Source organism: Eucalyptus grandis, chromosome 2 (genome assembly GCF_016545825.1).
Source record: "Eucalyptus grandis isolate ANBG69807.140 chromosome 2, ASM1654582v1, whole genome shotgun sequence".
In the NCBI taxonomy this organism is placed as follows: Eukaryota; Viridiplantae; Streptophyta; class Magnoliopsida; order Myrtales; family Myrtaceae; genus Eucalyptus; species Eucalyptus grandis.
In genome coordinates this window covers 30,918,915-30,985,370 of record NC_052613.1, presented here as the reverse complement: position 1 = coordinate 30,985,370, position 66,456 = coordinate 30,918,915, and the positions used below count along the sequence as shown (strand labels likewise).

General features: G+C 38.2%; 4 protein-coding genes, 3 long non-coding RNA genes and 1 pseudogene across 8 annotated transcripts in view; 4 read left to right on the top strand and 4 right to left on the bottom strand.

Moving 5' to 3' along the window:
* Window positions 1–2,536, top strand: part of LOC104432322 — a 3,573-nt gene extending 1,037 nt beyond the window's left edge. The window contains exons 4-7 of the mRNA XM_018868536.2: window positions 221–315; window positions 860–927; window positions 1,769–1,879; window positions 2,074–2,536. Coding sequence (XP_018724081.2) covers window positions 221–315; window positions 860–927; window positions 1,769–1,879; window positions 2,074–2,203 — 404 coding nt within the window. The 3' untranslated portion in view covers window positions 2,204–2,536. The remainder of the gene's footprint in view (window positions 1–220; window positions 316–859; window positions 928–1,768; window positions 1,880–2,073) is intronic.
* Window positions 2,537–6,009: 3,473 nt separating this feature from the next.
* On the top strand, window positions 6,010–7,329 carry LOC104432236 (transcription factor MYB114). Its single transcript, XM_010044687.3, has 3 exons — window positions 6,010–6,361; window positions 6,478–6,607; window positions 6,717–7,329. Exons 1-3 carry the CDS (start codon window positions 6,220–6,222, stop codon window positions 7,039–7,041), a joined length of 597 nt encoding a protein of 198 aa, XP_010042989.2. The 5' UTR covers window positions 6,010–6,219; the 3' UTR covers window positions 7,042–7,329.
* Window positions 7,330–8,383: 1,054 nt separating this feature from the next.
* LOC104432235 (cytochrome P450 CYP72A219) lies at window positions 8,384–11,014 on the bottom strand. The gene is made up of 5 exons (XM_010044686.3): window positions 10,604–11,014; window positions 10,185–10,405; window positions 9,775–10,019; window positions 9,278–9,635; window positions 8,384–9,111 (listed from the first exon to the last, which is right to left on the bottom strand). Exons 1-5 carry the CDS (start codon window positions 10,836–10,838, stop codon window positions 8,668–8,670), a joined length of 1,503 nt encoding a protein of 500 aa, XP_010042988.2. The 5' UTR covers window positions 10,839–11,014; the 3' UTR covers window positions 8,384–8,667.
* A 5,002-nt stretch (window positions 11,015–16,016) lies between these two features.
* Window positions 16,017–17,618, bottom strand: LOC104432155. 2 transcript variants are annotated; one of them, XR_005548217.1, is made up of 4 exons: window positions 17,548–17,618; window positions 17,380–17,444; window positions 17,170–17,175; window positions 16,017–16,228 (listed from the first exon to the last, which is right to left on the bottom strand). It is a non-coding gene; the product is annotated as an uncharacterized LOC104432155 (long non-coding RNA). The 2 variants fall into 2 exon arrangements; XR_005548216.1 differs by lacking the exon at window positions 17,548–17,618 and having other exon boundaries at window positions 17,380–17,541.
* Window positions 17,619–35,527: 17,909 nt separating this feature from the next.
* LOC104435064 (disease resistance protein RUN1-like) lies at window positions 35,528–37,633 on the bottom strand. The gene is made up of 4 exons (XM_039306977.1): window positions 37,158–37,633; window positions 36,094–36,433; window positions 35,863–35,997; window positions 35,528–35,560 (listed from the first exon to the last, which is right to left on the bottom strand). The coding sequence occupies exons 1-4, from the start codon at window positions 37,631–37,633 to the stop codon at window positions 35,528–35,530; spliced, it is 984 nt and encodes a 327-aa protein (XP_039162911.1).
* Window positions 37,634–37,721: 88 nt separating this feature from the next.
* Window positions 37,722–41,427, bottom strand: LOC120290373. Its single transcript, XR_005548307.1, has 2 exons — window positions 41,240–41,427; window positions 37,722–37,812 (listed from the first exon to the last, which is right to left on the bottom strand). It is a non-coding gene; the product is annotated as an uncharacterized LOC120290373 (long non-coding RNA).
* Window positions 41,428–49,536: 8,109 nt separating this feature from the next.
* Window positions 49,537–51,983, top strand: LOC120289209. The gene is made up of 3 exons (XR_005547126.1): window positions 49,537–49,784; window positions 49,875–50,155; window positions 50,579–51,983. It is a non-coding gene; the product is annotated as an uncharacterized LOC120289209 (long non-coding RNA).
* A 10,492-nt stretch (window positions 51,984–62,475) lies between these two features.
* On the top strand, window positions 62,476–62,946 carry LOC104435128 (annotated as a pseudogene).
* Window positions 62,947–66,456: the final 3,510 nt, after the last annotated feature.

Sequence of the window (66,456 nt, the reverse complement as noted above, 5' to 3'; positions counted from 1 at the left end):
ATCTCTTGTTCTTTGGCATTAATTTTTCCCCTTTTTTCGGTAGGAGAGAGCATCCATAGTTATATGCATCACCAATGGTCTCTTTTTATTTTTCTTTTTTTTCTCATGTTGTTCAGCTGCCTTACTTTTATTTTATTTTCCATATCTCTGCATGATAAAACTAGGCTTTTTCAGTCAAATTAGAGAGTTTGTTGCTTGCTTAGCAATGTACTTATTGCAGAGAAAACTCTGGATGATGAGAAGCCCGAGTTTGCTGCGTGTCGATCAGTTTTACGCTCTGGCCCAGCAGCATCTCTTCGCGTTAACATTCGAGCGGTAAGTTGACAATCTTCTGAGGTCTTGGCTGATCGCATCTGTGCATGCACTAATTTGTTGCTTTCTTTCTTACTCAATTAACCTCTACTATTAAGTACCAGCAACAAGTCAATCAGTGGACCAATGGCAAGTTTTGCAGAAGGAATTGTTTTTTCATTTATTTAATTTGACTTAGACATATATCCAATATATTGAACAACTCTTTTGAAAGAACCGATGAAGTGGAGTGTATAATTGGATAGACTAGGTCTAGGGACTGCGAAGTTGTATTTAATTAAGATGTGGTTGATTGGTGCCAATTGTCCAAGTACTTATCTGAATTGTTTCTTCACACTTCCTAACTTTTATTAGTTTGTGTTGTCGAATTATCTGTTTTGACTCTCATTTTTTCTTTAAGCTCACAAAATGTTTAAGTGTAGTGCTTATTTCAGGCTAATAGTGATTGTGTTAGCATTGTCTTTCATGCTCATTTTCCATTTGCTTAATGGCAGTTTTGCATGCATTGAGTTCCTAAGAGCTTTGGAAATTTTCTTCGGAACTATAGGTGGCACAGTATGCTTCAGATGGTGGGAATGGTAAAGCTGCTTCCGGTGATGTTGATCAATGTCTGAGGTACTTCATTTAAAATTTTGGCAATAAATATTCTTAATTTTCAAGTTGAGTTAAAGTAATGTTGATTCTTTTTTAGTATAATGGTGAAGTGACAAGCTGTTTATCAGTGAGTTCATACTTTGTCTTTATTTTAGGATGTGGTGAGCCTTTCCTGTTAGAGATTATTTTGGAATCCTTCTGCTTGCATGTCAGCATCATATCCAAACAATTCTGGATATGATGATGACCGAATTTTCTAACAGTTTATGGACAGATTTATCGCTGTAATGACTCTCATGACATAGATTGAAGAAGATAGAAATCTGACAATTCTGGGGATAGGAAGTCCTTATGGGTTGCAAACGATTCACCTAAGCCAGTATATTTTGTTTTCAATGAACAGTATTTCTAGAAAAGCAGCATTGTGTTCTCCTCAAGACAAATTGTACAAGTGCCTTTCCTTCCTTTTTCCATTATTGCTTAAAAATTTTCTTGTGTGTGATATGTTAAGGCAAAGCTTAATTTGAAAGAAAATATTTAAATCATAAGACTAGAAAATCAGGGGTTGAACCCTGTGAGAAGCTTAGTTCTGCCTGAGTTTTCATTTCTAGAGAATAATGCTGCTCTATTCCCCTGAAAAGAAAACACTTGATTTGGGATAAACATTTGGTGCCTTAGTTAAGATTCAAGACTGCAATACATGGGTTAAATCCAGGATTGGAGGGAATGTGTATTTACTATTCATCCCTTGAACATCTCTCACCTTATTAACTGGTTTCTCTGAAACTAAAATTTTTTATATGATTATCTGCAAATGGGAGTGAGTGTCATTTTAAGAGAGCTGATTATCTTTTTCTTGTAGAGCCTTGGAAGACCTTGATTCCTTGCTTCTGCGTGCATCAAGAAAAGAACCAGACGCCTCAGTAAAAGCCATGAAAGCCAAAATAGGAATTGCAGTTGATGCGCTGGATAGGTATCACTTCATCTCTTTTCTGTTTAAAAACATGCTTTTGCTAGTTTCTGTACACACACACACACACACACACACAGAGACGTTTTTGTCTCTGGAAACATGTTATTCTCCTTGCTAGTGATGGTTTGTTTTGAGTGTTTAGTTAGTATGAATTAAAATGGTTGAGTCTGAACTTTTAGTTCTTCCATTTACAGCCTCCTCCAGACTGTTCCCCAAGACGTGTTGGACAAAGGAAAGGCTGCAGCAGATGCATATAGGATACCAAGAGACATGGAACCAGAAATAGTAGACCCCGAAATCAAGCAGTTGGAATCAATCTTGTGATTGATGAACTACTGTGTTTTCCTTTCCTCAGCATAATGGGATGATACCTTCCTCTGATACACTCAAATTCAACTAGACATCCAAACTCTTACCTGACAAATTATTGAGTTTACAATCAGGAGTTCCTCAGTTTCATCGTAGTCCAGTGTACCATTCCCGATTCATTCATATAATGTCAAATGAGCAGTTCTTAGTTTGAGCTTTTTGCGTGGGAAGTAACAAGACAGGATAGTGTCCTGCACAAGAGTGTAACCATATCTAGACCCTTTCTCCGTGTATAGGTGATAGACCCTGCATAGTGCAATGGAAACTAACTCCTGATACCTTTATCCAGTACCTTTTCCGAACATTTATTTGGTGTTATACTGGTAACTCCGCCATACCCTCGTTCCTCAAACAGAGCACATCGCTTCAACCTCAAAGCCCCTCGACCAAAAAAAAAACTCAAAGCCTTGATGGCGGCTCAAACTGACGTAGCTATGATGACCAGTTTAAACGAATGTGCAGTGTCGTTTCTCCTTCCCAGTCACATGATGGGACAATGGATTTCTTCACGTTTTACAGGATTCGGATAGAGCAGTTATGATGATTTCTCTTTAGGCTAAATTATCTGTATTATAATTAGGCAGTAATCATGTTTTTTTTTTTTTTCAAATGCGTAGACCATTGACTTTCCTAGTTACAAGAAAGATCCACTTGCCTAACATCACGCATGCCCTAATTATACAGATATAAACCTCGAAAAGTTTATTCAATATAGTCTAAGACGTACTAGGTAATGATGTTAGCTAATTGCGTATATGGCTAGATCAGAAATGCTAATCACTGTAATGACCAACTTAATCAATGTCAAATGAATTACTTTATACTGAAATCACTTCCCACCCCAATTTAATGTAGTCTAAGGCATACTGGGTAATGATGTTTAATAATTGCGTCCATGGCTAGATCAGAAATTCTAGTCACCGTAACGACCAACTTAGTCAATGTCACATGAATTACCTGACGCTGAAATCCCTTCCTCACCTTAAATAATAAATTAAGCTATTATAAAATGTTTTTTATTCCTGCCAAGAAACAGACGACAAAGTATCCCAAGTCGAATGGAATATTGATATTCCGCGTAACACATGCTGCTACTCCGATAGGGCAATCTGTATTACGCATCCTAATTGATCTGACTCGTATGATTTTTTTTACAGTATTGTATGATTCTGTACACCTGTGGTAGTTGATTCCTCGTAGAATTATTCTTGCTGAATATTCCAAATCAAAATGCAACGTTCGGTTCAGGACAAAGTAAAAGACAGGATCACAGGATCAAAAGCATATCATCTGATCTGTGCTAAAGAGACTGACCTGAGTCCTAACTAATCTTGATTTATACAGCGAATATTTGGATATAATCGCGTGGAAGAAGAAAAAGAACTACGTACTATGACTTTTCTTTTGAAAATTAAAGAAGAATTTTTCTAAATAATATTTGATGTAAATCTAGATGTCCATATCTGAATATTTTGAAAGATCCCGGGTGCTTTTTGGTCAAATAAAAGTCCAATGTGTGAGGACCACACGAATTTGGCAAAATAAGAAAAGGTAAAGTAGAATTCATCCCAAACAAGATAATTTAACTTGGTGGAGCTTTGCATAATTAGTGTTTAAATGCCGTCCTGCCCTCATTTACGGATAATTATTTAAAAAAAAATTTCTGAAAAGATAATATGCAAGGCATGATTAACATCGAGAACCTCATCCTCGTGAACATCTAAACCCGAAAGAGCAACCTAGCATTTGCACTCATTTTTTTTTTTTCTTTTTCTTAAGCTTTTGTCACATTAATTTTTTGTTTTAGCGCAATTGAATTTCTTCAACGCCTATCGATCCGTGCACCCAGATCAGGATTTGGGCCCCAACCTCCCAACCGATGGCAGAAGATCCAAGTGGGTTTCACTGACCCATCAAGCTAAAAGCAATATAAAAAAAAAGAGCAATAATTATGAAGCCTGCTGACCCAAATTCTGCACACTTAGACTTTGGACAAGAACACAGGATAAAAGGCACAAAATCTGTGATTCAGGAGGAATGATGATCCATGTGTTGAAATTTATATTCATACCCCATACAGAAATCTGCCTGCACATATCTTTTACGAAAGAATATTATATGCAAGACATCATCATCAACAGTCACCTAAGTCCCTCCTCTTGCACTGTACTTTGTGTTATTTTCTTGCATGAATCATTGGAGTTTCACAGGATTTGATGGCGAATTTGACTCTTATTTTGATCTGTGATTTGACTCTCTCGTTGTCCTCTGCATTGCACTGCCCTGCCCATGCTTCTTGATCATGACACTTGGGCGGGTCCTATTAGGAGCACGTCACATGCATTATGTCACCTGATTTTTGGATTGCGCCTTTGGATTTCTGCTTACCAGTAGAAGTTCATGTACGGATGAATGGCACTGCCTAAGAATGTAATTAAGAGAATCTATTGACATAGTGGAGAAAATATTATTACATCAGGTGGTTTTTGTAGAACGTAATGTGAATTTCATTAGTTCTCGATCCAGTAGAATATGTATGTATAAAAGAAATTAGCTAAATAATGTAAACCTTGAAGAGAAATGTTGTAGTGGTTGAATATGCATTAAGTGCTTTCATTATTATGACAAAAGCTAGTTTAGCATTGCTTAATCACACTATAAGTGATTTTTGCTTTGTTTTCTTGTTCTATTCAAGTGTCACAAGATAGTTGATTTAGAATTTTCTCACTTGAGTCAGCCTTACTCGCGACAACACGAGAAATCTATATAGAGAGTTTAGAGAGAGAAACTCTTGTTCTAGAATACATGTATACATTTCCCATATTACTCTCAAGAATATTCTTGAGTACTCAAAAAAGCTTTAAGACACATAAAGTCTTCAGGTTTGCTTGATTATCCTGGCCACATTATCAATCCATTGGATCTTGAAACCTTTAGTCCGTGACATAAGGCTAAAACATAATATGTCTCAATGCCATTGTTTTTTAGACTTGTGCATATTGGGGCAAGGGAAAATGACACTTTGATTTCTATCCAATTTCAACTAGGGAAATTGTCCATTCAGTTCTAAACCTACTATATGGATGTCAATTTAGTTATAAATTTTTAAATTTTGCCCATTTAATCCAAAACTTTTATAGTCATGTTGAAATTTAGTTCCAATGTAGTCATTTTGGTAAATTTTTTGCTGAAAATCATTAACATGATGGTGTACCATGTATAATAGCCAACAATGATTGGACCATCAACAATTTTTAGCGAAATTGGCCAAGAAGACTATGTTGAAATTTCGGGTAAATTTTTATGATTAAATTGATAAAATTGAAAAATTTATAACAAATCGACATCTGCACAATATTCTTAAAGCTAGTCCATGTAATTCTCTCCCTTTTAGCCCATCAATTAAGTAATAGAAGGAAATGTAGGAATATTTTAGGTTTGCCTAACCAGTCATGAAAGAATGACAAGCTCTTCCAATTCTTTGTCGCATTCTATTACATTCTCTCTCATCCCATTTGGGTGCCAAACCCCATATGAAACCCACATATAATGCAGCAACCATCAGACAGTTACAAGACAAAAGACATACAAGGGAATGTGAGCTCCAGCAAAGAGGACCAGGTCTGTACAAGATTCCCTCTCCCTTGTTTTCTTCCTTTTTCTCAAATCAAAAACCACAGAGAAAGAAAAAGAAAATGAGAAAATTCACTTGCTCAGAACCCTCACACGCACCCTCCCAAACCCATCTATAATTGGTTAGTTGGAGTCTCTAAAGAAGGGTAGCTGGATAGATAGATACAGGGACCCCAAGTTCTCTCCACCCTGCAATGCACGCACAAACACGCACCTTCAATTCTTCTTCTACCACTTGACCTAAATCTCTCTCCCTCTCTCTCTCTCTTTCTCAGAGACACAAAACACGAGGTCTCATATTCAGTGCTTGACTTGGGGGTTGCTTGTGCACACTCAGCATGCCAATGGCACCAACAAGAAGTCGGTACTCAAAGAGAGAAGCTAACAGAGGAGCATGGACTCCAGAAGAAGACCAAAAGCTAGCTCGAGTGATAGAAACCCATGGCCCAAGAAGGTGGAAGCTTGTTGCAGCTAAAGCAGGTACTGCAATGCTCAATGCAATCTCCCATTGCATTCAGAGTAACTCAAAATTTTTTTTCTTTTTGAGGTAATTTACCCATGTGAATTTGAATTGGATTCTTCTGTTTCTGCTGTAGGCCTCAATAGATGTGGGAAGAGTTGCAGATTAAGATGGCTGAATTATCTTAGACCCAATATCAAGAGAGGCAATATCTCAGACCAAGAAGAGGACTTGATTCTCAGGCTTCACAGACTCCTCGGAAACAGGTGAACTCTCCCACCAGAATCACTTCTTCTTGCAACTGATGAGCCTCCGGCTGGAATTCAATGACTGATTGAATTCCGTTGGTTTTCTTTCTTTTGCAAACTATTTCAGGTGGTCCTTAATAGCTGGAAGGCTACCAGGTCGGACCGATAATGAGATCAAGAACTACTGGAACTCTCATTTGAGCAAAAAGATAAAGCAGAAGGAGAACCAAAGCAAATCCCCTGAGCAAGATCAGTCTCAGGACCTAAGGAATAGTGCTGCAAGGATGCATAGCATGGCGGGCAACAATGGAGAGACATCAAAGAGAGATGAAGTGATGAAAACTGACTTCTCTAGGAATGAAATCCTCGATAGCTTCGATGAGGGTCCTCTGAACTTGGAGTGGATGAGCAGATTCTTGGAAATGGATGAGAGTTGGTTTTCGTTTGCTTAAACAGTAGATTTTCTTCTTTCCTGATTTATGATAAGCAATGATGGGGAAGTGCAGCATCTGGATTCTACCAACCCATAATGGAATAGTATATTCCAGGCAGGAAATTATAGAATATGGAGTATTTTATGGGGAAATTGCCAAGAATGTCAAGTTTTTGCTGTTACCCTTTGGCAAATCTTGGATATTTAGTCAAAACATATCCGTGGTGTTCAACAAGTCTAACGTTGGATCATTCCTTATGTCTTGGCAGAAATTTTTGAAAATAAAAGGAAAAAAATGGCATAATCAGACTGCTCTAGAACATGTCATTATATTATATTGCATATGTTAATTCCTCTGAAGACTCAAAGAAGTATCAATAAAATGCGTCAATCAATATTAGCATGCTTTGTTGGATATGCGATGGTGTTCTCCCAAAGGTTACCTCAATTGTAAACTGAACCAACGTTAGTTTATGCTGAAATGTCAAACTTTAACCAAAGTTGAGAACTATGTGCAATTTTCTCAAACTGTAACCTGTGCACTGGTTTATGTCAATTTAAACTGTAACTATCAAGTCAAGTAAACCTCATGTAGATCCGAAGGGATCGTCCATTTTTGGTATAAACAGCAAGTCTAAGTTTGGCGACAGGGACAACAGAGAAGAACAGAGAACTACAAAACTTCATCAGTAGTTCGGTCCCAATTATCAAAAGCAGACAACTATATTAGTCGTAACCTAAAACTAATTTAGCTGAGTCTTTGTGTAGATTTTGGCCAAAGTATGTGCGGTCGTCCAGTTCCATCCATGAACAGAGACAAAAGTCTCCCCAAAAAGATGTTGTGAAGATGCAGAAAGGAATCATCTCATTGTTTGAGACACAGATTCAGAAATGAAATAGTAAAAGAGGTAAAGAATCTCTATTTTTGTACATAAGGATGAACTTTTGTTCGTTTTTATATCCCGGCAACATGGGCATGGGTGGGGACAGCGGCTATATGGATGAAATTTCGTTTCAGCAAACAAGGACCTTATTTGGGTTATCTGCAACTCCAGGCTTTTCTTTGCCCATCACTCGGCATTTTAGCTCAATCAAATGTCTCTGCTGAACAGAAAAAATATGACCCTTGGTGTCTCATAGGCACAGGATTTCGTCACCATTTTCACGAGGACCTAACGAGACAAGCAGAGAGTAAAAGCAGAATTCGCATACTAGACAAAAATTATGTGACGGATTGTCCTGGACAGAGTTCTTGCCGTTCCAATGACTTGTGTTTCCCCTTTGAGCTAATATTTGACAAACCAATGAAGCATATATTCCCTTTCACATAAATCTTGCATATGAGCTTGCATGATGAGAAATAATGCCAAAAAGGTACTCTGTATACGGAAGAGAAATGCTACACATTGTGCTTTAGCTTGATTTTATACATTTACCCAAGTAAAGACTTTTTTTCTGTTATCATATGGCCATGTCTGAAATTTTTTCAAATTGGGTACCAGAGGCAAGCTGAATCGGTTGACCGAGATTCTTTATTTCCGCAATAAGTATGTACTTTCGGGCAGGACACAAACAAGAAGGATTTGAACTTCAAAAGCCTCAAATCTCGGGACCACTAATCTTGACGTAGCTTATTGATTTACTTTCACGACGACCTTAAAGGTTGAACCCGGCGCAGTATCATTGGAGCTCCATGCTGTGGCTGGAGAGTAATGACGGTATGTGGGGCGTGGACATAAGCAGGAGATAGCTGAAACTCAAAATTCTGCAATATCATTGCTAGGGCCATCTTCGCTTCGATTGTCGAGAAGTTCTGCCCTAGGCATATTCTGGGTCCCCACCCAAATGGATAGAATGCCAACTGATGCTTTGAAGCATTCGAAATGCCGTTGGCAAATCTCTCTGGTCTAAATTCATCTGCATCGTCGCCCCAAAGTTTGGGATCAAAATGAAGCAGCAGAGTCGGAAGGAGGATGTCCACTCCAGCTGGGATTGACATTCCACCTAAAGTAGTATTTTTGCAAGTGTGTCGGTAAAGGGCAGTCACAGGCGGATATAGTCTCATGACTTCTTGTAATATCATCGATACCTGCGAAAGAATCACTTAAGCCAGTGCTGCTGACCAGTATACACTACACAGTTACTGAAAATATTTCCCATGGTGAAAAATTTACCATGAATCTTTTTGAGTGATTCTTAATGGGAGATTAGTAAATGGGACTGGCAATTGAGAGATAGAATGGAGAAAACCTTACAATTTTTAGGTGATTAATCTCATCGATATCGGGAATGCGGTCCCCACAAACCTGCAACACCTCCTCTCTTGCTTTCTCTTGCCACTCGGGGTGCATCGACAGGACGACCATTGTCCAAGTGAGCCAGTTAGCTGTTGTCTCTTGGCCTGCGAAGTAGAACAACTTGCATTCCTCTACGACATCTTCGATTGTCATGTCATTTTCAGCTCCTCTGCATTGCAGTAGCAAGCCAAGTAAATCATTACATGATTCTCCATTCTGCATCACCTTCTCTTTCTGTCTGATTATTGTCCGTATCATTGATTTGATCTGTTGGTCTAGATAGTATCTTCTCTTGTTCTTCTTTGTCGGTAGCAAGCTGTGTAAAAAGGCCGAGCAAGAGGAAGCTCAAAATTAAATAACATATACCATTGGCTGCACAAAACTCTTGTATGAATTTAATAATATTTATGGCATCGGACAAATTGGATCCAAATAGCGAAATCCTATTAATGCACCTGAAACCAGGCAAGTATAGGCTAAAATAAGCTTCAAGAACCAGGACAGCTTGTTCCTTCTGAAGCTCAAATATCTTCTTGCCTTCTTCATAGCTGCTCCCGAAGGCAGATCGGGAGATAATGTCAGCTGTGAGGTTTTGCAGTTCAGTTGCAACATCAACTTCACACGATCCTTGAGAGTTGGTCAACTCCTTGAGTCGATCCATAAGGTCGCAACAGCTCATGGAAAAAGCTGGTATCATCCCCTGGCAAATAAAAACTTATTAGTGAACTATATTGCTATTTGATTCTAACATGTGCCTAGCTACTGATCTCTCAATTGCTTATTTCTGTACAATATTTGTTGCATTTTTCGCAACAATTGGGCAGAAAAATTCTGAGTAACAGTATGTGCAAAAATATGAAAATACCTTCAACTTCTCAAAGTGGAAAGCTGGTGTGATCAATTTCCTACGTTTGGCCCATTTTTCTCCTTCCAAAGTGGACACACCAAGCTGTAGAAGATCGACTAGAGGGTTGGAAGGAGGTTTCACAAAGTGGCCATTCTTGTCTGCTAGCACCACCTTGATGAGCTCCGGGTCTGCCACTATCAGACTTGGTCTTGTTTCAATCCAACTCAAACATACTTTACCTGCTCAATTTTCCATGTTTTAGAAAAACTTCAGAAAAGATAATACCGCCCTCACTGTGCGAAATATATGCGAAGATTTACGCAAATTCAATCACAGAACCATGATGCTCCTGGACAAGACTCTCTACATCAAGATTCTCTTTTATCAGGCGAAAAGTAGATAATTGAAGAGTGCAGTGTCGCCTCTATTTTGCTTACCATACTTGTGGACCATTTGCTGAAGTAATGGCCTCACGCGCTGCACAATCCGATGATCAAGACTTGCAGCAGGCTCAGGGTCAGGCCAGGCTTCTTCGGTGAACCTCGACATCTGCTTCAGGTCATCATGGAAGGGACTGTAGGAAGTGCCTTGGAGACCTTGATTTCTCAAGTGCTTCTCCAGAGTCTTGGGTCTATGCCAATAAACATAGTATACTTTCCCCACGCAATACATGAACAGAGAAGCCAAAGAGAGTGCTAAAGAGCTCAAACGTAACTCTGCATTTTTGCTCTCACGTAATTTCTAAGCTCTGTTTCAGAGCTTGTGGGATCGGTTAGCTTGGAGGAAATGAGCACTGAGTCAAAAAAATTTATAGCGGTGTGAGGCATGAAATGATGGCCATGTTTCTCCACATCTTTTCAATTTTTTCAATTTTTTTTTTTCTTTTGGTTTGAAGAATTGATTGCTGGGCCAACGACACCTAAAACACCCAAATAAGGAGCGACTCCTAATAGGTTTTTAGAATGGTAAATGGAGCATAAATTAACCGAATTGCATATTAAATAGGCGAAAGTTCCTTAATTACACATATGATACTAGAATTAACTCACAAGATGTGTATTTTAGAAGTATGATTTAGCATATCCTTCCATTGCTAAGATGGACAACCTCCTAAGAAAATGTTTATATGTATGCCAAATAATAATATCATGAGACTTAGCATGGAACAAGCTAAAATAAGGAATATCTTGGATGAATAATTCACAGTGTCATAGCATCTTTATTTAAAAAAAAAAAAATCTTATGGATTTCATTGACTAAAATAAGAACGTGTGGCTACCAAATTCTCCAAAGTTTGTCATTTACCGGTTTGTGATATTTATTGATAATCTATTTAGTGGTTGACATTTATGGTGCGCCAATACGATGGCAAATTGCAATATGGAATTATTGATTTTGGAGTCCCCACAAAAGGGCTCTTTTGACAATAAAATAAGTGGGCAGTGTAATTTAATATGTAGATTTTCTTTTTAAAAATTTTCTTTTTTTCCTTGGGCACCAAGCCATAAACAAGGGCTTGGTCACACCAATTGCTTTGAAGTTGACTTTCTTTGGACAAAAGTGATGAGGTGACAGAAATTGGTGCACTTTTTGTCTTATGCCTTGGTTTCCAAGAGTTCAATAATCCGCCATTCTATGTGACCATGCGTCCTCTTCAGCGCCTTGCTCTCCAAGAGATCAATAAGAGTAGGCCATGTACAATATTCTTAGGGGTCGCAGTCCATCATAAACATATTGATTATTGATTTACGATAAAATAAAAATATTTTGTGACCGGTATTGACTATTGCAAAGCAATATGTTTTTGTTTTCTTCCATTAGGGCAATGAATAGTGGAGAGTTGCGAATTTATTACTAATAACACGGAAAAGGGGATAAAAAAAGAAAAATTCAAAACCTAGCCAACCTCCCTCTTTGGTCGCTTCGATCAGTTCACCTCATTGACAAACCGAAATCATGCCGAAAGATCATATACGAGAGTTCTCCAAAATAGGAATACAAATTTGAGGTTAGGTGGGCCTAATCGGGAAAGCCCATACCATACCCTAAAGAGAAGCCACCGGCCCAACCCTGTCCAAATCACAGAAGACCCACTTTTGAGAAGATTGGAGGAGAACTCCGTGCTTTAGTTGGGGGGCTGATTTGCAGGATCTAACGAGTAAAGCAGCCATTCTTGCAGCAAGGCGGGACCTCAAAGAAATCAGCAAACGTGAGATATCCAATGTTTTGGGGAGAATCACGGCCGGACCAGAGAAGAAAAATGCCGTTGTCTCATTTGAAAATAAGTTGGTTGCTTATCATGCGTGGTATATACGTCCGGTGTAATGTAGCTATGGCTGTTTACCGTATGATGAGAATTTTGCAAGTGGCTGAGCATGCTTTAGTAGGTGCACTGATGCCTGAATGATGAATATGACCCTATGGCCAAGATATCCATCATCCGCTGTGGCCAGACCAGAGGACTTACACCTTTTTCGCTCCAAGAGAAGAGCGACTCGAGTCTAGGCTATGTATAGTAGAAGCTACCCCGAGAATTAGATGGTCATTGCACTTGGTAGAAAAGTTAGTTCTAAATACTCGATCTTACGATTGACTAATAATTGAATGAGCCTGATTAAAAAATCAAGATAAGATAGTGTCATGTATCATATTTTGTGTATCAAGATAGAATAAAGTTGATATATAGAAATATAGTCTAGATGAAAATTTTCATATATGAATGTGGACGATAAAGGTAGATAGAATTTATTATACTTATGGTACAAAAGTTATTTTTTCTCAAATAACAAACTTCTTAAATTAATGAAAATTAAATATTTCGTATTTTCTACTAGTTACATTGCCCTTTGTGATAGATGCACGAAAAGATTGTATGATAACTTTATGTTGTTAGAGTAATTAAATATTAAACCATGCATTATCTAATAACTTAAACTTTTAAATTAGTTGGCAGTGATCTTACAAAATCTCACATGAAATGCCTACCTTATTTGATGAATTAGAAAGCATCGAATAGACCAAAAACAAAATATAAATTTGTATAATGTAGTATGTTCCATGAACTCAATGACAATAGTAAAAACGTTCGTATTATGTTCTCCTTTTTTCAGCAGATAGTAGTAAGACTAGAAATGTTCATTTCGACATGCTATCAGACCCCATTGTTGTTCACCATCGTTATCATGTGAGATATCACTCCATTTGGATATGCTTTCAGACGTGGATTCCATGGTTGTTTTCACAACAGTATAAGAGTATGATTTTCCTCTCATCAACTGCCGAGAATGGGAATGAATCGATCGAGTATTTCTAGAAATGTTTAGTCTGACAATCATACATCAAATGTTTTTAGTGATTGAACTGCCTAACAATCATCCTCTCCAAACACCATCGCGTCATTAGCGAAACTGATGAGAATGAATCGATCCATTTGCACTTCTGCTTTTCACCATCTCATTCAAGAATCTGGCGATCTCGCTAAGCCTCTCATTTTTTCATCCCGTCTTTGCATTGTCTCATTTGTTTTCACATCACTCTCACACTTGCCCATCCACTGCTGGAGCGAGTGATTCAATGGATTGATCTGAATTTGTAGCCTTTGTGATAAACAAATGCAGAAACAGCGGATTGGTGGAAGCCAACGATGCTTTATTCTGCTTGGAGAGGATGATTCGAATGAACCCTTTGCCTTCAACCCCCGTTTTGCCCAACTCTTGGGGGTTGGCCAAGATGAAGCATTGCGCCATCACCATCGACATGACCGAGAGGATGGGTTTGGAAAGAACGACTCCCAATGTTTTTACTCGCAGCATTTTGATGAATCGCCTCCGCCAATTGAAGTGGTCCGATCTCGGTTTCTCAGTTTTGATGTTAAATAGTCAAACTTGCACTAGAACCAACAACTGTGAGCTTTCACACTTTGATAAGGTAGATATAACCACATGCCGAGCCATGATGAGGGATTGTCAAGAACCGGCCATACCAGGAAAGCCGTTCGATTGCTGAAGAATTTGGAAGACGAAGGCTGGGAGCTAGATGCGATCATGTACACCATGATCATCGGCAGTTGTTGCAAGGAGCATCGGCAGTATCGCTTGGATCCTTGGTGTCTAGTATCGACAATTTATTGGTATAAAACCCTGCAAAAAAAAAAAGACAAACCTTCATCTCCTTGGGAATTGGAAGTCCAGACTTTGTGACGCTGCTTATATGAGAGAAAAATGAACATGTGCTAGCTTATAGTGTTGCATAAACAGAGAGGACTTGGAAATTAGCACGTTGGCATTAAATCAAATATTTCATGAAGTCATCATACCGGTATACCACAGAGGAGGAGGCATTGGAGTCCACATGAGATGGTCCCAGTAGCACAGGTAGCTGCAATCCTCACCAATCCTTCAATTATGCCTGAACTTTGAAGACATTCTCTTCCAATTGCATTACTAACTAGGAAATAAGGAAAATGGCGCAAATACCACCTTCTTGATGTTCCGTTTCATTTCCTTTTTCCTGGGTCATCACCAATGGCTTCTATAAAAATAATTGAACACGTATAGTGAAAAGTGCTGTTTTGGCTAGAAAATGAGATCAGACCCTAAAATTTCATGAGCAAGGTGGTGAGTACGGGAATGAATCGATCAAAGTATTTCTAGAAATGTTCAGTTTGCCAATCAAGTAGTTTTCAATGATTGAACCGAAAACTATGTTGTTATCAAACATCTAAAGTTTCAGTGATTGTATTGCCTAATAATCATCCTCTCCATAAGCCATCACGTCAATTTGTGGATTCTTGAACTCGGAAGGAGAAAATTTGGCAAAACTAATGAGAATGAATCGATCCATTTGCACTTCTGCTCTTCACCGTCTTGTTCGAGAATCTGGCGATCTCGCTAAACTTCACTTCTCATCCCATCTTTGCATCGAACCATTTTTTTCACGATGCTCGCATGGTTGCCCATCTACTGCTGGAGTGAGTGATTCAATGGATCAATCTGAACTTGTGACCTTTGTGGTGAACAAATGCAGAAATGGCGGATTTGTGGAAGCTGACAATGCCTTATTCTTCTTGGAGAGGACGATTCGAGTGAACCCTCTTGACTTTACCTCCCTGTTTCGCCTAACTCTTGGGGGTTGGGGCCAAGATGAAGCATTACCCGTCACCATTTTGATGACGGATGGGTTCGAAAGGAACGACTCCCAACAGTTCTATTCCCAACATTTTGATGAATTACCTCTGCCAATTGAAAATGTCCGATCTCGGGTCCTCAGTTTTGTGTAAAATGGTCAAACTTGGACTTGAACCTACAACTGCGAGCTTTTAACACTCTGATCAATGGGCTCGTTGGAGAGGGTAGAATCGCCAAAGCCATGAGCTTGGCGGATGAAATGTTGGCCAGACAATCGAGGTAGATATAACCACGTGCCAAGCCATGATGAGGGATTGTGCAGAACCGGCAATACCGGAAAAGCCGTTCGATTGCTGAAGAATTTTGAAGACAGGCTGAGAGCTAGATGTGACCATGTACACCACGATCGTCGGCGGTTATTGCAGGGAGTACCAACAATTTATCGGTATAAACCCCTGCAAAGAATAAAAAAGAACATTTCCTTGGGAATTGGAAGACCGGACTTTGTGATGCTGCTGCGGATACGAGAGCAAGGAAATTGAACTTGTGCAAGCTTATACTACTCAATAAATGAAGGGGACTTGGAAATTAGCACTTTGGCATTATATCAAATATTTCATGAATTAGTCATCATAACAGTATACCACAGAGGAGGTGGCACTTGAGTCCACATGAGAAGGTCCCGGTAGCAGTGGTAGCTGCAATTTTGTTCTCAAACTCAGTTGAGGCAATCTTCTTGTTCTCCTTCCCCTTCTCCTTCTCCTTCTCCTTCTTCATTCCTTGGTGAGATTTTGTTCCCTTCTCTTGGTTGTGTCCTTCGAGGCAAGTCGTTAAGAAGTTTTGGACGACCCGAAGATGTGTCTCTTATAGTTTGAACCGCATCATCAAATGTAAACCCTGTATTTGGGTCTGACACTCATTGGCTTTCCCAATCAGCTGTTGTCACATGAGATTTTGAAAATAAATATAATTCTACTAATTACATATGTACTTCGTGATAGATTCAGGAAAAGAAGAATGATAAATTCAGGTTGTTTATGATATTTCATCAAAAGTTACAACACTAACAAATTCAACCTTAGAAGACTTATAACTAGTCTCCACCGGGCACTTGCTAAAGATGGTCAAAAATGGGGGCGATGCATGTGTTACATGAGATGGTTGAGAGTACAAATGTGTCACACTTTCCAATCATCTCGAAGAGAGATAAAGGCGTGGCTGCATGGATCCTTAGTTCTGTCTACTTTTAGATGTATTTGGAATGAAGAACCTAAAATTAGTTGAAAGTAGTAAGCGTAGACTTGAGAGTCCATCAATTTATTTTGACCTGGCCCAGATTCTGGCGATCTATGATGACCTCTTCAATAAATCTCATCTATCAACACAAAAATCTGGGGACATTAGTTTTGCCACACATTCCAGGGGTCTCTGATTAATTTGCAGTTGGATCGCAATCAACAGAATTCATTATGAGCCAAAGAAATAGAAAACAACGGACTTAAGAGAAGAGAAGTCAGCAATTAACACCATCATCCTTGTTTGTGTTTATGAACAGAACAGATGCTGAAAAGGCAAAGTGCCCAAACTACAGAACAGATAGGCATACTTGTTTCTTGGTTATGTTGCAATATCCAAACAGCGAAATCAGCAATAGGAAATTGTTTGCTAGGAGGCTATATTTAACTTTACAAATTTAATGCTGCATACATGAGATTTAAGCTCGTCGTATCGAGACCTTTATCACAACATTCAAAAGATAAAGAAAAAGAGGAGATTGTCATCATGCATCCTAGTTCACGGATTTCTGAAGAAATTCCACAGCTCACATAGTATAAGCACACAAGTTGCTCTATTATGGTACAACTGGTAGTACATACCTCCATCTGTAGAGCCTCATTGGGTTTGAAAGTGATACCATAGAACGAAACCGCATCAAACAACTCTGCATTAGGGTAACATGCAGAAAAATCAGCACGTACATATTCAATTAACAGAGAGGTAGAACCTAACAAGCACACATCACATTCAATTAAATATAAGTACACAAGTCACTCTTTCACAGTTATGGTAGGACTAGCAGTGCATACCTCTATCTGCAGAGCCTGACTGAGTTTGGGAATGATACCATTAGAGCGCATTGCATCAAAGAACTCTGCATTTGGTTAACATGTAGAAAAATCAGCACGTATGTATTTGCTTGATAGAGGTAGGACCTAATGAGCATACAAAAAGTAGATTCAACTGAAAAATAATACATTCACAATCATTCAGTTTTGTGCTGATGAAACCATATCAAGTGCTCTGATCTTCATAGGCATAAAAAACTCCCTTATGACACTCCAATTGGCCCATGAGCCTGTTCAAGGTCCCACAAAAGCAAGCATTCAGCTGTTGCTTATGACACCTCAGCAAAATCCCTCTTCTTCATTTGACCGTTCTCTGGTATGGACTATGAATTGCCTCAGCCGTGTTAGCCAGACCCAAATCAATCATTTGATAAAATAATTCCACGACAACATCAGGATCAAACGGGATGCAAAATAAGAAGCAAAATCTTAAGCTCCTCGCCTAGCTTGTTTTACAGAGCAGGCAAAAAATTGTCCCAATTATGCAAAAGGTCATCTATACAGCTCTTTGAATTGAAGTCCAAAAGTAAGCCTTGATCATTACATAGACCAATTGGACCTATCACAACAATAGCACCAATTTATCTCGCTTGATAATCTTTCAATAGTCTCACAATTGTTTATGGAAAGCCTACCTAAAATCATAGATGAAAAAGGCTAGCCAAAAGTAATTTTTACTTTTTTAAATCACACACTAGAAAAAAAAAATTAAACCTTGATTTTTATTTTAGCTCAGTTTCTCTTCCTTACAAGGAATTCATGCTTGAATGAACAATGGATAGGCTTTCCCATCATCACGAAAAATCGAGAGCTGTTTGACCTAAACAGGATGTCTATGAATACTCAAATCTGACACATAAAATTTCTCACAAAAGGAGTTCAAAATGGTTAAAGGAAAATACTAGTTTGAGACAGAGAAAAAAGGGATTTGGGCACAGTTTATAAATTGAGTTGCAGAAGATCAACCTCTTGATGAAAAATTCTCATCTTGGGTTTACCAAGAGGGAAGCTGTAAATCACTAAGTAATTCTTGTTTACCTATATCGTTAATTTTCATTTGTTGCCTCACAAGCCGCCAATCTATCTACAAAAGTTGCCGATTGAAGATTAGGTGAAAAAACATTGCCGTGATGCAATCAACAGCAAATATATTTAGGCAAATCCATATCAAATAGATACCAAGCATCGAGCATATAATTCGTAAAAGATATATCTGTTAGAAAAGTATTACACTTTTCGCTCATGCTAGTTGTTAAAGGACGAAGAATCTTACCAGATGATCAACACCTTCTAACATATGAAGAACCACAATTGGATCAAAATTTTGATCTTGGCTGAAGCATCATGTTATCTTCTAGGACCAACTTCCCACTCTTGCACTTATGTAAGACTGGGAATTGAGCTAGGGATTTCTGTCAATGACTCGCAATCCCATAGATCAAGTTGTTCGAGAGAAGAAAAGTTCCCAATTGAGCTAAGGGATTTCTGTTAATGGCTCACAGCCCCATAGATCAAGTGATTCAAGAGACGAAAGATTCCCAGTTGAGTTAGGGATTTCTGTCAATGACATACAGCACCTTAGATCAAGTCATTTGAGAGAAGAAAGATGCCCAATGGAGCCAGGGATTTCTGTTAATAACTGGCAACCCATTAAGTTGTTCGAGAGAAGAAAGATTCCTAATTGAGATAGGGATTTCTATCAATGACATGCAACGCCTTAGATCAAGTTGTTTGAGAGAAGAAAGATTCCCAATTGAGCTAGGGATTTTTGTCAATGACTCGCAACCCCATAGATCAAGTTGTTCAAGAGAAGAAAGATTCCCAATTGAGCTAGGGATTTCTGTCAATAACATGCAATCCCCTAGATCAAGTTGTTTGAGAGAAGAAAGTGTTGGAGAAATCTTTCCAGAATATTTTGAAGATGACAAAACATTTCTATCAGTCTAAGTCTGGATATCGAATAGTTAAAGTCTCAAGACTTTATAGTCTCAAGACTTTGTAATCTCAAGACTCAAGACTCAAGACTCAAGACTCAAGACTCAAACTTATTCTCTCGGCAGTCTTTCTAATCCAGTGTTGAAGGAAATCCAAAGCCAAGGTTTATGGTTTAGGATTCGATCCTATCCTCTGGAATAGATTCTTTGGTTGGATAATCATTTCGGATTCTTTATTTCTTATCCAAGTTCGATTGAAGATCCAATGGTCGACGAAATAATCTTGGATTGTTCTATTCTTGGAAACCGAGATCCTGATTGTATGGGCGAACATGATTGATGGGCTATCATCAGATTCCTTAAATAGCTCGGATGATCTTCTTGATTGATTCCGTCCAACGGGTAGATTGGAGGAATTCCTTTGGTAAGTGCCAACGGCTATGATGGCATGAAGGAGTATAAAAGGAAGACGTTCTAGTTGTTTTAAGTGTGTGATCGATAGAAAAATTCCGAGTCCGAAGATCCTTGATTGTTAGTTGAGGCGAGCGAAATTGTATACAGAGAGTGTTTATACTCGGTGACGCCTTGTGTGAGTGTGGTAGATCATCTACACCTAGAAATCAAGGAAGATCAACACCGTAACAACTCTTTGATCATAGTGGAATCCAGCCAATTGGTCGGTGCGAGAAGAGTGGACGTAGGCTTGAATCAAGCCGAACCACTATAAACCGAGTGTTCAATTCTCTCTTTCCCTTACTCGGTCTTGCGATTGAATTTTTAAGCATTTGCAAATTCTCTAATTGTTTAAATATCGTGTAAGCTTCGAGATATTTCTTTCGTTTACCTATTCACCCCCCTCTAGGTACACGTACTAGCTATTTCAATTGGTATCAGAGCCCGTGTTCTTACTTTATTTGAAGTGTTTTACTTCAGAGTAAAAGATCCATGGCTAGTATGCTAGCACCGGGGGCGATGGAGGGGCAAAGCAATACCAGACCTCCCTACTTCGATGGAAAGGATTACAACATATCCGGAAGAACAAGATGAAAGCTTTCCTACGATCAAAGGATCCTCGGAATGGGACGTAGTGGAAAAGGAATCACTCCTACTGCTGCATCAATCACCGAAAGAGGAAAAGAAACCGTTGAAACCAGCGGAATGTCTCAAGAAGAAATAAACAAGAGACAAGCACTCGATGCTAAAGCAATTTATTCTTTATATTGTGCTTTGTCACCAAGAATATAACAGAATATCTTCTTGTGTCACAGCAAAAGAAGTGCAGGACGGGTTACATATCACTTATGAAGGGACGGTCGAGTGAAGGAGACCAGAATTAACATTCTTCTTGGTCAATATGAATCCTTCAAAATGAAACCGGGAGAATCTATAAGCGACATGTTTAGTCGTTTCTGAGATATTGTCAATGGTCTTGAGAACCAAGGACAAAAAATTTCTGATCCCATGAAGGTGAACAAGCTTCTACGTGGACTCTCAAGGATTGGAATCATATAAAGACTTCAATAAGAGAGACGCAAAGAATCATGCCATTATCGTAGACGAACTGATTGGAACTCTTCGGTCTTACGAAGTAGAACGAATTAATGAAGACGAAGATCCAAGAGGTAAGAAATCTATTGCACTAAAATCAAATGATGATTCTGATGATGCAGATTCTGAAGATGATATGGATGATGAGGAGCTCGCCCTCATGATAAGAAGATTCAGAAAACTAAATAGAAAAGGCAGAAGGTTCATCCCAAAGAAACAAAGTTTTCAGAGACAGCAGACCAAGTCTGTTGATGATGAGGAATCAAACAAAGATGTAGTTTGTTTCGAATGTAAAAAGAAGGGACACATCGGACCCAGTTGTCCTCTTGAAAAAGAAAAGAGGAAAAGCTGAGAAATCTTGAAAAGCTCTTAAAGCTGAAACCTGGAGCGATACAGAATGTGAAGAGAGTGATGAGGAATATGCCAACCTGTGTCTAATGGCACAATCAGACTCAGACTCTGGATCAGACTCAGACAGTGAATTTGAGGTAAGTGATTATAAAATCCCTGTCAAAGTCTCTAAATATATTGATGAGTTATGTTTTAGTCTTAAGACTTCTCTTAAAAGATTTCCGAACTCAAAAGGAAAATTCAATTTTAAAACAAAAGGAAAACATTTTAGAAGAAAAGGTAAAAAATTTAGACTTGAATGTTTCTACTCTTAAAGAGAGTGAAGACAATCTTTCAAAAGAAAATGCTTTCTTAAAAACTGATTTATCAAATATTTCAAAGAAATTTTCAATAGGGTCCGAAAAACTTGAAAAAATCCTTTCAATCCAAAGACCTTACTTCAATAAGTCAGGTCTAGGTATGACAGCTGAAACAATCCCTTTGATTGATTTTCCAAAAGTAAAAGAAAGAATTAAGAAAAGACCATCGAGAGAGGCTTATAAAAATCATTTCAAAAGAGTTTTTGTAAAGTCGTAGGTCGAAATGCTTTAAGGTGTTCTAAGTGTAACGGTCGGGATCATTTTGAAAAAGAGTGTCCTATGGTTTGGAAGCTTTGTTAAGAGAGTATGGCCTAATAATGCTCATCATACTAACACCAAAGGACCCAATAAAATTTGGGTACCAAAGAAAGCTTGAGACTCTTTTTTTGAATGCGGGTCTCTGTCAAAAAGAAGGTAAAGTGGTATCTTGACAGCGGATGCTCAAGACACATGAGGAGACTCAAAATGTTTCATAAAGATTATTAAAGTAAATGGTGGAAAAGTTTCATTCGGAGGAAATAGCAAAGGAAGTATTGTGGGATTCGGGCGTGAAAATTGGAAATCTCACAATAAGCAATGTCTCTCTAGTGGAAGGACTCAACTACAATCTACTCAGCATTAGCCAATTGTGTGATTTGGTTACAAGATCTTCTTTCAAGAAGGCATATGTTCGGAATTAGTAAAGATTCGACTCAGTCTTTCATGGGTCGAAGGCATGGAAATATCCATCTCCTTGATGTAAAGCCAAATGAAGAACAATGCTTAATCTCAATTCAAGATGAAGCAATTCTATGGCACAGAAAACTTGGCCATATCAACAAGAAGCAATTAGCCAAAATCTCTTCAAAGCAGCTTGTTCGAGGTTTACCTAAAGCGCCATACCAAAAGTCGACTTATGCACTCCATGCATTACGGGAAACGGGTAAGAAATTCATTTAAGCAAATAAATCATGTATCTACTAATCATGTAATGCAGCTGCTTCATATGGATCTCTTTGGACCAACAAGAACCAGAGCATTGGAGGTAAGAAATATTGCCTAGTAATTGTAGATGATTACTCTCGTTTTAAAAAGGTATATTTTCTTGCAAATAAATCAGAAACCTTTTCGTACTTTGAAAAGTTTGCTAAAAAGGTTCAAAATGAAAAAGGATGTGCTATTTCTAGTATAAGAACAGATCATGGAAGTGAATTTGAAAATCAAGATTTTACGAGATTACGTGATAAATCTGGGTGTTAATCACATGTTTTCCTCTCCGTATACTCCGAGCAAAATGGAGTTGTGGAAAGAAAGAATAGATCTCTTCAAGAAATGGCTAGAACACTTTTAATTGAAAGTAAAATTTCTTCACGATTTTGGGGCCGAAGTTTGTTTCAACTGCTTGCTATATTATAAATAGAGTCTTTCTAAGACCTATTCTTGATAAAACTCCCTATGAATTGTTCAAAGGTAAGAAGCCTATTGTTTCATACTTTCATGTGTTCGGTTGCAAATGCTTTATTTTGAAAAATGCAAATGATCGAGTTGGTAAGTTTGAAGAAAGATCGGATGAAGGCATCTTCCTTGGATATTCTACATCAAGCAAAGCCTACGAGTCTACAACAAAAAAAAGCCGTCGTCATGGAAGAATCAATGAATGTCAAATTCCAAGACTCGGTGCAAGATGAATCCGGCCCGGACTCGGACGAAGAGGCGGAATCCACTCTAGATCTTCAAATGTCTACATCTCAAGAAGCATCTCGGATTACGGAAGTCCATCATCAAGACGCTCATGGAGAATCAAATAAAGAAAGAGATCATCAACAGTAAGCGGAAGCACAAACCAGTCATCCCAAAGATCTTATTATTGGCGAACTTAATGAAGGAATCCGCACGAGATCAAAAAGGCATGAAGAATCTAGTCTTTGTGGCTCTCATCTCCGAAATTGAACCAAAAAGCATAGAAGAAGCTTTATCGATGAAAGCTGGATCGAAGCTATGCAAGAAGAGCTCGAGCAGTTCAACATCAATGATGTCACGGGAATTGACATCTAAACCAAAAGGAAAAACCGTTATTGGAACCAAATGGGTATTCAGGAACAAAATGAACGAAAAAGGAAAAGTCGTACGAAACAAAGCAAGACTCGTGGCCAAAGGATATACGCAAGAAGAAGGAATAGACTATGACGAGACTTACGCACCCGTTGCAAGGTTAGAAGCTATTCGTCTATTACTTGCGTTTGCTTGTTACAAAAATTTCAGGTTATTCCAAATGGATGTCAAAAGTGCTTTCCTAAATGGATTTATCCATGAGGAAGTTTATGTGGAACAACCGCTGGATTTGAAGACCCAAAGAAGCCGGACTCGGTCTTCGGGGCGAAAAAGGCTCTGTATGGTCTAAAGCAAGCACCTCGAGCTTGGTACGACAGACTAAGTAAGTTTTTATTACAAAAATGGTTTTGTCAAAGGTAAAGTAGATACTACTTTGTTTATCAAAAAGGAAAACAAAAACTTTTTACTCGTTCAAATATATGTTGATGACATTATTTTTGGATCCTCTAATGAAAGTCTTTGCAAGAAATTTTCTAAGTCTATGCAGGATGAATTTGAAATGAGTATGATGGGAGAGTTAACGTTCTTTCTTGGACTCCAAGTGAAACAAATGAAGGAAGGAACGTTCATTCATCAAGAAAAATATGCGAATGATCTTGTCAAAAGGTTTGGATTGGAAAAGTGCAAAAAGATTGACATACCAATGTCATGTTCTCGAGAAGATAGACAAGGATGAAGAAGGGAAGAAAGTAGATCAAAAGCTGTACGGGAGCATGATCGGTTCACTTCTTTATCTTCGCTCTAGACCTGATATTTTGCTTAGTGTTTGTATACGTGCTAGGTTTCAATCGGATCCTAGAGAATCACATCTCATTCTTTGTGAAACAAATTATCAAATACGTTGCTTCATCTTCAAGCATCGGTCTTTGGTATCCAAAGAGGGAGACTTTAATTTTTAGGATACTCGGATGCAGATCGGCCGGTTGTAGAGTCGATAGAAGAGCACTTACGGAATTTGTCAACTACTTGGAAACAGAACCGTGTCTTGGTTTTCAAGGAAGCAAAGCTTGTAGCTCTTTCAACGATTGAGTATGTAGCTCTTGGAAGCTTCTTGTTCGCAAATTCTATGGATAAAACAACGGCTACAAGACTTTGGCATTGAAGACTCATGCACGAAATCGGATGTGACAACACCGGTGCGATAAATCTCACCAAAATCCAATCCTTCATTCAAGAGCAAAGCATATTGAGATTCGACATCACTTTATTAGAGATCATATTCAAAATGGAGAAATCTCGATTCAATTTGTTGATTCAAAAAGTCAACTAGCGGACATATTCACAAAGCCTTTGGAGAAGAATCAGTTCGACTTTATCCGCTCGAGACTCAACATTTTGAAGCTTGAAGAAGTTAAAGTCTAGAGACTCACCAACTCTAAGACTCTGATCTCTTAGACTCTAAATCCCGAGACTCAATCATTCTTGGCTATAAATTTGTAAGTTGTATTTCATCTAAAAGGTACTAAGCGTCATTTAGTTATATTAACTCGAAAAGGCACGATCTTTTGTTTAATAATTTTGGCGGTTATTGATTTTAAAAAGAAGTAATCGTTCACTTTCCTTGCACCGATTGAACTTCCTTTTTCAAAAAGCGAGTTATATATATACGGTTTTTTCCCAATCTTCAAAACCCTAAAAGCACTCTCCTCTCGATCTTTGTTTCTACTCTTTGTTCATCGTCGAGAAAGTGGTCATTTTTCTTGGGAAAGCAAGTGAAGGAATCCTCCAATAGACAGAAAGATGTCGTCTTCGAGGAAATCATCAAGAATCGCGGCGGGGACCACAAAGAATGGAGAAGGGACCGACTCATTTCGATCTCACGAGGAAGAAGACTTACCAAGTCGGCGACGAGTCCGATTCGCTCTCCTCCACGTCATTCAGCATCTCCCGCCCCACAAAGTGCAAGTCATAATCGGAAGAAGAGATAATCGAGGATGCCGCCAGTAAGAGTTCAAAAGCCCTCCTTTTGTATACACTTTATCGTGCATTGAAAAGCACAGTACTCCATTGAACTACATAGATGACTTCCTTAAGGACAAAAATTATGGAAATGAGTATCTTTTCTGAAGAAAATGGAGGAATGGGGAATTGCCCCGAAAGGAAAAGCGAGAGGAAGCACGTGCGAACATTCCAAGAGATCCTCGTATGCCGGGACAAAATCGATTGACGGGACGATGATGACAAAATGTTCCTTGAATTTAAACCTAGAATGGGTGTGGCGGCAAAGGTGAAAGGAAATCGGATGGATTTGTTCAAATCCAAGGATCAAGAGAAAGTGTATTCCAGGCTGTTGAAAAGAGGGGTGATAAACCCTAGAAGTGTCGATTTTGACTTCCTGGATTCCATCAACTTGAACCTAGAGAGAAGTTGAATTTGCTTCAACTGAGACTTTCGCTCCGACTCTACGAGACGGGTATGATCATCGGCTGCTTATTTCTATTCAAATCTTAGCTTTTGGATGCGAATAGAATTTCATTCGATGTTCGAGACAAAGTCTATGTGGTAGATGTGAATATGCTGGTGGAGACATAGTTGGAGTTGAACGGGGACGCTATCTCCCAATCAAAGTCTCACCGCTTTCGAACTACTCGGATCTTGTCAAAGATAGGGATGTAGATAAGAAAATTATCTATTCCAGAATGAATGCTATCAACATTGTGCTTCACAAGATTGTGATCAACTGTATTAGACCAAAGTCTACATCAAAGACTTCTGTGTCTCTTTCTGAAGCAAAATTGATGTATGCGATCAACTCAGGACGGAAGTTTTCTCTCCCGCACACTATTCTTTTCCATATGTACAGAGCAGTGTCAAAAGACAAAGGACAATTGCCTTATCCCAGTGCAGTGACCAAGATCTTCAGACATCGAATATTGAACGCCACATACTTTTTGTGTTCGAACGTGTGATAAGATGGTGGTAGGGTTGAAAATGTTAATGAAGATGCGTCCGCAAGAACTCTCTAAGGCAATGGAGAAATTCAAGGTGAAATCTCAGTCCGGTCGCTTCAAAAGGGAAAGGAAAGAAGGCCATTGGTGCGTCATCGAAAAAGAGGAAAAGAACTCTTATCCGGAGGATGAGGATGAGGATGAAGATGATGAAGATCCCACTATTCCAAAGCCAGCGACAAGAACAAGACGTTACGTGTCTTATCCGACGAGAACTTCGGCGGGCGAGAAGAAGAAGAAGAGAGAGAGAAGGAGAAAGAAGTTGAGGAAGAAGGAGAAGAAGAAAAAGAACAGTCTGCTGATAAATGCGGAGAGAAGGGAAATCAAGAGCATGACCATCACTTTTCCCCTTTCGATGTCCTAGAGACAGGGGGAGTTAGCGAGCAAGAAAGGTCTCCACCTCATGCTGCTAAAGATCCAAGGAAATCTCCAAAAGACCCAGAAGAAGTTCAGGTTTCTCAATTGCCTGAAGAAGATGATACAACGATTCGAAATCTGCCAGACCGTTCAGAAGCACCATCGTCTGCACGCACACCATCTGAGAAAGTCAATGCCAGTACACAGACGGATGATTCTGTAGATCTTCGTAGTATCATGAATATTCTTCTAGAAATGCGAAACCAAATATATATTCTGGACTGTGACATCCAAGTCTTGAAGCATGATGGACAAGCATCTTGAGTCTACGGAAGATAAATACAAAGACCTCGCTCTTCAACTTCAAGCCAATGCCAAGAGAGAAGAGGTAGCTCATCGCGAGAAGATGCGAAGAAGCTCGAAGGAGTAGTCCAGTCCATTAGTGATTTCGGATCGTGCGCATTCCCAAGCGGACATGACTCCTTTCTCACCCGCTTTTTAATGATGACAAAAGGGGAGAACCTATTTGAACAAACATTTTTTTAAAACGTTATGTTTATTTTTATTTTTGAGAACTTGAACTTGAGTGTTAGACTGAATTGGCTGTGGATTTTGATGCTTGGTGGTTGCATTTATATCAAGTATTGTTACATGGTATTACTCATGAAAGACTAACCAATTTCTGTGGATGCACGAGTCTGGTTATTTATTAATCTTTATGAGTTAGCCATATTGCTTGAGAAATGTTTTTTTGAGGTCAAAGTTGTTCAAATCTTCAAGAAAGTTTTGTCACCATCAAAAAGGGGAGATTGTTGGAGAAATCTTCCAGGAATATTTTGAAGATGACAAAACATTTCTATCGATCTAAGTCCGGATATCGAATAGTTAAAGTCTCAAGACTTTATAGTCTCAAGACTTTGTAATCTCAAGACTCAAGACTCAAGACTCAAGACTCAAACTTATTCTCTCTGACAGTCTTTCTAATCCAGTGTTGAAGGAAATCCAAAGCCAAGGTTTATGGTTTAGGATTCGATCCTATCCTCTGGAATAGATTCTTTGGTTGGATAATCATTTCGGATTCTTTATTTCTTATCCAAGTTCGATTGAAGATCCAATGGTCGACGAAATAATCTTGGATTGTTCTATTCTTGGAAACCGAGATCCTGATTGTATGGGCGAACATGATTGATGGGCTATCATCGATTCCTTAAATAGCTCGGATGATCTTCTTGATTGATTCCGTCCAACGGGTAGATTGGAGGAATTCCTTTGGTAAGTGCCAACGGCTATGATGGCATGAAGGAGTATAAAAGGAAGACGTTCTAGTTGTTTTAAGTGTGTGATCGATAGAAAAATTCCAGTCCGAAGATCCTTGATTGTTAGTTGAGCGAGCGAAATTGTATACGAGAGAGTGTTTATACTCGGTGACGCCTTGTGTGAGTGTGGTAGATCATCTACACCTAGAAATCAAGGAAGATCAACACTGTAACAACTCTTTGATCATAGTGGAATCCAGCCAATTGGCTGTCAGTGCAGAAGAGTGGACGTAGGCTTGAATCAAGCCGAACCACTATAAACCGAGTGTTCAATTCTCTCTTTCCCTTACTCAGTCTTGCGATTGAATTTTTAACTGTTGCAAATTCTCTAATTGTTTAAATATCGTGTAAGCTTCGAGATATTTCTTTCGTTTACCTATTCACCCCCCTCTAGGTACACGTACTAGCTATTTCAGAAAGATTCACAATTGAGCTAGGGATTTCTGTCAATGATATGCAACACCTTAGATCAAGTCGTTTGAGAGAAGAAAGATTCCCAATTGAGTTAGGGATTTCTGTAAATGACTCGCACCTCCCTAGACCAAGTTGCTCAAGAGAAGAAAGATTCCCAATTGAGCTAGGGATTTCTGTCAATGACAGGCAACACCTTAGATCAAGTCGTTTGAGAGAAGAAAGATACCCAATTGAGTTAGGGATTTCTAGCAATGACTTGCAACACCCTAGATTAAGTTCTTCAAGAGAAGAAAGATTCCCAATTGAACTAGGGATTTCTACCAATGACTTGCAACTCCCTAGATCAAGTTGTTCGAGAGAAGAAAGATTCCCAATTGAGCTAGGGATTTCTGGCAATGACTTACAATAACCTAGATTAAGTTGTTCGAGAGAAGAAAAATTCCCAATTGCGATAGGAATTTCAACCAATGAACAACAAGATCCTAGAGCTAGTTTCTCTAGCTTCCTCAGAGAGTAGACTTGCATAGGAATCTTTGTGATGCCAATAGAAATTAAAAGGAGTTCTTTTAGTTCTTGCAATTCCCCCACTTCCTCCGGTAGCGCTTTCAGATTATAACAATTACACAAGTCCAAGGAAATGAGGCTCTTGAGTTCGCCAATAGAAGGGTGGACTCGCTTAAGTTTGTTACAATTGGACAAGATGAGAATCTCCAACTTCGTGAAAGCTGAGAGATTAGGAGTATATCTTAACTCCCGGCTATATGAAAGGTTGAGAACTTTTAGCTGCTTTGCCACCTGTACAAAAGAGAAAAAGCTATCAAAAATGAGTTTAATCGATAAAACAAAACAAAGCAAAGATCATAGAAGATGTCTTTTTTTCCATCTTACCATGATCAAACTCCATCCTCCCCAATCATCTGTAAGCTTGTTTTTTGACAATTCCAGCACCACTAATTTAGATAGATGCAAATTGATTGCTGAAGAAAATATATCGGGTCCAATGCAAAACCATTGAAGCCATCTTAATTCAGGAAAAAATTCATCAAAGTCTCCACTTATGGTTGTCCAGCAAAATGAAAGGAACCTTGAGCTCGGTAAGTTTTTAAGCAGTTCACTTGTGCCTGTAGAGGAACAGCCATGGGCCCAACAACTCTGCATATCAAATCAATCAATTGAGTGTCTGAATCGACTTCTAATTTTTTATTTTTGCTTTTCTAAACCCCATACAATTTGTCATCTTTACCCCTTGCCAAACATAAATGTTGACAAATAAACACACACACATAGTATTTTGATAATTTTTTTTAATTCAAACAATATTTTAAATAAAAAGAACACTTTTTCTTGCTTTAAAAAATTCAAGACGAAACACCTCAATTCTTACCTCACTTTTTTGGAATTTTGTTGTGCATGTACTTTGATTTTTATTAAAGTGGAAATACATGAAACCTTTAAAACATGCGAAAGTTAAAGAGTACCCATGGGTCACTTGTTAAGTAGCTAAGTAAGCACCTGATTTTCAATTTGTTAACTATTGTTATGAAGTGTTTAATCATTCTTTAGCAATACACCTTTAGTATTTGAATAACATTTTAGATTTTGATGGAAATTGGACAAGAGCTAGTTTTAGACCAACTAAATATGAATTAATTAACTTCCTTACATGGTGTTATAGTTAGATTAAGGTCTTAACATATGGAATAATAGGTTGTCGATGCTGGGCAACATCTTTTGGCAAACTCTGGCATATGAAAGTTTCTGGAGAAATCTACTTATGTTACCTAAATAGAAAAGTGAAGATACGTATGTCCATTTCCCAAGACTAGCACCATTTCTTTTTGCATCTTATTAGTCAAAAGTACCGCTTAAACTTTGGTGCTAAAGGAGATCATTTAATTGGAAGAGAACGGTGACAAAATCCCAGACGGCTTGATTGACATTAACAACAATACTTTATTATTTTTCCCCCGAAAGCTTAGCTGATCAGTAACGGTATTAGATAACGTTCAAGTATAGAAATTTTAAATCTTAAACTTTCTATTGGATTAGCATCTCGAGATTGACAACAAATAAATCAAGCCGCGACTCAATCTGCACATTGACATGGCGTAAATGTTCAGAGGAACAAACTGAGATGCCCATAACAGAGATCGCAAGTAGCCAAAGCTACAGGTTAGTGGCTCCAGTGAGACTCGGTCGCTTGAACAGCATAGCAATCCGATTCTATTCTGGATCAAAGCGGGCACCTGGTAGGGGTGAGCATGGTTTGGGTTGAGCCGGTTCACCCCAAAACCCTAAAATCAACCCGCACAATGTCGGTCCTCAATTTTTAGAACCAATGATCAACCCTATTGAGCTTGGGACCGAGAACCGGACCGACTTAATGCGTTCAGTCCGATTCCAAGGTCAACCCAAAACCAATTGATAATTTTTTATTTCATTTTTTGTACTCCTTAAAAAAACAATTGAGGACTAAACTACCCACTAGCTTCAGTTCGATTTCAAGGTCAACCTAGAAATAACCAATAATTTTTTATTTTATTTTTTGTATTCCTTGAATGGCACCCAAGGACCATATTGACCCAATGAGTTCGATGATAGTAAGGTTAGTTAAGAAAGGCAAGCGGTAAGGGTCAAGTGGGGTGAGCGTAAAAAAGAATGAATATCAAATGTCGAGTAGGGAGCAACAAGCCAAGCGAGCATCAACTGGCAAGCGGTGCGAGTGACCCAAAGCGAGCGAGGCGAGTGTCGAGTGACAAGCGGATTAGCTATTTTTTTTTAATTTCAGCAAATTGAAGACTAAGAGGACAAATAAGACAAAAGAAAATGAATACTAGAGAATGATACCATAAGGTGCCTTTTAGGATGCTATGAGAACTTCTTACAAAAAAAAAATTTCCTCCTTCATAAATTATAACTATTGACGCCGTAAAAGACATTACAAACCTAAAATATTGAATAATAACGTAAAATTATTTGAACTACTCACTAAAGAGCTGTTTAATGTTGATTTATTTAAAGGTTTTCTCTATATAAAAAAATTATAAAAAAAATTATTTATATATATATAATTAGGGTTGGTCCGAATTAAACTGATTTGGAACTCTCAGAACCGAAGACCGACCCACACAATGTTGGTACAGGAATTCTAGGATTAAAGATCAACCCAGTCTCTTTAAGAATCGGACCAGGATCGGCAAGGTTCGACCAGTCTAGGGTCGGTCCAAGGTCCAGCACCTAGTCACGCTCGGTTGAGCGTGTGATTCTCGATCACAGTGAGCACCTGGCCACGCTCTTATAGGCACTAAGGAGACATGTCTAGTGAGTTATTTTTTTCTTTGCAATTTATTCTATGGTCAAGTTCTTTTGGATTTACCAAAAGCAATATAAGGTAAAGTTGATAGTTTTCTGAAAGATTCGGCTGAAATGTTTGAGAGGCAACCCCATGCAGCTCATTTAGTGGTTGAGGAATGTGGCTTTGTGTATCATGATATGAGTTTGATTCCTTGCACTATTAAGTGCAAAATAATTTCCTGTTTGAACCATCTAGTCGGACTTAATTAAGCTGGTGTCCCACCTAGCAATGAGAGTTGGAGTATTTCACCATTGTGTAACTTATATAGCCATTAGTACCCACTTATGTCAAATAGGTTTTCTAGAGATATGTTGATGTAAATTATTGATGTTCGTTTTTAGCATGGCATGCTTCTCAAGAGGTGATAGTACTCATATGTCAACATGCACTTCTAGAGCAAAGTAATTTCAAGCCAATAGTGCCCCTCACTCGACCTATTCAAGAAAGTGCATTTGTAACACGTAAAAGCAAAATTCAACCTAGAAATGGTATTATTTTTGTAAATGGACTTTGCTTACTATCCACAATGCTTTGTACACATGCTACGTGCGTGTTACGTTAACATTATGCTTATTTTTATGTGAACTTTGTAACTTTAACTCTTAAAAATAAGAAGAGAATGGTAATAAAAATTGGGGATTGTATGACATGTTGATGAAGAGAATATTATATAACCGTTGAAGGTGGGGGATGTGTTGGTTAGAGAAGGAGTACTCTACCAAAGTGAGACTTCATTCCTCTGCCATACTTTTTATTAGTAGGTGAATTCTTAAATATTAGTAAAATTGGAAGGGGCCAAAAGGGACAACAATCTCATTTCTATAATTATAGTATCATGTTATTAGACATGGACTAGACAAGATCCGTGCTATGCACACCATTTACATTGGATTGAGCAGGTGACACCAACTGATGTTTCAAATGATGAGCAATTCCCTCTTAAAAGAGAAGCAAAACACGTGTATATATATAATTAACTATGTTTAGACAGTAGGCAATTGCGATTAATGATGGTGGTTTCCCCTTTTAAGAGCTAAATGATGAAAATAGCCCATGGAATCATTTAAATAATACGATTCTTAATGAACTTGATTTCGAGAAAATTTAGGTTGAGAGAATAATAGAGAAATCTCTCCCTTGAAAAGAATAGTATAGGACTAGGTGTCATAGGATGTAGGTGGCAAGTAACGTAGGAGACAATTGATGCATGTGACATATGATGCATGTGGAAGTTACATGTGAATGGCCTAGAAACAGAATGGCCGACACGAGGCATTGGTATAAAAGGGGTATTCGAAGGTAAGATCATACTGTCAACTAATAAATTATAACTGTCTTTCCAAAGAACATGATTTGTCCATCTATACGTGCTTTTCCAATAGAGATAAGGATACTATAGTTACATCTTCATGATAAATTTATTCATGTCAGTCTTGTGCATATACCACAACTAGTCGATCCATATTTCACAACACTCAACACCTTTCTTCTTTCACATGAACTTTTGTGACAACGATATCTGCTCCAAATTGAAAGCAGTACCTTTTTTTTTTTTTTTTTTTGGAATGCTATTTATAGGCCGAGTGCAAAGATACAATAGGGCAGGAGATATAAGTAAACATTATAAAAAAAAATTATCGACTAATCAACATAACTTGAAAGTGCATTTTTTTTTTCGTTAGTTTCTTGGAAATATTATGAATAAACTGAACTGCCAAAAGACAAATTTGTTTTGTGAAATATGAACTTCCACGAACACTATCAAACCAAAGATAGATAGAATTCTTTTTTCTCTTTTTTAGGTTGGGCTTAATTTTATGGTTCGACTCGTTTGTCATTATCCGTGCTTTATGTATTAACTAGTGAAAAACTCACGGTCAATGTTATTTCTCTTAAGAATAGTTATTGAATCAACAAAAGAATGTGCTCTTTCTAATGGTATGAGCGAACTGATTCAAATTAAATCGAGAAAATAAAGCTTTTTCCTTTACCAACATCTCTTGGTTAATTGCGCAAGTTAATTCCCCCCACTGATCAGTTATGAACCTACTACGCTTCTCTAAATGGAAAATATAAAACAAAGAAACGACGTGAACATTGACAATCTAAGTAAAAATTAAACTTACTTTCAAAATTGACTGCATGCTGAAAATGTTATTTAGTAAAGAAAAAGGTATCGATATAATAACAAGCATGACATTTCTTCTAAATTGTCGAGTTTGTCGAGGGTTTTTGGCACAAAAGGGCATTGTACCAAAAAATATAAATAATATAAAACAGGTTGGAGAGGAAAGAAATGTTTATCAAGAAAGGCGAAGGACATACAATGAGAAATGAAAGAAGCAAAGAAAGGAAAATAAGAAAATCCACTCTTTATCACACACTTAAATCCATGAGATGAATAAGGTCAACGTGATCCAACCTTAAAAACATTGTAAGGATTTTCCCTATAAGATTCTTAAGGTGATTTTTGCCATCATAGCTATTAAGACACAAGAAGAATGAAAAGAGATAGATATACCTCATGGGGGGAAGAGGTACCTTCATAATCAAAATGGCAAAAATAAATAAATAAATAAATAAAAGTGTATCAAGCATTGATTTCCTAATTCATAGGAGCACCACAATACATTCGACCGTACTAGAAAGCAAGCACTAGAAAGCAAGCACCTGTGATAAGTGTGAAATTTTTCTTTAGCGCAACTGATTTGGTTAATTATTAGTTATTACAATCAGCTTATATCATACATTACCGTTTTGAATGAAAATTCAACACATCTTCATTTATCTAATCTATGATGTATATGCTTCATCTTAATTAAGTTATTGTAGTCTTTTAGATTATAAAACTACATGCTTTTAGTGAACGAGATTTTTAGTGTATAATCATAGTTAAAGAATCTTAAATTGATTGCAAAATTAAGTTTTTGGCAGATGTAATTTATATCAATGAATTTGGATCAAATAATGTAACTTTTTCATCCTTGGGACAATTCTAATCCTATTATTATCACAATTTATCTAAGGGGGACATAAATGGGTGTATGAATAGATTTTTTCCTAAAGAGTAGGGGTATCTGGTTGTACTAGATAAAAGACTAAAATGAATCACATTTAATTTACGGAGTTATGAGAGAGAGAGAGAGAGAGAGAGAGAGAGAGAGAGAGAGAGAGAGATATCTGAAGCCATGGCATCAGATATCTCTTAGGCGGTACCTTTGTTTGCATATTAAGCCATGGCTTTAGACATCTCTTAGGCGGTACCTCTGTTTGCATATCAAGCCATGGCTTTAGACATCTCTTAGGCGGTTGTCCTTGGCAAAAGATGCTCCTTCCAAGATCTCTCAATTGGTCATGCATCCTAAATTCACCACAATCTCCAATTTTTATTAAGCACCTCAGCTTCAACTCTTCAATTCCGAGATATGGAAAAAGCTTACAATCCTCCCACATGTAAACGGCATATTTGCTGTTTTTGCCAATTAAAAAGCAAGCAATGTCCAGAAAAATCTCCTTTTGTGTAGGTTCCAATGCATCATAACTTATCTTCAATGTCTTTTGGACATCTCTATGCTGTTCGGTTCTTAATTTCCCCGATATATCTTGCCATATCCTTTTATCTACTTTTCCATATAAGTATGAACCTATGACCTTGATAGCTAAGGGAAGCCCACCCATGGTAGATAAGATTTCATCAGAGATACCCTTAAAATCCTCTGGACAATGGCCCATGCGAAATGCATGTCTTTTAAATAAAAGCAAAGAATGCACCTCATCTAATTCGTTCAATTCATACTTGTAGTCCACCTTGAACTCAGACTGATCAAGTACAAATTTGTATCTAGTTGTAACAATGATGATACTTCCTGCAGCAAACCAATCACGTTCTCTAGCCAAAGCATCTAGCTGATTTTGGTGATCAATATCATCCAAAAGAATGAGGAGCTTTTTTCTTTTAAATCCAGATTTGATCAAATTAATTCCATCATCAACTTTACAAACAGCATTTTCATTTGGCAGTATATCCTTAATTAGTAGATTTTGTAGATAATGAATACCATTGTTGTTAGCTGTTTCCCGTATATCAGGAAGGAAACTACGATCCACAAAGATATTCGATAGCTCGTTATAGATTACTTTGGCAAGAGTTGTTTTACCAATCCCACCCATGCCATATATTCCTATCATTCGAGCATGATTGGCAGGAATGTCTACCCAATTCCTAATTTTGTTGACATGATCATCAGCTCCAACTAGGTGCTTCGGAATATCAAGCTGCGACTGATGTCTCAACTTGTTTAGAATCGTTTTAGTAACTTCTTCCACTAATTTTCCTTCATGCCTGTCAAACAAAAAAACTCATCATAACTTCATACTTTTGCGTAATCTCATCAAAAGACACCCACATATATGTGAAGGATGGATGCAACCATTTAACATGCAAAATGTTTTGGTTTTACAAATGACAATATAGGATGATGGTGTAGTAGTCATCTCATTTTTCCCCTTCTTTTTCTTCTTATAGATAGATCTTATTGAAATAAGATAAAGTGGCGCACCTAGCAAATTAAGATTCTTCATAAGTAAAGTGTTTGTTATGAGGCTAATGGTCACTGCTAGTTGAAGGATAGGAGGTCAATAATTTTGGTTACAAAAAGTTTAGGAGAAGATGTTCTCCCTTTAAGGCTAGCTTATCCCACGGGCCTAAATGGAGGACTTATAATTAACTTACAGATCGCCTATCAATGAAAGTTACTGGCAACAGTAGGTCTTGAACCTAGGCATGATCTACGTGAAGCAAGAGGAGGTCGATTTATCCGGCAGTTACCAAGCTTTGGAAGACTGAGTAAGGGATCCTAATGTTTTAGACGTTAGTGTAGTTTTCAGGGGAAATCTTAGGAAGTACAAGTATTTGTAGTCCGTGGGCCATTGTGGTTATTCACTGGGACTTTTTGGGATGTTTTGTAAGCTTGTAGCGGAAGCAGTTCATCCATATGACATTGCTTTCGCTAAATAACAATAATTAGGGGAATAAATAAATAAAAGTGCAGGCAGAAGGTAAGTACCCATTGGCAAATTTCTCAGATTCCCATCCATTCAAGTTACTCACTTCGGTAAGGGCTCGTTGACCTTCTTGAATGTCCTCCTTGTCAAAACGCTTCTTACGCGAACGGAAGGCCTCCCCAAAATTTCCATTTAGATACCGCACATCCGATGGGAGCACTTTGTAAAAAATGGGCAACACTGTGTGCGACATGCTCTTCTGGCAGTCCATGATGTGTACTAGCTCACGGAGGCACCATTTGCTCGAAGCATAATTTTCAGAGATAATGGGGATCAAAATCTTAGATCGCGTGATGGCAATTAGAATCTCTGAATTAAAATCCTTGCCAATTGCAATGCTGTTCTCGTCCCTAAACACAGAAATTGGTATAGTCCCTACACTGATCAGACTGCGGTAGAGGTGATCAGTGAATCCGTTGCGAGTGTCAAAGCCTCTAAAGCTCAAGAACACATCGTATTGATCGCTACCTCCTCCCATGAGTATGGAAGGTAAGGACGAAGAAGCAGATGCTCCATCTTTCTCAGCAATCCTTCTCTTTTTCTCCCTTAGTGCTCCTTTTTTTTGTGCTCTTTCTCTTTTTCTTTTTATTTTGCTCAGACTTTGCCCTTTCCCCATAGAAATCTTATAGACAAAAATGAAGAGAGGATACCAACCTGCTGCACAAGAAGAAGCAGATAAGCAAATGAAAAGGCAGAGCACGTGCTTTTTGGGAGGAGAGCATATGATTTCTGAACGATTTCGAATCCAAAATGTTTAATGATCAAGTCAGTCTGTTGACTAATTGAATAGTAAAAGCTATTGACTTAGGCGTGCATCTTTTCTTTCCAATGGACCGCGCCCTCTCGTCAAGGCAACATCATTGGGTTGCGTCCACTCATGGACAAGAAGAGAATGGCTAATCTTCATCTCTACATGCGTGCTCTATAGTCAAGGCCCCTAATCTTTGGTGGAGAGCACATGCATTATGAACGATTACTAACACTAAAATGTTTAATGAAGAGAAGATGCCTTCTGCTCCACTAAAAGATGTAGATAAACAAGTGAAAAGGCTAGATAGAAAGCACCTGATTTCCGTATGTACACAGTATTTACTGAATGAGTTTTCTTAGGGGGGTGTCTATTGATTACTATCCAATACTACAAGTTGTTGTTTTGGAGCAGTGTAATGCACATCTTCCGTTTCCCATGGACCTCATCCTCTTGATGCATGGACTTTCCTAATTGAGGAGATATTCATTAATCGTATCTCTTATTGGTTAATTACAAATTAAACATGTCATCCACATGTAAAATTAACTAAAGATAACATGTTGATGCCTATATTTCATTAGGCATTCTCAAATGCATATGCCCATAATGAATCTCAACTCTTATATAATGTGGTTTCCACATTAGACTCAATAATAACAAAGGTTCAGATTTATTAAGGTCATATGCACTTGGGTCCTCTAGGAAATTTTCATATTTGCTCCAATCATGCCTTTGATCAGTGGTTTAATGTAAGCATCTATTTGAAAGCACATGCATATACGTTGATCTCTGCCTTCATCAAAGTGCTGATTATTGATATTCATAAAATCTAATATCAAATCTTTGTAATCAATTGAAAAGGAAACAATTTAAAGGAAACATCAATCAAATTTGTGAGTTGTTAACTAAGAAATTGTCATTTAAAAATTAGAAAAGTGAAGAGCCAAAATAGGCAAACTCTTTCTCTCTAAGCATATTTTCGTTCCCGCAATCTCAATGAGGGTTAGCTTTTGCCCCAACCCAAACAAAAAAGAAAAAAATGAGAGTGAGCTCTCCCCCAGCAATGTTAGGCCTTCCCGAACCATTCTTGCTAAATGGATCATCCATGTTCATATCCTCGCCCTCATTACTAATGGTTTTTTTTTTCTATTTTTCTTATTTTCTTCATTTCCCTAACCTCCACCGATTGATTTATCAACTCTCTTATTAGTATATATTCCCAATGCCCTCCTGAGTTTTCTCCTTGTTTAGTTCTTCTCCTGCCACATCCAAAATGTCTGACAATATGGGTAGATTTAATGAGGGGCTAAGGGTGCCCTGCCCCAGCCAACTCTCGGAAATTATGCTTAAACACAATTATTTAAAAAAATAATAATAATACATATTCATCGATAAGTCTTGGCCCCACCAAAATTTTTTTACCAAGCAAGAATAGATTAACACAAAATCTTTAATTAAATTTGTAATTGATTGAACAGAAGTAGTTGCAGATGCTTTTAGTCCTTGCCTTATCTTCTTTTGTATCTCACCCTCTAGTCAAGTTAAAAGATGTTGGCTTGGTCCGCTCACGATGTTAAATTCTTACTTGGGCTATAAAAAGCTAGAATCTGTGTACAAGCAAGTTGCATTCATTAAAATAAATAAGCAAAGGTTCTGTTTTTGTTTGATTATTAAAAATCATAATTTGATAAATCATTTAAAAGCTGATAAATGAGTTCAAACAAAATTGGAGATGTGTGGAAGATATGAAGAAAGGGCCTAGTTAGTAGTTAGTGGTTAGGAATGCGATCTTACATTTTAATTTCAAATTGTCATATTCTAAATGAATTTGGAAATGAGACGGAGATGAATAAAAGGTCTTTGCTATTTCTCTTATATTTGTTCCCTGCTGACCTTAGGTATTAGCAATGTCACGCAAAAAGAATCGCTGACCTTACGTATTAGCAATGTCACGCAAAAAGAATCTACTTTAACCCCAACCACCCCTGAGAATGTAGGGATTTGAACCCCCATAGCAGAAGAGAAGAATATAAAGGGAAACTGCTGAGGAAAATTCAGAGAGGACCAAGGTTTGAAAGGAATGGCCTTCAGTGCGTGCTCCCTTTTTCCTCGAGGGCCCACCTTGAGAATATCGTTGAAAAGGCCTTTTAATCCAATTAAATGGACGTAGAATAGGATTATAGGCTAAATTCGTGATAAGTCAGATTAAATTGATTAATTACATTTCAAGGAATGAACTTATAGTTTGTAGCAAAAAGGTGAAAGATATGAGAGATATAAAGCGAAGTGAGTGTCCTAATAAACATGTATAGTTCAATTTCTTTAAATGTTTTCATGTGTATATGTTAAAGATCAATTAGTTTATTTTTCTCTAACATAAAAGATCTTAAGAACCATCATACCATGGATTTTGGTATGTCTTGTATTGTGATGATGACTGAAGCTATCACTGATTTGAGAGCAGGTAAAAAGAAGCAACTGGAGATTTTTCGTTTGAGGAAGTGGCAATAGAGTTAAAAATGTTTTGACCTTTGCATAATAGTTATTGTCGTTTATGCGTGTGAACTATACTCTTTCATTACTCAATTCAACCTCTTTTTACCCTTTTTTGGGGTAACTAACTTTGTCAATTTTCAAAACTATGAAGGAAGAAAATGAGTTAGAGGTGAAAGGCAATATATTTTTTAGGATTATATAGTTCAATAATTTGAGGAAGACAAAATATTATTTGTCTATAATGTCTTATAATTGTCTAAGGCAAAATTGTGAATAAAATCTTATTAAGAGAGTACTTGCTTTTATGGGTGATAGGCTACAGAGTGTGTAGATTCTGGACCAAAACCCTGAAATCCACCTATCGGAGCATGTTCTCAATTTTCGGAATTGAAATTTGAACCCCCTTGATATTGGAACTTGCCGTGAACCACCCTATTACTTTTTATTTTCTATTTTATTTTTTATTTAATTGATCTTACACCATCAGAGACAAAGAAACCTCACGATCCATGAAAAGACGGTCCTTGGCTTAAGGTGAATAGTGGCAATTTTGCGCGCAATAGAATTTAGCGCGCTCGCATTCCAACTCTTTCTATCTTAGCAAAGGATCGACGCTGAATTACGATGCAAACGAACAATGAGACAGAGAGGCCACATGATTAGTCACATCTACAGTCGAAAGCAAAGGCTTCTCTTTTCTACGTAAGTCCATTATGAGCTGGTGACACACCCCGTTAGCAGCCACCCCCGTTAGAGAAAAAGAGCCCAAAACACACTTGTTCAGCCGCAACAAATCAACAGAAATGACATGCTAATAAGAGATGAAAAAACGATTACCTTCTGCGAGCTGAGATACGAAAAGAGGTGCGAGATCGGAGAGAGAAGACCCTAAACAAGCCTCGGCGAGAACTTTCAAGAGGGAAATGCACAAAGAAAGCGAGTGCGGACTGTAGATGATAGCCTTGAATTGTTCTGCAAGAGAGAGACCGGATATAAAAGATACAGAAAGTGAGAAATATGAGAGAGAGAGAGAGAACTATCAAATTCCACCAGGTTTAACCAGTCCAACTGCTCCTACTGCAGTAAGAAAAATCTGCAATAAATGTGACGACCATGATTTTGAAAAAGTTGATGGAATTTCACATGTTATATTGTGCATGCTTTTAAGGATGTCAAATGTCATGCAATGAATAATAATCAAATGTTTTTATTTTCTTCTATCAAAATGTAATAGACTATCCGGCTCATCTGGAGGAGTGATGCAGAGACGGAATTACTCGATGGGCTTTAATGTCTAAAATGGAGTTACCTTAAAACACATCAAGTCGTGTCCGAATCTCAAAAGCAGCACAATTATGAGATCACCTTCACACCTCAATCTTGAGCTATCAAAGCCAGATATCTCAGAGCGAAAGACGAGCGTCTCAAAGACTTATGGTGATTGGCGTTTCTACTCCTGAGTCACGAGCACTCGGGACTTTAAATAAACCTTTACTTCGAACCTCTTGCTCCGGAGGGGACACGCAATCCTGTGGAGAGGATTGCGCGACAAGATTGCGCGCCTTTTCGCTTACCCTCACCTTCTTAACCAAGACCACCGAAACAAACCTTCCTTCCTCGAAATTGGTAAGACTACCTTCGTTCAAAAAAAGAAAAGAAAAAGAAATTGGTAAGACTACCTCGTTGTAGACTTCAAAGATATTTTCGTTGCTTCTCCGCAAGAGCCACAAGATCGTCGCCCTATTTCCTTTTTTGTCGTAACGTGATCGTCACTTTTGCTCGGCAACTTCCGCAAGGTGTTCAAATTGGAATTTGCTTCTTCTCTGGCCTCAAAAGATGAGCCAGACCTGCCCGGGATACACGATGCCTTTTGCGTGGTAATCTGTAAGGGTGTCAGAAGCGAAATAAATCGAAATTTCGTGCATTTTGATTTGATTCAATTCTGATGATAGAAATAGTCTTTTTGTTTGGATTATTCTAATTTAATTAACTAAATCAAATCGAAATTCTCAACAAAATTAACTCAAATACTCTCTCCTTTTTCACCCTTATTCAGTTTGGTTTTAATAAGTAGGACACAAAAGGAAAACTGAAAAATCAAGTCAAATCGAATTGAGCTTTTACTTCGAGACTTGATTTGATTTGATTCAACTTTTGCTTATCCATAATTCAAAACTAACTAAATCATTAACACTCCTAACAATTTACATAATCAGGCCTCACCTTTTGTCAGTTCACCTTGTAATTGGACCACATGGCTGCAAAGATCAAAGTGAAGATGGGTAACTTTTCACTTTCCTTGCCCATTGAAGCGAAAGTCTCTCTCTCTCTCTCTCTACTAGAGGCATTAAAATTAATCAAAAATCTACTTTCTAACTCATTTTCAATAGTGCAAATTTTAACATATATATAATATCATGTTTGTGTAAAAAGCGTAGGAGGCTAATCGTCACCTTAGGGTGAGACTTCTTCAATGTAGACTTTTAAGGATACTTTGTTGCTTTCTCTTTGAAATTAGACCGCGTTATCACTAAAATCAAAATGAAGATGAGCAACCTCTAGCTTTCTCTGACCCCATTAATTGAAAGAATCCATACTTTACATTGCAATCAAGGTGTTCACATTGGAAATTTAGTTTTCCCATAGTGCTACTCCTTAGAGAGCCACGCAATCGCCTACTTGGCAACTTTTGCAGAAGTATTCATGTTTCAAATTGAGGGATTACTTCTTCTCTCGCCTTGAAGAATGAGCTAGACATGCTTGGGATACACACAATCTTACTGTGGATGTATTTGATGGGGCAATATGCTTCTTTAACCCTCACCTTTTGTCAGAACTCCTTGTAATTGGACCACCTAGCCATGCAAATCAAATAAGGATGAGCAACATTTTGCTTTCTTCATCGCGGAAATGAAAGTCTTTTGCTAGCGTTAAAATGTGTTGAAAAACAATCTACAATTCAACTCATATTTAGTGAGTTAGATTGTACTTGAGTTAGCAAAAAAATTAAAGAATGGGCTGCTATGAATTTAAAGTAAAAAAATTTTAACTACAAAGAAATTTAATGAGTCGAAACTACATTCAAACGTAATTCATGTTAATAAAAAAAAAATAATAGTAACGATTTTTTCATTTGCTTCTACATGGCTCCTTCTTAGTGGGCCCTCATGCTCAAGTGTGGTACACCCCAACATGTGGCGGCCAACTCACGTGGTACACGACAACTGCGTGAGCTTTTTCTCTCCTTTGCCTGTTCCTTTGACCAATGTCCATGTGATACGTGACTCATTCGCGTACTCATTTTTCTAGTGATTATTCAGGCCATGTTTCGACCCAAAAAAAAAAAAAAAAAATTCAGGCCATGTTTCGTACTCACCGCATTTTTATATTTTTCTGTTGATCAAAGTAAAATAAAAATAAAAATTCGTATGACAATAACAATTGATTTTTATATTTTTTTTTTAAATAAAAAAAGATCAGAAAATAGATTTGAAATGGAAAAAAAAAAAAAATTGATTTCTTTGTTCTTGAAAATAAAAAAGAAAAAAAATTATATCTAAACAGAATTTATTTATGAAAATATAAATATTACCAAATGCACTCTTCATGAACTCGATATATACTCATTTTAATTTAAATTTAGACCATTAGATTTAGCAAGACTCATAAAACTTAAGCATATCTTATCATTTTCAATGGTACAAATCTAATTATATATATATAATATTTCTGCAAAAGGCATAGAAAGCTAATCGTCACCTTCGTGCAAGACTACCTCACTTTAGACTTTTGAGAATATTTCGTTACTTTTTCTTTGCAATTAGACTGCATTACCAATCAAATCAAAATGAAGACCGACGACCTTTAGCTTTCCCTGAATCCATTAAACGAAAGAATCGACACTTTACGTTGGAGTCAAGGTATTCACATCAGAAAATTAGTTTTCACATTGTGCTACTCCTTAAAGAGCCACGCAATCATTTCCCTTACTCGGTAACTTTTGCAAAAGTGTTCATGCTAGAAATTACTTCTTCTCCTACCTTAAAAGATGAGCAAGATGTGTTTGGGATACACACAATCTTACCGTCTTTGATGAGGCAATTTACTTCTTTAACCGACTAACCCTTCCCTTTTGTTAGTTCTCGTTGTAATGAAATCACGTAGCCGTGCGAATCAAGGTGAAGATGGACAACCTTTTGCTTTCCTTATCCTTAAAACATAAGTTTCTCACCACTAAAAGCATTCATGTGGTCAAAAATATAATTTTTAACTCATTTTTAATGAGTTGAATTGTATGGATTAGTTAAAGTTCAAAGAATTAATTGTTACAGTTTTAAAGTAACAAAATTTAATTCAATGTAAATTTTAATGAGTTTGAACTACATTCACGTGTAATTCAGGTTAACGAAAAAAAAATAGATATGATTTTTCCATTTGCTTTTTATATAGCTCCTTCTTGGTGGGCCTCCTGTATGGGTGTGGTACAACCTAGCACGAGCACAATTTATATGGTACACAACTGTGTCACTTATTCCTTACTCATTTTTCTACTGTGTATTTAGCGAACCCAACGAACCCTCGCCTTAATTTGAATTTAGACTGTTAAATTTAATGGGACTCACTTAAAATTGCTATGGATCTTGTCATTTTGGGGGGTCCAAATCTAATTTAGTATATATCCCATGTCTGTGTAAGAGGCGTAGAAAGTTAATATTCGTATTTTTACAAATCCTAGAAGATCAGTTACCGTCGAAACGCTAAAGAATAAATTTCAGCCTTTCATTGAAAAGTGTGAAAGTATCTATGAGGTACACCTATTCAAATGTGACGTACGGCAAAATGCACTAGAATAATGCAGGTGGAAAATTGGTCTTTTGCTGGGAGGCATTTAGTTTACACTTTTGGCCTTTGGCCAACAATGAAGAATCGATCCCAGTGTAAGAGTCAATGTATTCATAGTGGAGATTAATTTTTTTTTTTTTTTATACTCAGGAAACCCCGTTCAGCCAGCAGCCGGCGGGTAAAACTTGGAGCGACGCTAGCGGAGAACCCACCACCCCAACGTCACGCTTAAGATCCAGTGCGACTCGCGGGATTCGAACTCCTCTGTCCTGGGCAGATGTCATGGGAGAGCTTATCTAGCAGAGACACCATGGATGGTGTGGAGATTAATTTTTATATGACGATACTCTCTAAGAGCCATGTTAGAGAAAATAATGCATGTGGAAACGGGAAAAGACATTGAGACGTGTAGAACATTTTCTTGAAAGTGTTATTGCCTTGATTCTGTGGGAGAAGAATAGAAAGCAATGCATTTCACTTTTTACAAAATCTTTAGGAGACTCTTCACAAAACTTGTGCAAAAACTTTAGAGATAATAAACTGCCTGTACTTTTACAATTTGTTCGATGTCATTCTTGTACTTTTTTTTGGCCAATATGATTCTTAATGTATATTCTTTTCTTTTCTTTTTTTAAGTTAGTCATTCCATTAGAATTGCAAACAAATTCTGGAAATTTTCATAATCTTCACTCACTATGTGGTCCACTAGCAAATTATGTCCCTCGTGGGAAAATTGACATGCTCTCCAACCTTATGCAACTTGGAGATGAATAATTTCCCTACAAGGAGCATTCAGTATTATTTTCAACTCCTTTAGTCACAACCCATTTTTGTTCCCACAACAAACTTGGATAACATCTGAAGACCCATAAGATTACCTATAAACAATGGTAGCAACATCTCAAGACCCACGGGGTCACCTATAAATAGTGGCATAGCTGTTAGGCTTAGAGTTTCTCTAATCTTGAGAAATCGTAAATCAATCAATTAATATATTCAGGTGATTTGGTAAGATTTTCACAACCATGCAACCTTAAAGCCTCTAGGTTGTGTAGTTGAACAATTGATTTAGGAATCCTTTCGATATTAGTATAAGAAAAATTGAGATAATGTAGATGCCTCAATTTACTAATGCAATTTGGTGCCTCGATGTTGTGTTGGCTACCAACGAAAACAAGCACAAGTACTCCATTTCCGGCATCAAATCACATGCCACTATTTGGGACAATGAGGACCTCTACATGGTTAAAAGGTTCCTTCTGTGATGATATGAAGCCCATAATGTTTTTGCTCGAATTATATTATGCCTATATGAGAAAAGATGTATTTTCCAAATCATTTATTTTTTGAAAAATATCTACGGAGCGATTGAGACACGAGCAATCGTTTTTCAGAAATCTAGGTATGCTAACTTTTAACTCGTTAGATATTTGACTAACTTCTCTTGTATCTACTTATTTTTTTTTTTAATGGAGAACGAGGTAGAGTAGTAGACGAACGGAAGAAGTTTGGACACAAAACACAGCACCAGAAACTTCTGATGGCAATTTCTACTGAATTATCAGGGAAAAACTTTGAAGAGACCATACGAAGCTGTACGCCCACTATGACGCCACAAAGAAAATGCATATCATGTTGAAGATTACTATTGCAAAATACGTTCTTTTGGAGGGAAAAAAGGTTCGCAAAAGACCTTAATCACATGCTAACAACATGTTGATGTCGATGTTCTCTCAAGGGTAAAGCCAAAGATTTTTTTTAATCATTGGTCCATTGGAATCATTCATCTAATTAGGCAAAACTATAACCCGATAAGTAATTTGACGGGCTGTCAAATTTCTAACAATATCAACAGAAACAGGCTGCAGAGTGCAGATCCAGGCTTGATGTCACCTTATGCTAAGTAATTTGACAGAAAGAGGATGCGGGATGCAAGTGCAAATGGCCTTTGGATTGATTAGGCAATGACTTTAGGGGCAACTTGCACGTATGAAATGCTGGTTTCGACTGATATTTGGAACTGCATTCTGGTCAAATGACATTTATCTGGAATTGCACGTGATGTTTCTCTCATTCAGTATTTCATAGTACCTTTCTCCTTCGCTTCCCCTGTTTCTTACAATGCTGAGACAGAATTTGTATCAGTCCCGGATTTGGATGGAGTGCGGGTGGATTTCTACATGCGGTGCCAATTATCATGTCCTAGAAAAATAAATTTAACATTTCCAACTTCAACAAGATTTCTTCAAGCATTAGTGCCGTTTGAAGTTATTTTTGCTAAAAGCAAAAATCTCAGTTATGCAGAAATTGTCGGCTGACAAATCGCCAGGATGTCCAATCTTCAGCAAGAAGATTGTGATAAAGATTCAGCAAATCAGGAACTAGATGAGTAATTCAAGAGTCCAGCAATCCTAACTGCCAAACTATAATAAAGCAAGCAATTAATTTTCCCTCACTTTTCACGAGGAAAAGCACGGAAGTACCTTACATGGCTATATGTAAATACCCGTACGATAACTACGCAAATTAGCAGACAGCCATTGAATGGCACTTGATCATGCTGCGTAGTGCCATTAAACTACTCCATATTGATGGTACAGGTGTATATTCCTATCAGCAAGGAATCTATGGAGTTCCAATTGTTGCTGATGCACAGTGACAGCTCTGGCAAAGTAAAAATCATATCCAGCTACACTTCAATTTCAGTGCAACAATAAACACTTAGGAAAAGCTTGAGCAATGAAAATTGTCATCCCTCTCAATAAGCTGAGTCAGAAAAGTGATGGACATCTCTAGCTGACACGTTATAAGTGAATCTAACGTTAATTTTCTTATCGATAATAAGCTTAATATGCCATTCAGTTTTGATGCCAACTGTGAAATTTTGACAATGTAAAAGAGTGTCGATAATTTATTGGTATAAACCCCTGCAAAGAGAAGAAATCTTCATTTCCTGGGGAATTGGAAAACCAGACATTGGTATGCTGCTGATATGAGAGTAGGAAAAATGAACCTGTGCTAGCTTATATTTTCGAATAAATCGTGTGGTCTCGGAAAATTGGCAATATTGACAGCTCGCTGTTTTTACAAAAAGTTTGGCATTATATCAAATTTTTGAGGAACTAGTCATCATACCACAGAGGGGGCAGCAGCGGAGTTTACATGAAAAGTCTCTGGAAGCAGCGGTAGCTGCAATCCTCACGATTTCGTTTGTTATCTTCTATCTTCAAAGACATTACCTTCCTCTTTTTTTTTTTTTTTTTTTTTTTTTTTTTGAGATTTTTAGTGCATTTTGTGGTCAACTCAGTTCAGGCAAATGGAAGATAGCATAACTAACTCGACAAGCTTTGAGCATCGTTCTTTGTGGCTAGTACGTTGGTCATTCCTGACTTCTTGGAGTTGTTTGGACTTGCGGCAGCTAACTCATTAGACTAAGTTTGGAGCGAAATTGGAATATTAGTTTTCTTGATGATTTAACTCGCTCACATCAAAACCACGAGCACATATGGTATAGATGAGATTAACTTTGCCAAGTTGGAATGTCCAGGACAAGCATCAAGGGAACAAATCCGCCTTGAGTAGCATAAAATCCCAATGCTTCGGGATCATAATGAAAAATCGGAGAGCTGATTGTTTAGGAAAATGTTCTTGGCAAAACTTTAGTACGAATCAAAAGAAGAACGACAATTTACTTGCTCTTTTTCCTTAGTTTAGGGAAGCATCAATTGTCTCACAATTGTAATACATGATTTATCATATCATTACCTTCGGAATTCAATCATTGGTAAGCCATAATCATATGGGCATTCTTCATAGTCCTGTATGACGTGTGTTCTAGAAAAGTTCGGTATTGCTCCCAGTGAGTCGCATCTAGAAACATCCAAATACATCAAACCCAAATTTTCAAGTCCTCGAAGTTCGGCAAGTTTGTCGCAGTCTTGGGCCACCAAAAATTGTAATATCTTACATGTCGACAAATCTGGTAAAGTCTTGATTTTTCTTTTGGTCGAAAACGAGTTATCTTATTTATATTATAAAGCAGAAATAGCATACCCCACAGATGGGGCATCAAAACATAATAGGGCCCAAAGGCCTGGAGGAGGAGAAACCCACCAGTTTGGAGGGAAGGTCTTCAGTCTCTGCTGTCGTGCAGCCCAGTCCTCCACTGCATTAGCAGATCGTGGGCAGTAAGTCAAGCCCACTAGCGGCAGTTGCTGAAGAAGGGCTTTGCACTCGAACAGAGCTGCACGTGCCTACCAGTCCACTTCATCCGCATTCTTCAAGGAGTTCACTAGAGTTCGGTTGTCAGACTCCACCAAAGCCTCCCCCAATTTTTTTATGTTTTAAGTACTTCAAGGCTTCGAGAACCCCTAGGGTTTCCAGCTGAAGAACCGTTTCCGCCCGAATGAGCTTCGTGAATCCATCGACAAGGCTACCGGAGGAGTCCTGGACGATGCAAGACACTACTCCTTTCGTCGATCCCTCACATAGCGACCCATCTACATTAAGCTTAAAGGAACCGGCTTCCAGAGCTTGCCAGGTATGCGAAATCTGCGGATCTTCTTTTTTTTTCTTCTGGAAAATACATAAATCCCCATTTTTGGTAGCTAGCTTACTGAAATTTTTCTAGATCTATCACTTTGCAGGCATCCGGTTTAGTACCTCGAAAAATAAAGTTGTTGTGCTCCTTCCATATTTGCCAAAGAAGGTTTCCAATCGTTTCCAGAGATGGGAGGTTCGTATTTTTTCTTATAAATTGTACCAATCACTCATCCGTTCGTTTAACCTCCTGTGTGTCTACTCATAGGTTGATTTCCAAGTGGTTCCATACCCTTGCAGTCCAGGGATAGAGAAGAAGAGTGTGTTCAACCGTTTCCACCCTATCTCAGCAAAGATCACAGACCAGATCATGTAAGATCTTTCTTTTCCATAGGTTCTTCTTGGTTGGGATGGCGTTTTGACAAACATTCCCTACAAAAATCTTCACATTTGGGCTGGTCCACATTTGCCATATTGCATTGCAAAGCTCTATTGGTGTTTGATATGAGGAAGAAGGATGTTCTATTGCTCTGCTTGCTATTGTTCTATCTCTTAACAAATTATAGCCATTTTTTTGTAAAAAACCCATTCTTCGTGCTTGTCCACATTAGTTCATCACTGGTAATGTGACGATTAATTGGAATTGCAAGGATTTCCTGAGTAGTCTGCTCTTGATTGACTTGCATCATATGACATCTAGATGTGTCAAGAGATATCAAATCCTCAATTCGAGTATCTCCAAAATATCAAGCAAATCCTGATGGTGAGCTTCTCTAAATTCTCGAAAATTGACAGGTTTGGCAATATCTTTAAGGGTGGACATTTGTCCATGTATATGCTTTGGCAGGACAAGAAATTCTCCAGACTCAATGTCACGAAGCTCAATGTACCAGTTGTTTTTGGTCAAACAATGGAGCAGTTGATGTTCAACTCTTTTAGGGTCTCGAAGCACGACAATTTTGGTAATCTTTCCAGGGACTTACATGACCAAAGATCCAACTTTTCCGAGAACTTCAATCTATCAAGGCCTCAAATCTCAATTAGACTTTTGCAATATGCAGGCTTTATGTCCTTTAAACGCTTTCATTTTGCAAGGTTCAATCTCAAAATGGATGTGCAATCAGTGATATGCAGTGCTTCCAAGAACTCCGAACGATAAATGCCTCAAATTTCAACTAGATTTTTGCAATATCTAGCAGTCAACTGTTTAGATGATTTGGTTTTGGAAGGTCCAGTCTTCCAATAAAACAACAGAAATCTACATCCAATTCTTCCAAGTGCTTCAACCTGTCAAGACCTTGAACTTCGACTAGATTGTCTTCCATATCTAATGGAGTGCTTGATCCATAGTTCTCACTCATTGGCACGCATCTCAGGGACTCTGCACATTGTCTAAGGCCATCCAGCTTAGTCAACTTCATGCGACCTGCTATGGTCAACGTCGTTGGGGATATTGCAACGTGTCGGCGTTCGCTTTGCATCATTTTAGGGCATTCATAGGGCTCAAATCCTAGCAAGCATTTCAACTTGCCACATCTTGTGACATGAAGCTTCAATAGTCTTGGAGGAAGCTCTGGGAGATTTTCCAACGATATGCAATCATAAACAGTGAGTTCTCTTAGATGAATTTGGTAAAAAAGTGGAGGTAAAAACTCTTAGTGACTTGCAGAAAGTCTAACCTAGAAGGAAGCTCAGGCAGTGATTGAAGCTTTTGGCAGCCCCTAAGTTAAGATGTTGCAGAGAAGAAAGATTCCGAGTGCCTTCTGGCAAGCCAGAATCGGATGTATATGTTGGAAGCTTCATGAGTGAAGACAAGTTATTAAAATCACTTGGAATTTCCCCTTTTATTCTAATGCAACTTGAAGCATCCAATTGCGGGAGTTTCCCCAACCTTCCAATTGCACCTCGCAACTTTTCGATCCTGGTAGAAAAAATCTTCAGGATTTCCAAATTATGCAAATCTCCAATGGAAGATGGTAGTTACGTTACGCTTGTGCTGGATAGGTCGAGTTTAGTTAGGGATTCCATCTTCCCAATGGAGTTTGGGATCTGTGTCGATGGGCAGCAGAGTGTAGAAGTCGCGCACAAATGGTAAGCTCTGCAACTTCTTAAGGTGCCCAATGTTGCCTGGAAGTTCGGCCATTCCCTCACAATTGCATAAATTCGAGGATCAATAGATTCACTGGATGGCTTATGGAGTCCGAAAGTCGAACTAGAGCAGAACAACGCTTGGCACTGAGCTTCTCCAGCTTCCTCAGAGAAACAATAGCATGATTCTCTTTTGTAGCAATCGAATCCAAAACAAGTTCCTTCAATTCTCCTAATTCATTAATAGAAGGGTGAATTTGCTCCGGATGTTCACATTCTTTAAGGATGAGAATTTCTAGATTTTGGATAGGCGAGTACATGGTAAATGACCACACCTAGTAAGGTTCCAAACTTTGAGCCACTTCGCCGTATGTAAGAACAAAGAGTATAGTGAGAATTAGTCGTCAAGGAGTAATCATGTTGTGTCGTTCCGGCCTATCCTGATTGAGCTCCATCCATTCCAATATTCTGTGATTGCTCTGTGTCAATCCCAACATGACTAGTTTCTCCATGTGCAAGTCGGTTGCCTCAAAAGATGAAGGACATCCTGTCCACTGAAGCCATCTTAATTCAAGAAATAGCTTCTCAAAATCTCCGCTAAAATTTGCATCCCTCGCTTGGAGGAACCTTAACCTCAATAACTTCTTGAATTGTTCATTTGTGTATGTCTGGTCCTCTTTGTCATCTGTTTCTTTTGAGCCTTTGTCAAGACAAATGGCCTGAATCTTTTTTGTTCCCCATAAGTTAAAAAGTAATCTTTGTTAGAAAATTCCATGTCCGTTCCAATGAAAAAGCAAGTAATGTCCAGAAAAATCTCTTGAATGAGGGTGCGGATGCTCCGTCGGCTATTTTAGTTTCTGGCACCGTCACCGCTGGCCCTCTCTCTTCTTCGTGTTGCTTGGATTGCTTTGGATCTGCCCTTTCTCAGTCATCTACATTCTTACTCATGAAAATCAATTGACTCGTGGGCCTTTGATAAGCAGATTCCATGTCGTTGACGTAGTATAAAGTAAACCATAGCTAACTTAAGGCGAGTTAGTTTGCATAAGTTTTTGCTTGCACGATCCAGATCTAAAGCGCAAAATGTAGGAGTCGTCTGCCATGGAATTCTTCTCAACCAAGTGCTTACCATACCATATCAATTAAGAATTAAAGATAGTTGGACTGTGGTCTAAAAAATTTCGTATGATTTTATCCAACCTTTTTGGCTCAATTGATCCCACATATGAATGCAAACCACCAGTTTTATGTGCATTAGATTACAAGTATGGCCTCTGAGGTTACCATTTGAATATGAAATCTGTTGCATCCTGATGGTTTTTATTTATTTATGTTGATGGGTCTTAGATGGCCCGTCCACCCATGTTGGGCCTAAAAGCCCGGCCCGCAAGATAAGAGCCTATGGATAAAGGGTTGAGATATGAAGATGTGTTACGTTGAGGGGATGTGTCTTTTGAATAAGACGTATTTAAGGGGAGAAAAGAAAAAGAGAACACACCTTTTAGATATACGTACGTTTCTTTTCTTTTCTCCCCCTCCCAAAAAAAAAAAAAAAAACCAACGTAAGTTTTCTCCCCTTGAACCAACATGCACGCTCCTTGGCAAAACGGGATCAGATTCTTTCTCAAACTTCAACGTTGGTGCTTAATCTGTGAACAATAAAATATGCTCGATTCCGTGGTGTGTCTTTGATCGGTGATACATGTTCTTCTGGGCTCGTCTTCTGCATTCGTTTTAGGGGTTCGATTTAGTGTCGAATCCATTTTAGGGAATCAGTAATTCCCACCATTGGTATCAGAGCCATAGTTAATGTTTACCGATCCCCTTTTTATGTTATTGAATTACTTTTGTGGTCGAAATTCGAGAAAAGCCGGTGCCGGTTGATTGGGGACGGTAAAACCGACACCCGCGTGCCGTTCGTCCTGTTTAGTGATTTTCTGCAAGTCGAAATTTGTTTTTGATAGTGCACGGACGAAGCTCTCATCGATACGAGAAAAATGAGTCACGGATTGCCGCCGGACGCGCCGCCACACGCGGCCGAAACGAACAGGAGTCATTGGTGCGTGCAACGCACACACCGATTCGGTCCCCCGCAGGCGTGTGCGTTGCACGTGCCATTTCGTCCCTAGGCACATGTGCATGGGGTGCGTGGCACGCGCCGGTTGACATCGTTGTGACGTCAGCCAGGCACGAGCATGGCACGTGCTGGTCGGTTTGTCTAACCGGCCCGACCGATCCAACCCGACCGCCCGTTGACTCCGACCTAACTGACCGTTGACCATTGACCTCGATTGTTGACCGTTGATTTTGATCGTTGACCCAAAAAAAAGAATAAGAAAATAATGTGTTTCTTTTTCCAATTAAGTCTATGTGAATTATATGTAATCCCTTATTTATTCTGCATTTATTGTAGGAATAATGCCTCTCCTTAGGTTGCGCACACATATTCGCGCAATTACCGTTGAACAAAAAGAAAAGGCTTTCTAAGTTGATAGCTGAGCTGACTAATCATCAATGGGAGAGTGATGACTTAATTGATCACATTCTTGAAGTCAACGGGAAAATACAAAAGGTCATATAGAATGGTCGTCCCATGCCACAATTTGAGATGGTGCGATTTTTCATGAACACTCTTCCACAAGAATGGCAAGGAGTGTTGAATCGCTTATGGGAAGTCAACAGAGCTGTTTCGTATAGGAAAATTGTAATGGCTTATATAGATGATTATTACTGGATTGTTACAAGGGAAAATATCAAGAAATTGAATAAAAGATGATCTTTTTCAATTCGTATATTGATTTGGTGCTAGATGTTTTGGCTGGTTTTTATTTAGTGTACTTTGTGGACATCTTATGTAATGTTATCTACCTAGTTATTGTTGGTATGGCAACTGATATGTTAGTTGTATTATGTGAAAGCATTATTATTATATCATTGTTTGATATCAAATACTATTTGCTTTTTGTTATTATTGACTGTTGTGGGTAGTTCGTTGAAATTTTTGTAATTTCAAAGAATTTATTTTGCATAGAATGTTATATTAATAATAACTCCAAGTTAGGATTTTGGATGATGATTGGAACATAGTGACCTCTTGATTTTGAAACCTAATTTGAAATTATTCATTAATATGATGATTTTATGCAAAATAAATGCATAAATGATAGACATTAATAATTCGTGCATATGTGTCTGATATGTTCAGATCGATTACTTCAGCAACTAAGAACATAATTGCTGATTTGAACAAAGAAGACAAAATGAACGGCGAGAATTGTGAAATATTGAATATGAAAATTCAATGTGTGTGCTTGAAAAATAAGAAGTGTTAGAAGCTCTTAACCATGTTATGGAAGAAATTGAGGATGATGTGCGCTACCTTGAGCTAGTAGAGGACTACCTCAAGGCATTTGAGAAGGAAACACATATTTGCTATATTGGTTCCAGTTCAAAAGGAGCTTCGAGCTCTAAGCGCAAGCGCATTGATTCCTTCAATATGTGGAACTGCAAGGGATCAAGTCCTTATTGCAGGAAACCAAAAGCTGACCAACATAAGAGAGGAAAACGTCACCGATTGAAGAGTATTTCAAGAGTGAAGTGTTACAACTGTGACCAGAAGGGTCACTACACTCGCGACTGTCGCGAGTTAAAGAAGATACTCACCCCTTGTACTCTTAAGAGCTTTGTTAATATGTCAAGTTCTGTATTCTTAACTAAATTTGATTCTTTGTGGACTGTAGATTCGGGAGCAACAGACCACGTAGCGAAAGATAGAGAATCCTTCGTAGAATTTTGACGAGTTCCGACTGGAATTAAGTGGATCTATGTAGGAAATAACTCTAGAGCTGAAGTTAAAGGGATTGGCACCTGTCAATTGAACATGTGCGGTGGACGCACCTTGTTTCTACATGATATTTTATATGCTCCAGAAATTCGTCGAAATTTAGTGTCTGTTTTGGTTTCGGTTAAGCTTGGTTTTAGTGTGAACTTCCATAATAGCGGTATAGATTTGTATTTGGATACAAACTACTATAGCTGTGATCATTTTCTGAATGGTTTTATGTACTAAATGTTGACTGTGGTGATGTCAATATTTGTTATTCCATTTTCACGTCTTCTACTTCATATGATAATGATGTGAATGTGTGGTATGCTAGATTTGGTCATATTGACCAACAACATATTAATAGACTAGCCAAAGAGGGCTTGTTGGGTAATATTGAAAAAATCGATTTGCCCATATGTGAGTATTGTCTAGCAGGGAAAACGACAAGAAAATCATTTGGAAAAGGTAAAAGAGTTTAATTTCCTTTGCATTTAATTCATTCGACGTCGTGGTCCGATGAATGTGAAAGGAAGGCATGTGGCTGTTTATTTTATCACATTTATAGATGATTATACTCAATTCGGATATGTCTATTTGATTTATCATAAATCTAAAGCATTGAGTTGTTTCAAAAGGTTTATGAACTTAGTAGAAAATCAATTAAATAAGAAAATAAAAGTGTTGCGATTCGATCGAGGTCGAGAATATTTGTCTGATGAGTTCAGAAAGTTATGTGATGAAAAAGTAATAGAAAGATAGTTGTCTATTCTATATACTCCTCAACAAAATGATGTTGCGGAGAGAAGAAACAGAACCCTACTGAAAATGGTTAGGTCCATGATGGCGCATGCTAACTTATCTATCACTTTTTGGAGTAATGCGTTGTTAACTGCTGCCTATATATTTAACCGGGTGCCTTCCAAATCAGTTAATTCCACTCCATATAAGTTATGGACAGGTAAAGAACCGGACTTAAGTTTTCTTAAGCCATGAGATTGTGCTGCCTATACTCATGAGCCCTCTCACAAGTTTGGGAAATTGGGTCCCGGAGGAAAGAAGAGTATTTTCATAAGATACTTCGAACACTCGAAAGAGTATGTGTTCATAGGTGAGCAGGAAAGTGGGAGTATAACTGAATTTGAATCACGGGATGTCATATTCTTAGAGAATGAATTTCCTAAGAAGGGTGAAATAGGTGAAGACTACTTCCTATTTGAAACCTTGGATCAAGATAATGATATTAGTGGAGTTCGTTCAAGTGGGAGTAATATGAGAAATGATGAATTGAATTCAACTCATTCTTAATTACAACCACATGATGAGACGGCATCATCATTATCTAATCCTAGTGGGAGCATAATGGGAATGATGTGCAAAGTGTACAATCTCCCATACGGCGAACAAGTCGCAAAAGTATTCCCCGTCGACGTTTTGACATTGAAGGGGAAACTTTTATGATTGCTCTGCAAGATGAGGATGAGCCAAGAAATATTAATGAGGCTCTAAATTTCCCTAGTAAGGAAAAATGGATTCATGCAATGGAAGATAAGATTGAGTCAATGAAGTCAAACCAAGTTTGGGAACTAGTTGATCTTCCAAAATGGCGTAAAGCTATTGGGAACAAGTAGGTTCTCAAAATAAAGCGAAAAGCTGATGGCTCGATAGAAAGGCATAAGGCTCGCCTTGTGGCGAAAGAGTATAATCAACAGGAAGGAGTTGATTATGAATAAACATTTTCTTCTGTAGTGAGATTTACCTCAATTCGCATTATTCTGGCAATAGTGGCTAGTATGGATCTTGAGTTACATCAAATGGATGTAAATACTACTTTTCTCAATGGAGAATTAGAGGAAGAAATATATATGGAACAACCTGCTGGTTTCATTAGAGAATGCCAAGAAGGAAAGGTATGTCGACTTTTGAGATCGATATACGGCTTTAAGCAATCATCGAGACAATGGTATATACGTTTTCATAATGCCATAATGGCATATGATTTTACAATGATAAATGATGATCATTATGTATATATCAAAAGATCCAAATATCAATTTGTGATTATATCATTATATGTTGATGATATACTAATTGCCATAAGCAATAGGGAGTTTGTAAATACTGTGAAGAGTTGGTTATCTTCCAACTTTGAGATGAAAGATATGGGTGAGGCTGCATACATTCTTGGAGTTAAGATTTCAAGAGATCATTCGAAGAGGTCATTATCTCTTTCGCAAGAAACATATATAAATAAGGTTCTTGAACGATTTTGTATGCAAGATTGTAAGCCCATAGACACTCCTATTGCAAAAGGTGAAGGATTGAGCCATAGATTATGTCCAAAGACTCCACAAGAGAAGAAACAAATGAAACATATTCCTTATGCTAGTGTTGTTAGGAGTTTGATGTACGCTATGATGTATACAGGATCTGACATATGTTTTGCAGTCGGAATGGTGAGTAGATACCAATCCAACCCAGGTCAAGCACATTGGAATACCATTAAAAGAATACTAAGGTATCTGAAGGGAACTGCTGATTACAAACTGAATTACCAAGGAAAGGATCTGCGACTTGAAGGCTATTCAAATGCTGATTGGGGAGGAGATTTAGATGAAATGAAATTTACCTCTAGGTTTGTTTTCTTACTGAATAATGGCGCCATATGTTGGAGTAGTAAGAAACAAACGTGTATAGCTTTGTCCACGATGGAAGCTGAGTTCGTGACATTATCATCAGCAATACAAGAAAATGTTTGGTTTAAGAGATTTTTGGATCATTTAGTCGTTATTGGAAATGCTGCAGATTCATTGTTGGTTAACTGTGATAGCCAAGCAGCAATAGCGTACACCAAAGATCCAAAATATTATAGTAAGACCAAAGATATAGATACCAAGTATAATTTTGTTAAAGATATGGTTGCACGAAAAGATGTTAACTTACAGTACATGCCCACGCATATAATGGTAGCAGATCCTATGACAAAGCCATTACCTAGAGATGTGTTTTGTGGCCATATGAAATCTCTAGGATTGCGTAGAGGCTGATGTACTGAATATTGTAATTTCCCTAAGTGTTCACATTTGATGAATTTGTGTTTTCATCATTAATGCTTATGAATCTTTATTTGACGTTTATACATCTTAATACTCGGTGCATTATATTAAGTTGAGAAAGCATGTCAGACAGATAAGAGATTAGCCCACTCACACGAGTAATCGCCTCTATTTACTATGTGATAAATAAATATGAGATGTTTTTTTAAGCTTATTATCTAGGTGATAATCAAGAGCTCAAGCTTAAAATATATATGTCGTCTTAACTGAGTGTTAAGATGAGGACACAATATTTACTATGTCCGAAAGTAAAAATAACCCATATATTTTACTTTATCTGTCTATGATGGTAGATGTGAGTTTTGATGAATTTTGTGAATGAGTAGATATGTGAATTCAAGTTAGACATTATTTATGTCTGAATTATCTTCTGTACGGTATTAAAGGTGTAGGCATACACTCCATGGGAAATGAGTTAAATACCGTAATACGTATTTCATACTACGTATGCTTGAGACGATCAATAAGAGTGGCAAAAGTTTGATCTCAACTTTTGTGCCGTGTGAAACTCTTGAGAAAAAGAGTTCTCAATTTTAGTGCCATCATAACTTTTATTTATTCTCAAGATTTCTATTTAGTGTTTGCTATCTTAGGATGTTGTCAATGGTCATGAGTTGATTCGATTTAATAGGACATTTCTAGAAAAGCAAGCTAAACTGAAATTGAGAGTTTGAAGGAAAGAGGAAGATCGAATTTGGAAAATCACATTGTAGTTTTGTATTAACTGGTCGACCAATTATGACTGTCTTTGGGATAATCATAATTGTGAATACAATATATATATATATATATATATATATATAATTGTTTAAAAGAGATCAAGAGAGATATAAATGTGATCGATCGATTTAGGGTATTGCATACTAAATCTACTTAGAGTGTGATTATGAGCTGCTATATATTGCTAACAGATGTATGGCAACGAGCTCTCAAAGTATGCTGGTTGCACGGATTATTCACCGGTATGAATGTTGAAGAGAGATAAAGAGGATCCTGTTCGGCTCACCATATGCGAGTGTGAGATGATGGTTTTTATTTATTTATGTTAATGGGCCTTAGAGGGCCCATCCGCCCATGTTGGGCCTAAAAGCTCGGCCCGCAAGCTAAGGGCCCATGAATGAAATGTTGAGATATGAAGAGGTGTTACGTTGAGGGGATGTGTCTTTTGGAGAAGAAGTATTTAAGGGGAGAAAAGAAAAAGAGAATGCACCTTTTAGATGTATGTACGTTTCTTTTCTTTTCTCCCCCTCCAAAAAAAAAAAAAAAACCAATGTAAGTTTTCTTCCCCTTGAACCAACAGTACGCTCCTTGGCAAAACCAGGATTAGATTCTTTGTCGAACTTCAATGTTGGTGTTTAATCTATGGACAATAAGGTACACTCGATTCCGTGGTGTATCTTTGATCGGTGATACATGTTCTTATAGGCTCGTCTTCCGCATTTGTTTTAGGGGTTCGATTTAGTGGCGAATTCGTTTTAATGAATCAGTAAGTCCCAACACATCCAAATCAAATGTTTAATCACTTGATCAGTCCGTTGATGCTCATGAAGTTCTATTAAGGGCTACACAAATCTATCTTTTGTCATTCTCCCAAATCTCTCTCTACCTAGCCCCAATTGTTATCAACAAGTATATTTACTCCTATATAGTGTAAGACGTGATTTATCAAAGTCTCACCAGTTTTTAGGATCTAATTCCAAGTAAATTATCTATGAGAGATACATTTATAGATTTTGCATTTTCTTTCATGGAAATCACACGAGAAACCACACTAATGCTCATAAGTTATTCATTCCATTCTAGTTGAAATTTGATCTAACGATAGGTGGAGATCTAAGTGTAGGGAGCTGTGACTTCTATTTTCACTCTAATCTATATAGAGTAAAAGTCTCAATCAATTCCTATTAAGATTTCAATCCGTTTAATTCAATCACCTCTGCATATACTGTGATAAATACAATCGTTATTGTTAAAGAATAGTTTAGTTTTTGCCAACATAGAAGAAAATTTGGTTCCTGCGGAAGACACCAGACAAAGAGGCTTAGTAGTAGTGTCGATTTTCCCTACATGGTAATAACTTTCATTGCACCCGTGCTAATTAAATCTTATTTATTTATTTTTTGTATGAAAGTAAGGGTAAAGCCAAATACAAAATATTAATGTCGAGAGCCTACTATTCCTTTTTCTTTTTTTTTAGTAATAAAACAAGAAGTTACTCTCCAGAATGAGGTGAAAAGAACCTAGCATCTAAACATTTATTGATCCCAAGATTAAAAAGCTAGCCAGTAGTATGATTTCCTTCCATGAAGTTACGTTACACTTAAACTCAAAAAGAGAGCTTTACAGTTTCATGATACTTTAAGCAAAGATGAGTCGACGTTATCAACCATAGGCCAACATTATATTTTGTTTAGTTGTCATAGTGTATCTTCTTTAAAATCAAAATCAATAGACATGTGGGCAAATCATCTTTTTGCCTTTTTGTATAGGCAAAACGGTTAAAATCCGGCGACGAGTGATTCAAAATATGGTCATCATCATCGAAAACTATTTCGCGTGCGTATTTTTCTCATTATGTGCAGGAGAAAAACTCCACAAACTAGAAATAAGAAAAAAAAAAATTGCAAAGAAAAAGTGTTTCGCGGCATCGGAATTTGAGAAATGAATTACACCCCGTCCCTCTAGATCTTGGCACTTGTTGTAAATCGCCCCATGACTTCTCAATTTTCGCAATGCTCCCTCAAGTCTTGAAATTGGTTGCAAAGTCTCCCTAGTGTTGGCTCGGGCCAATTTTCACAAGGGGCTTATGTTTTCAATATTTTTACAAATTTAACTCATACTTTTAAAATAATTAGTCAAGAATAAATTTTGCATTTGATTTTGATTACAGCCTCCAAACTTCGTCCAAACTTTCAAAGGCATATGTAATCAACTAAAAGATTTGTGTATCATTTCTAGAAATGGCTTATTAGGGCTCGCAATACAGGGTAAGACAAAAGCAAATCAGGAAATGCAAATAGAAGTCCTAACATTGTAAGAGACAATAGAACTTGCAGAACTTGTTTGTTAGCACATATTAAAGTGATTACTTAGTAAGTCAATCATTTTAATTGTTAAATAAAAGACACGATAGTGTAGCACTAATATCAATCTGCAGGAACATGATACGAACATCAGATTTTCATGTGGTGTGATGATGTCTAGTTATATTATAAAAAAAATACCAAATCAGTATAACTACTTCCTTTCATGAAGTTTTGTGTGAACAATATGTTCATAAATCAAAGGAAATGATTTTATAATTTCTATTGCTGATAAAAAGTGGAAGAGAAATATAACGGAGAGTTAGGGCAACTCTGCCAAAGTTTGGAGGTTAAAATACAATTCGCATGTTATTATCCGACGGATTTACCCTCCATGAAAGATCAACTCAGTCTCGTGACAAGCACACGGTCGGTGCTCAAACTGAAAAGTAATGGAAGTCACCCCAGTCCGACATTGCAACCGATTTCAAAATTTAGGGGAGACATCGCAAAAAATCGAAAAGTTAGGGGCAATTTGTAATAAATGACAAAACACGGGGAAAACTCATAATTCAACCATATTCCAGGCACCTCTACTATCCACCGTTCAAAACCAAAAACTCTCTCTCTCTCTCTCTCTCTCTCTCTCTCAATGGGCTGCTGCGGCGACGACGACGACGACCGGGATCTCTCTCCGCCGCCGTCCTCCTCCTCCGCCGCCGCCGCCGCCTCCTCCTCCGCCTCCGCCTCCGCCTCCGCTGCCGACGATTCCACCATCTCGCCGATGAACTCCCACTTCTCCGCCCTCGCCTGCCGCGACACCCTCCGGCTCATCTTCGAGAAGCTCCCGTCCCGGACCTGGCCCGCGCGAGCTGCGTCTGCCCCATCTGGAGCTCCGTTGCCTCCGATCGGGACATGGTCACCCGAGCCTTCGCGGCCCCCTGGAGGTTGAAGGAGGTGGTCGGCGTCCCGAGCTCGGGTAGCTTCTGGAGGGATAACGGCGTGGGGAAGTTCGCGATCTCGCACCGGATTAAGCGCGGCGATAGCGTCGCGAGCCTCGCCGTGAAGTACTCCGTTCAGGTAATGGAGTTTCTGTCACTTTTTCTGTATTAATTGTGAGCAATCCTGCGCATTGTGTTGGTGGCGAAATGATATTCTCGCATGGTATACTTTAAACGTTTGCAAATGACATGATTTGAATCTGCATTTTCGATGGAGATTCACTTTCGGCAGATTCTGACGAACAAATGGATTGTGATTTCATTTAAAAGTTAGCTAAAGTGGTGTGTACGGCTACAGCTTTTGAAACTTTACGAAGAAGGTTTCTTGGTAGTATCCTTCTGATGTTTCGGAAGTCATGTGCGTTTGTTCTGCATGTGGTCATGTGTAGCCAGGGTTAGACGTGGGTGGGTCCGTTTGAGTGAAGTGGACGGAAGCTGGGAGCCTTATTGTGAATTATCATGGAATTTCTGGTGGGTTTGCTTTGCTGATGGCTTGGAATCCATCTGGTTTTCTTCTCCAGCATATATTGTCTATTTGGTTATTCATTGGCGCTGAAAGGATGGGTGGGGATGGGTTAGGTGCTTTTCATAATATACGAATTTGTGATCCTGAGTTTGATTGCTAAAATGGCGAATCCCGAAGAATGCTGAGGACTTGTTGGTTGAGGAAAGCTGTACAGGTAGCGACAATTATCAGGTCTTTGCAGAGGCTTTTCTCCTTGAAGAAGCATTCTGTCATTCCTCCATTATAATAGCCAAAGTTGGATAGCTCTGTTGATTGGTGCAGGATTGTCTAAGTACATAGTTTTGTTCAATTTTGGGCATGGCTCTTTTATACCTCCATTCGATTGGGTTCTGGCCTCTTTGATAAAGGTTATCTCTGATGGTGACCCAAGGGCTGCACTCTCGAAATTCTCCGAAGACCTTAGGTGGGAGAGACAGGTGGGATTGGCCTAAATGAAATGGTTAGGCAACATTATGGCTGCTTTAATGAGGTGATATGAATGGTGATGGCAGCTTGAAGCACGGGACTGGAATTGAACCTATATCTCCATGTGTGTGAATCTTCAATTTCACCAAGCCGCATCTAGCATTCTTGGGGCAACTCCAAGCGTTGATTGGCTTGTTTTCCCATCACTATGGGGGTGTTTGGTTGGGCATTCCCCCTTGGGGGAAATTTTGGGTGTTTGGCAAGGGCTTTTGAATGCCCATTTGTGAAATGCGGGCATTTTAAATGCCGAAAGCCGAATGCCGGGGAGGACCAGCTTTGAGCATTGGGCATTCCGGAGATGCGATTTTACTGTTCACAGGGTCACCGTTCATCGTGTCTTCTGCCGTTCGTCTTCTTCTTCGCCGTTCGTCTTCTTCTTTGCGGTGGGCGGCACTCAGTTGCGAGCGGCCAGATTTGGCTGCCGGGAAGCCTCGCCTGAGGTCGCACAACCTCAGGCGAGGTGGCTTGAGGTTGTGTGCGACCAGGCGACACTGCCTGAGGTCGTGCGGACCTCAGCCGGCGTCGCCTAGTCTCGCGGGAGCCAGGCGACCAAGTGAGGCCAGATCTGGCAGTCCGACGGTGGCCAACAGTTGGCCGGCAGTGGCCGGCCGTCGGAATTTGATTTCAGACTTTAAAAAAAAAAATAACAAAAGCTAATTATAAATGTGAATTTTGCCAAACGGTGTTTATGCTAAGTTGCATTTCAATGCTATAATTTACCAAACGGTCTAATATTTCCAAAAGCCCATTTACCTCAAAGGTATTTGCATTCTCTCAATGGCATTTCCCCAAAGCCGAACCAAACGAGCTCTATGGAGAGAACCTTGTATAATGCATTTGTAATTTGCAATTCATGGTAAATATAGTGTCCAAAAGGAAAAGGGTGGTGGCTATTGTATGATTCTCTGATCAAGTGATCAACGTACATATATTTTTAGCCTTTTGCAAAGGAATGGAGCATATTATTTATTTATGCGTGGACTGACTAATATATTTACGGAGTAATTTGTGTGGATTGACTAATGTTTTAGCGAATGGTCGAGGTGTTGATAAACTTTCAGCTGGTCTTGTAGATGTAGCTATGGGTGGATAGATCTTTTGAATTTGATGACTATTGTTGTTGAACAAACAAGAGTCTGTAATTCGGGAGCATCACCACTGACCAGGATTGTTCTGGTGTTCCGTATCAGTAAGTTCATAAATATTGTTTAGCAACAGTTTGTAAAAAAAGATCGGCGATGTATTTGGCTTGTGACTTGTTTATACTCAAACTTTCACGAAAAATATTGGGGTTTGTTTGATTGTTCCAAAATTATTGTTCATTTTAATAATTTATAAATATTTAGTCGTACAAGTTGTCAACATGTTAAAGTCATTAATTCATTTATGAAGTTACAGATCCTAATTCATGTGATACACAAATTTTTCTTTAATTAAGTTATGAACTAGTTTTGATTCAATTGGGACACAAATTTTAATTCATATTAAAGTCATTAATCTGTTTTAACACTTGATTGTATTTTTTTAAAAATTTAAAACTCAATTGTATATTTATGATAAATTTTCTAATTTGATTGTACTTTTTGAAAGTTTTAATATTTTCAATACGCTTATTTCTTTAATCTATTAGAAAGTTATGAAATTGTAATTTGATTGCTGAGTTATTAATAGCTAATATCTATAATTGAACATTGTTGTTAGCATTTACTTAGTATATAAAACCAATTAATAAGATAGATTAAAGCCAATTTTTAATCTATCATCAAATATTTTTTTGACCGAATCCATCATTAAATTTTTTTTTTGGTCGGAATTTATCATGATATGTGACAGTAGTAAAATAACCGTTCCGAGGTAACTTAAAATAATTCATCGTCCCAAAGACTTCTCTCGGTCCATTTTCCGATTCTGGGGTTCCGTTACTGCACTGCACGAGAACAAGCGAGAGGGAAAAAATTGGAGAAAAGCTTGGAGAAGACACTCGACTTTTGCGCGGTCGGTTATACACCAGCCAGCGCCTCCGAGCTCTCGCCGGCAATCGACTTTCGGGCTAACCGTGCCCTGGGTTCCGGCACTTTTCCCCAGCGAGGGTCGTGGGAAGGTTTCCACAGATGGAGGAGCCGCCACTCCCGAAGGAGGAAGAGGGTTCGCAGCCCAGTACAGCGGCGTCGGCGCCGGAGAAGGACCCCATGATTTTCAGCGTCCGGATCGTGTCCATCGACTACTACATGGCGCGCCCGATCCCGGGCGTCGATGTTTGTTACAGCAGCTTTCGAGGTACTGGCAGTTCGGATGGTGCGATATATGGGCAGTAGGGGAAACATGAAAATGAATGGAAAAGACTCGTTTTTTAACTGTGCCCGTAACGGTTATATATAGTCGCGGCGTGGGAACGTTGTTTGGTCTTGCTGTTTCATGGAGCTGTGGCTGAATTCGTGTCTTAGAATGGGTCTTGACACTGTCTTCTCCTAGAGGGGAAGCGGGACAACAGATGGAAAAGACTCGTTCTTTTACTGTGCCCGCGACGGTTATAGGTAGCCGCGGCGTGGGAACGTTGTTGGGTTTTGCCATTTCATGGAGCTGTGGCTGAATTGGTGCCTTAGAATGGGTCTTGACGTTGTCTTCTCCTAG

Bases quoted from the DNA above. Each gene is read 5' to 3' on its own strand.
- LOC104435064 (XM_039306977.1), bottom strand. From the start codon at position 37,633: ATGGGAGGAGGTAGCGATCAATACGATGTGTTCTTGAGCTTTAGAGGC. The intron at 36,434-37,157 runs GTACTTACCTTC...TTTGTTTGACAG, and splicing joins TCTGAGAAATTTGCCAATGG to GCATGAAGGAAAATTAGTGG. The intron at 35,561-35,862 runs GTGCATTCTTTG...TGGCAAAAACAG, and splicing joins AATTGAACGAATTAGATGAG to CAAATATGCCGTTTACATGT.
- LOC104432235 (XM_010044686.3), bottom strand. From the start codon at position 10,838: ATGTATTGCGTGGGGAAAGTATACTATGTTTATTGGCATAGACCCAAG. The intron at 10,406-10,603 runs GTAAGCAAAATA...AAAATTGAGCAG, and splicing joins GCAAATGGTCCACAAGTATG to GTAAAGTATGTTTGAGTTGG. The intron at 10,020-10,184 runs GTATTTTCATAT...TTTATTTGCCAG, and splicing joins TCCACTTTGAGAAGTTGAAG to GGGATGATACCAGCTTTTTC.
- LOC104432236 (XM_010044687.3), top strand. From the start codon at position 6,220: ATGCCAATGGCACCAACAAGAAGTCGGTACTCAAAGAGAGAAGCTAAC. The intron at 6,362-6,477 runs GTACTGCAATGC...TTTCTGCTGTAG, and splicing joins GCTTGTTGCAGCTAAAGCAG to GCCTCAATAGATGTGGGAAG. The intron at 6,608-6,716 runs GTGAACTCTCCC...AAACTATTTCAG, and splicing joins CACAGACTCCTCGGAAACAG to GTGGTCCTTAATAGCTGGAA.